This window comes from Lactuca serriola, chromosome 6 (genome assembly GCF_051521515.1).
Source record: "Lactuca serriola cultivar US96UC23 chromosome 6, Lser_US96UC23_V15, whole genome shotgun sequence".
NCBI lineage: Eukaryota > Viridiplantae > Streptophyta > Magnoliopsida > Asterales > Asteraceae > Lactuca > Lactuca serriola.
In genome coordinates, this window is record NC_136413.1 from 72,728,067 (window position 1) to 72,800,155 (window position 72,089).

The 72,089-nt window shown below is 39.4% G+C and overlaps 2 protein-coding genes and 1 pseudogene across 13 annotated transcripts; 2 read left to right on the plus strand and 1 right to left on the minus strand.

Annotated features, from left to right (window-relative positions):
* Positions 1-33,239: 33,239 nt before the first annotated feature.
* LOC145058188 (Major facilitator superfamily protein) lies at positions 33,240-36,461 on the plus strand. The gene is made up of 5 exons (XM_079006099.1): positions 33,240-33,401; positions 33,579-33,660; positions 33,952-34,169; positions 34,299-34,864; positions 35,485-36,461. Exons 1-5 carry the CDS (start codon positions 33,363-33,365, stop codon positions 36,317-36,319), a joined length of 1,740 nt encoding a protein of 579 aa, XP_078862225.1. The 5' UTR covers positions 33,240-33,362; the 3' UTR covers positions 36,320-36,461.
* A 3,055-nt stretch (positions 36,462-39,516) lies between these two features.
* On the plus strand, positions 39,517-43,538 carry LOC145058508 (putative pentatricopeptide repeat-containing protein At2g01510 pseudogene; annotated as a pseudogene).
* Positions 43,539-66,023: 22,485 nt separating this feature from the next.
* On the minus strand, positions 66,024-71,000 carry LOC145059055 (pentatricopeptide repeat-containing protein At4g14850-like). Of its 12 annotated transcripts, none has more exons than XR_013686608.1 (4): positions 68,287-70,999; positions 67,140-67,252; positions 66,359-66,404; positions 66,150-66,232 (listed from the first exon to the last, which is right to left on the minus strand). XR_013686608.1 is itself a non-coding variant. In XM_079006927.1 (3 exons), the coding sequence occupies exons 1-3, from the start codon at positions 70,353-70,355 to the stop codon at positions 66,125-66,127; spliced, it is 2,223 nt and encodes a 740-aa protein (XP_078863053.1). In that variant the 5' UTR covers positions 70,356-71,000; the 3' UTR covers positions 66,024-66,124. The 12 variants fall into 12 exon arrangements, 7 of the variants coding, with proteins under 7 accessions (XP_078863053.1, XP_078863050.1, XP_078863047.1 ...); XR_013686611.1 differs by having other exon boundaries at positions 67,140-67,258; XR_013686609.1 differs by lacking the exon at positions 66,359-66,404 and having other exon boundaries at positions 66,024-66,232.
* Between the last annotated feature and the right edge of the window lie 1,089 nt (positions 71,001-72,089).

Here is a 72,089-nt window from a genome sequence, read left to right on the forward strand (position 1 = left end):
GGCAGAAAACATACCGGCTGAGACCTCTGGCGCTAACCAGATCTCCTCGGTCATAAGCTGATAAGCACGCCCTGGAGCCTTCGGAGGCTCTACTCGACCCTGACCTCCATCAGTAACTCTCAAAGTGGCTGGCATTGGGGCCTGCACTAACCCGGTAGCCAGCAGAGGACATTGGGCCTTCATATGGCCCACCTGATCACAATGATAACAAAGTCGGACTCCTGCCGCTGGAGTCGACTGCCTGCAATCCCTGGCTATGTGGCCCTCCTTGCCACACTTGTGGCACCCCAAAGAAGAACGACAACTACCCTTGTGCACCTTGCCGCACTACCCGCAAGTGCGACTTATCGGACCTCCCTGCCTATAATCAGCGGCCCTCATCCGCTTTGGTGTAGGCTGCGACTGCACTAGGGCCTGCCTCTGCTCTCTCAACTGGAGCTCAATCTCTAACTCGCGCCGCCTAGCGGCCTCCTGTAACTCCAACAAGGTACTACACCTCTGCGTGGACACAAACTTCCTGATGTCCCTCTTGAGCATACTCAGATATCGAGACATATGAGCCTGCTCCGAAGCAAAATCCGGGCAAAACATCGCCCTCTTAGTGAACATCCTAGTGGTCTCCGTCACTGACTCTGAATCGTGCTTCAGTTCTAGGAACTCCTGAGCCAACCTATCTCTCTCAACCTGCGGAACATAACGAGTACTGAACATTTCTCGTAACTGATCCCACGAAACCGCAGGCCGCTGCGCATCAGAATAAGATCCCGTAGTCAACCTCCACCAATCCTTCGCCCCGAACCTCAAAAGGTTCAGTGCACACCTCACCCTCTGATCTGCAGGGCATGAACACGTAAAGAAGCAACCCTCCACGTCTGGCAACCATCTCATAGCAACGATCAGATCCTGAACTCCATCGAAAGTATGGGGCTTCGTATCGTCCAAATCCCGATACTGAAAGCCCCGACTGGCTGCTCCCCCTGCCGCTGCCATAACCGCTGTGGCTACCGCGGCCGCTGTCTCTGCAAGAGCTGCATAGCGCTCATCAATATCCTCAACTATGGCAGTCTTGATCGAACCAAACATCTCCGACAACTCAGCCTGGAATATAGCAGCAACCTCATCCTGTAGGATCTCACGAATCCTGGCATCCAACTCATCCGTACTCATCTGACCAATGACTTCGGGTGGTACTGATCCATCCTGACCACCCTCTCCTGATCCCGATCCCGAACCGGATCCTACCTCGAAACGTCTCGCATCCGCCATACTGATATGAACCATAAGAACCTCAGATACCTCGCATAACCGCCGGGAACTAACCTCTAACCAACAACCTAGGGGTTGTGACTTCCTTGAAACGCATATGGGTCCTGTGCTTTCAGTAGTACGCGCCCATACTCCCTTCCACACCTACTCATATTTGTCTCAAGTATCACCACAACGCCCTAAGCACAAACTTACATAACAAGCACTCCATCCTCACCCCTAGAGGAATACTGAATAACTAATATCAAGGAAACCCTAGGCTAGCAGACATCACAACTCAGGCAATTCTATCATGCAATTATTGAAGATCCCTAGCCTAGTACTAGCATGCTGTTCTAACATATCACATAAACTAATAATTTGTATGGTTTGGGGTAACTTACTGGTTCCGGCTGATCGTACCCTCTGCGTCCCCCTTTACTTATTTTGAAAACCGTTTGAAAACGTATTTTTAAAAATCTCTCCTTGATTTGAAACTGGATTCACACGAATGTTCCTCCAATTCACTCAAACCAAGGCCCTGATACCAACTTGTAACGACCAAAAATTTCAACCAATTTAAAACTTTTTACTTCATTCAAAAACCATTAAGTTCATACATCTTGTTTTCAAAATAGTTTAAACATCAGAGTATCCCCAGAACCATATCACATAAATCATAAAACATGAGGAGCAGTACGATCGCGCCTTCGCCTTGCCACGATCTCTTGAAGCACCTGAAACAATAAACCACAACTGTAAGCCCGAAAGCTTAGTGAGTTCCCCCAAAGTACCCATACACACATAAACATACACATACAGAAAAGAACAACATACTACGGGTCCAATCAACCTTCCGGTTGGAATACTCCTGGCCTTCAACCATCGGGTTGGAATACCTACGTACTACGAGCCCAATCATCCTACTAGGATGGAATACTCTCGGCCCACAACCATCGGGTTGGTATGCCCATACACCTATACGTACAACAATAACTATTATGGGTCCAATCATCCCTCAGGATGGAATACCCCAGGCCCCTCAACCATCGGGTTGGAATGCCAACATACTATGAGTCCAGTCATCCTACCAGGATGGAATACTCCTGGCCCACAACCATCGGGTTGGAATGCCCCGCCTCCTATACATACAGTAACTACTATTACTACTATGGGTCCTATCATCCCTCAGGATTGAATACCCTAGGCCCCTCAACCATCGGGTTGGAATGCCAAACTAATATGAGTTCAATGATCCTATCTGGATGGAATACTCCTGGCCCACAACCATCGGGTTGGAATGCCAAAGTACTATGAGTCCGATCATCCTATCTGGATGGAATACTCCTGGCCCACAACCATCGGGTTGGAATGCCCATCTACACTAGCAACATGTATACATAACAAGCAACCCCATAACACTCTACATAAATAAACATACTAGGGCCCTATCATCCTACCGGGATGGAATACCCTCTGCTACTGCTCAACATACATATTCCGCAGGTAACCTCCTACTAGCGTACATAAGGCAAGACCAACTATAGGTCTATACTCATAACCGCTACCCAACTACCAGGGTGCCGGTCCAACAGAACTAGCCATCACTTAACTACCCATTCCTCTAGGATACTAAGCTAACAAGGCATATCCTCATATCATTATCCTATCTACCAGGATACCAACAAGCATATCATGACATATCATAACAAGCTCTAAACAACAATTCAAAGGGCCAGCCTTGGTGCCTTAGACCCTTGAGTACAATGAGGATAACTCACCTTGCAACTGCTGAAATCCTGCAAATCTCTGACCGCCAACTCACCAGAAATCCCAACTATCACATAAAAATCATCACATTAGAATCTATCATGACTTTCTAGGCCAAGTGCCCACAACACTCATTTAATCCATATTCCTTGTACGGGTCCAAGTCCCAAAACCAAGTCCTTATGCAAAGCCCAATATTGGCCTAATCTACTAAATTGGACCCACCTTTCTAATCGGGCCCAGATCCAAGGTCCATAATAATTATTGGGCCCAAATTACTCCATCTATACTGTCCAGTCACGACCCAAGCCCAACTATCCCATAAACAACCCAATACTTCACGGCCCAAAATCGAAAACCCAACAGAGGGCGTACGCTGGGCGTACTCCTCTGGTACGCGGGGCATACGCACGTCTGTACCAAAAAACTTTCCATGTGCTTAATGGATTAAGCACTTAAGCCCATATGCCAGATCTAGTGACAAAAAGGGCCTAGGACTCATAAAGTCTCAATCTTTATCCTTTTGGATGTCCATAAAGCTCTTAACTCAATGTATTAACCCATTAAGACCTTCCTACTTCATACATGGGACAACCAAAGCCATTGGGACCTCATTTTTCTTACTCAAGACCTCTCCAATGGTCTGAAAGGACAGCTCATCTTAACCAAAACACATAATGCATCATAATGGGGGGTTTTTGGGACAAGAATGGTGTCAAAACTTCACCACACTTAGATCTACAAAAAATAGATGTCAAGCAAGAAGCTTTATACCTTTAGGAGCTCTTGAACCACCAGAAAACTTTAGATCTACATGCTGACCTTCTTCCTCTACTCACTAGATGCAACACCTTCTCAAAATACTCCAAATTCACGTTAAAAGCTCACATACTCAAGAAGTTGGCTAGGGTTTGGGGAAAACGGCTCTAAACAGTGGAGGCTAGGGTAAGGGAGGGTTATGAGCTCTTAAAGTTGTTTAAGTAGCCTCCACACCCGAAATATTAGGGTTTCTTGATGATAGACGTACGTTGGGCATACTACGAGGGACCTCCGCATTCATTTACTCCATTACGCTGGGCGTACCCAGCCAAACACGTGAATGCGTGCTTGGCATGCATGGGACCCCTTTGCCAAGCTTTCCCCCTTAGGGACCATTGATGCTAATATCTTCAATTTACAATATCTCCTCTATCCTAAGTCCGTTCCCGACGAACTTTATATCCACGCAAAGGTGGCAAGAAGTCCTACACTTCTAGCAACACTCCCCGGTCCGAAACCTTCTCGAATGAATCCCATTGCCCATAAAAGATCTAAACACCCTTCCTCTTGATCTTGAGAATCCATAAATAATTACTTTTAGAACGGGGCGTTACACATGTCGTGATCTGTCATCAGGGAGTGACTGAAGAACCAAGTCAACAGCCAACTACCTCGAGACTTCGACACCCGACTCTCCCGGCTTGTCAATATGTGTCTTAACCTCTAAGATGTAAACACATATAGAATTTTCTTGCCAATAGGGATTGAGTGACTTAGAACTTATCAAGTCTTGAAACTTGTGGGATAGGGAGATTTATTGGAGGAGGTGGAGGAAGTGAAGTATAATTTCCAGTCCCACTAATGCACAACAAAGGGATTGATCTTTCATCTTGGTTTCCATTTGTGATATCATCTCATTAGGAAGATTGTTCCTAAAGATTTAGGAAGACCATAGTTGTCTGAAGGAGACATCTATAAGGGAGAGATTCAAGTTAGTTGATTTAAAGTCCTTAATATAACACCTAATATGAAATATTAAGGCTAGGACCCAACAACCTACTTATAACTGGAAGAGCGATGCCGTAATCCAAGTTATAAAATAGTTTAAGGTAAGTAAATGACAATTTACCAATTTCCACCATGAGAAATGAAATATAATTAAGGTTTAATTGGATTTGAAACTCCTAGATCTTTTGAGATACATTGAACTTTCAATGGCATGTTTGAATCTCGATTGTGCCCTCTTAATTTTGTGACTGGGATGCCGAGGATCACATACAAGGTGTGAATAACCATACAAATATACTTGGTACCCTTAATATTTATCACCTAATCGATGTGCCGGTTAACCACACACGCTCCACCGATCTATGATAAATTTAAGTTACCCTTTGCCACACTTGGTCAGTTCCAGGTTAGTGTGCCGGTTAACCACATACGCTCCACTAACGACTTAGCAATGTGCAAAGTGCAATTTCATGGGTTAGCACCTTTTCATGTTTTCCTAAGTAACTAAGATTGGGAATTTATAAGTGTTTAGTTACTTAGTATTTATCATTATACTTTTAGTGAAGGGAGAATTATAGTCCTTTCCTACCTATTCGGCTAACGACCCTTCACCAGTCAAGGAAGCGGTGGGTGAGAGTGGACACCCATTAAACTGTCATTTTATAGGTAACAAACTTATACCCCCTTATAGACCGGCTTCGTGAATGAGGCCTACTAATGGTAAGATTGACTTTATCTTATACATATCTATATAATTAAAATTATAATAATAGTATAAGTGTTGAATTTTAAACTTGTAAAATTCTAGGGTTTGATTTGGAATTAAAGCATTCATTAGCAAAACTTTACAAATTCCAAAACTTGAGGGAAAGTATTGAAATTTTTCAAAACTCTTGGATTTTCATAACTTATGAGTTTAATTAATTTTTTAAAGACTTTAATGAAGAGACTCTTGAACATCCATAACTTGAGGACAAGTTATGAAATCCATAAAAACTATTTTATGAGAAAAAGACTCTTAATTTTTGTAACCTATGACTTTTACTGACACTTTAAAAGAAAAACTCTTCATTTTCCATAACTTGAGGGCAAGTTATGGAGTTCATAAAAATCATTAAGATCAAATTACCAATTAACACAATAATCAAGTAATTTTTCTATGAACAAGATCAAACTCATAAGTGAAGATAAATCATATCAACAATTTTCAAGAACTTAACTAATCACATAAACTAAAACAAGTCTTGAAACTTTTACAATTATCAATTATTTTGATGAGAATAAACATTACCATAACATCAAAATCAAATTTTATGAACAAAAACACTTTGTGGTAATGATTCTAATCCAGAATAGGCCAAAAAAACTAAATTTTTTTTCACTAAACAATCACCACCTTGTGGTAAATTTTACCACCTCGTGGTGAACTGGCAGATTAAAAAAATGATTTTTCTTGCAAATAGCATCAAGTATAATTGAAAACAAGCCTAGGCTCTGATACCAGTGTTGGGTTATGAGCATACTAACACTCCTATGGTGTACATGCAACCCTAAATCCATTGGATCTATGTTTTCTCTATTATACATGCAAAGATCAATTTCGAAGGTATTTATCCTAACTAGCATATTATGAAGTACAAGTAATATAACATCTAGTAGAATTACATACCTCTTTGTTGGTGCTTGATTCCTTGGAGCTCAAGAGCCTAGTGCCCCAAATGTGACACCTCAAATGGTTCACACAACACCATGAACATTTGGAATAACCATGAGAGAAGATATGAGTCTTATCACTCTATGAAATCGGCTTGCCCTCTATGTTGTACACTAGTGCCGATTTCACCAACAATGGGGTCTTTATATAGTGTGCACATTAGGGTTACACCATGTAATCCATGTCTTTACCCATTCCTTACGATCCATGGGTTTTAACCTCCATGGAGTATCCATGGGCCACCATATGGGTTAAACCCAACATAAGGAATCATGGATCACAAGCCCACATATATAAGAATCAATGATTTACACAATGAATCCCCATATATTCAATTAGTTTCTTTTGATCACTAAATTAATTCCAAATTAATTTTTGATCAATACTAATTAAATAATATGATTTCATATTAATATATTAGAACTTATAATATATTAATATGTCACAAATATCTTCTACTCATTAAAAGGTCTACCTAAATGTTCCGATGCCATGCAACCCAAATGGACCATGCCGGATCGAGTCAAGTATATACCAATTATAGTTATGGACTTAGACACTAATCCAACAGTATATGTGGGTATTCACGGTGGAAATAGGGTTGGTTCGGCTTACTTGTTTGATCAAGTCCAAGTTATAGTCTGCAAATTAGATCTAGAGTCCGACTATCATCCTATTCTAGGGTCATGTGCGACCATAGTGTTGTAAGATCTTGCTTGGGTAGCAACTTGTTCTATAGATGAATCGTGTATGGTGGGATTTCAACATAGTGGCGCTGGTTGGTGTTATGAAGGACGTTGGTTAGGTCTTTTGGACAATGTCGATAGTTTATCAGGAGCATTCTAGTCATGAGCTGAGGGCCGGGTAGGGCGTACCGGACTCAAGCTGTGGGCTCAGAGGCAATCCAGACCTATACTGAGGATCTTGTAGGGGTATTCCAGTCATAGGTTGTGGGCCTAGTGATCTTAGTAGTTCATTTCTTCTGTTGGAGTGCTTTCGGATTGGACACACTGTTGAGGTTCGGGTGAGCTGTAATTGGCTGCAAGGAATCAGAAGATTTTGTCCGAAATACAAGGGTAGGTCCTTGAACCTCAAGTTATGATTTTAGATCCGAGTTTCATATAGAGTGGTATTCTGAACTAGGGTATTCCATCCTGAGGATGACCGAACTGGACCGTATGATTGGTTGGACCTAGCGTGTTTGGTATTCCAACCCGAGGGTTGATTGGGCCAAACATGTACATGATACAAGGGTATTCCATCCCGTGGATGATTGGACCCGTCGTAGGCATGCCTGGTATTCCAGCCCGAGGCTGATTGGGCCAGGTATGAGTGTTCGGGCTTATGATTCGGTTATTATATGTATGTTGGTCCTGGGGATAAAGGAAGTATTATCTTGTCAATCCAAAAAGGGTTCATCTCCCAGTTTACATCTCGTTGTTCACTATATCCCTGGGAATTGGTTACCAAAACGGTTTTCTCTTGAAGGAGTACCTATTTTCAAGAAAAGAATTATAGGTAGCAGCGAGCGATTTGTGATTTTGTTCTCTGGTGGGAACCTCAGGTTATTAGAAGTTGAGAAGCCAGTTGGGAGTTAAGTGCAATGAATTGGGCAATGATCTAGTGTGGGAGGTCTGTCAAGGAGCCAGACCATCTCAAGACTTCAGATTTTCGGATTGAGTAAATGTGATCATATTGCAAGGAATTTGTTTATCTTCAAGTTTTAGAACCCTGCGAGGGTTGGTTACAGCTGCCTTGGAAAGGCTGGAGTTATGATTGTAGTTGTGGCCATGTTGCTCAAGTTTTCTGGCGTGTAAGGGATGATAAGAAACGATTTCGAGGACGAAATCAAATTTAAGTGGGGGAGAGTTGTAACATCCCGTTTAAAATAGAATAATCAAATAATAAACCCGGAACCTCGAGAAGTAATTGTTATTATTATTTTAGATTATTATAGCCCAAAATCGAATAATAATTATCGGGATGTTAGTTCGGGGGTTAAAGTGTAATTTCAAGATTTATTTTGAAAAGGATTTCAGAAGTTAGGTTGTGTTTGGTAAGTATAATACCTGACTTGTAATGAATTATAAAAGATGGGGGTTATTTGGTAAATTTTGGATCAAATTTGAAAGGATTTTATGGAGTCAGGGGCTAAATGGTAATTTTGGGACTTAATATGAAAGGAAAAGGACAAGGAGGGGCCGGTTTTGTCAATATGGATCATAGTTTGAATGGAGCCGGTATATAACTATTCCATTGCTTCTAAACCCTAACCCTAATGTAACTCTAGCCGTCACCTCCCTCTCTACCCTTGACCTCGAGCCGTTACCACTTTATGCTCCTGCTTCGATCTCCGGCGCCGTTACCACCACTCTCCGTTCGTTTTCTGATCAAACCAGGCCACTGAGCAGCTACTCCATAGAACAACCACTTCTACACTGTCCCCGTGAAGACTAAGTCGCCGTCGAACCAGTGGGTCCGTTCCTCTGCTGTTGTTCAAGGTAGCCATCGACGTGGGGGAGTTCTGCCGCCTTCAGCCACTACGGTTGCTGCTAGTGCTGTTGCCGCCATGCTATCCCTTTCTTGTCGCCACCAACCACTGTGGGAGGTAGCTATGTGCGTGTTGTGGTGTTTGTGCGTGTGTGTTGTGATGGTTTAGAGCTACAGGAGTTTTTCTTGGCCGGAGATCCGAAGATAGACCCCACCGCTACCACCATGAAGTGGTCGCTGCCACTCTCTACCACCGCCTTATGCCGCCAGGTGGGTGACTGGACTTCCTTTATGTGACATCCCCAATTTCACGGTCAGAAAAGGTCGATTTAATTTATGCTTTTAAAATAATTTCAGAGTAATCATTTGATTAAAAGTGTTGCGGAATTTGTTCCCAGATAAACATGATAACTATGTTATCAAATCATTTCTGAAGAAATGTATTTTATTCACTTAAACCATTGGGATGTCATTATCAATACAAAAACATAATCATAACGAAACTTACATTCATTTACACTAGTGATCTACTTCTCTTTTAATCTCTCAGTGTAAAGCAACTTTGTATCGATACTTGTGATACAATTAAACTGAGTGGGTCAGGCTTGGGAGCCGGGTGAGCATATAGGGTTTTCAACCCACAATAAATAATAAACTTATTAAGTTCTCAATCAACAATAGATTTATTAATTTCATCAACCAAAATAACCCTAATTACCCATTCCCATTATCCTTACTTTACGTCCCTAAAACAACTATCACAAGGGACCTAGCCTAACGATTTTTCACAAGGGATGACACCGTTGCTTTGGGGGTTCCTTAGCAAGTTATGTCAAATAAAACAAACACCGGGGTGACAACATTGCTTTCCCTCAGCAAGTTATGTCAAACAATACATCCTAACATAAAACAACCAACAAGGTAACAACATTGTTTTCCTTCAGCAATTTATGTCAAATAGGCAAAGTCACATCGTCACCATGTACTAGACCATAGCTCTTATTCATCGACGGTATTTCCCACGGGAGTTTTCCCTCGCAATACATGTCAATGGGTTTTCCATACAGTTGATGAACATAATTAAGGGGTTTTCCCTAGCCTTACTTGCCCTAAAGGCACTCATGAGGGGAATAGAGTAGATCGAATGAACATTTAAGTCCATTAACACCTACAGGTTACGAGCTTGTTAGTGTTCCACAGACCGTCAAAACAGTCCATGGTTGTCATCCATACTATGCTGAATGACGAGGGTTTTAGAGTACATCGAATGAACACTCAAGTCCATTAACACCTACAGGTTGCGAGCCTGCTAGTGTTCCGCATACCGTCTAGAACAGTCCATGGTTGTCATCCCTACTCTGCTGAATGACGGGGGTCAAAGTTGGGTAAGAGCTTTTCTCATATTGCACCACTCACGCCAACATCTGGGTAAAAGCTTTTCCCATATTTCACCACTCACTCTCAACTCATGATCTATATCACTGATCATATCATCTATCCAACTCACCTTTCATCACACACCCACTATTTAACTCATGATCTATATCACTAACTCATGAAGCTTGTCCAATCACTTCATAAAAGAACAAAGACTCCAAATTTCTTCCAAAAAAAGTGTAGGGATAATACTAATAAAGTACTCCCGTATTCTCCCGTACCCCGACACAATATAGTGTCAAAAGGAAGAACTAATGGATGAACACATAGTTCAAAAATACCTAATGAACATATAGTTCAAACATACGTACCAATTACAAGTCTACTAACGTTCCATTGGCCTATCTAAATTAGTTTGTGGTCGTTGTCTATACTCTGCTAGATGACTAGATCATCTTAAGATACCTCTCATCACTTTTATTTCATCACACATCATCTAATTCATCTACCCATGTTTTACCCAACATATTTGTAGATAATATATATATATATATATATATATATATATATATATATGTGTGTGTGTGTGTGTGTATATATATATATATGTGTGTGTGTGTGTGTGTATATATATATATATAGTTTAAAACTTGTATAAAACATCAATTCAACTGTCACCTCAAATAAACACTTAATATATTTACACATAGCACGTATTTTAAGGTAATTACTTCATATCTATGTGTAAGGTGAAAGTGACTATACACTCACCTGATTTAATGAAAATCGGGCAACAATTCGTTTCCTAAAACGATCGTTTCTAATAAACTGGGAGTTTTATTGAGAAACCGGGCTCTGCGAAAGGTCGGACTTCAAAACCGAAAAGATAAATTTTCCGGGCTACTGGGGCACTTCGTGGAGTATTCCGGGCTTTGGAATAAGTGTCGGGGCTTCTGGGGATGTTAAAATGAAGAAAATATGAAGAAAGGGGCTAAATATGGCAAAACTCCAAAAGTAACCGAGAAGGCTCGCATACCCCTTGTATTTATAGGGGTCCGCAGGTGGCTGCACGTGTAAAGGCCTTGGTGTCGGCCTCTGATTGGACCGCGGTCTACTGGTCCACATGCGTGGTTCGGATGCTAGGCGGTGTGAGGCTCAGTCCAGCTGCGAGCTTCGGATGGGGCTTCCCATCGGTCGAATCAGAATCTGCCACGCAGCTACTGTTTACGCGAGGGAAGTCAACACGGGTCGGATCCTTACTGGACCCCTTCGGATGACTCAGCAGCTCGGATGACTCATCCAAATTTCGGACACGTGGCACTTTTTCAGCGAGGGTGACGTGGCAACTCGTGACTATGCGAATTTTCTCAATTTTCGCGCTAAAACTTCTAAAATCCATAACTTTCACAAACGAGCTCCGTTTTTGACATTCTTTATATGCACGCGTAGCTAGAATTATGCTCTACAACTTCCATTTAGACTTCGTTGGCTAATTTTGAATTTAATTTTTTTTATTATTTTTAACAGACCGGGACAGAAAATCCGTTAAAAATTCATAACTTCTTCATCCGACGTCCGTTTTTGTCATACTTTTTACCGTTGTGCTAATAATGACGAGACCTTCGATTCTCGTTTAGGTTGTGTCGGCTAAAAATCGCCCGATCTAAAATTCGAGTTTTTAGCTGTCTACTGCTAAGCTGAAACTTCGAAAAATCATAACTTCCTCATACGAAGTCAGATTTGGGCGTTCTTTTTATCGAACTTCTCGGTTTAATGAATACTACGACTTTCGTTTAGATCACTAAGGCTAAAAAGTAGTTTATCAAAAACTCACTTTTTACGACATTCGGCATCGTGCCGGTTTATCGTGAAACTTCGACTGGTCATAACTTCTTCGTTGTAACTCGGATTTGGTATTCTTTATATCCCTGAAATCCTTGTTTCAACCACTACAACTTTATGTAAAGATATTGGCTTTATCTAATATTTATTTTTGATGCTCATTTTTATTTTTAATTAATTAAATCCTAATAATTAAGCATAAAACACATAATTCACATAAAATTCACATAATTCCTTTTCATTTCTTATAAATGGGTTACAAAGGTTAATGAAACATCCCAAAAACACAGTCTGAAAATTTCGTTTAATTTAATAATAAAAACCATAGTCGATAAACCTTATATAAAAATCATAAGCTATGTATCTCAAAATATCATAACAACTGTCAAGTATATCAGAGTATAAACATCCCAGGCTAAACAAATGGTGTGTGCACTGCAATCTTCCCGAGCTCCTCTTTTGAAAACTGAGTACCTGAAACCAAAACTGAAAACCGTAAGCACGAAGCTTAGTGAGCTCCCACAAACTACCACATACCATACAATAACATGTAAACACATACTGGGCCTTGCCCACTGCATCGGACCCATGTCCGGAAACTGCATTGGGCCGAAGCCCGGACTAACTGGGGCCTTTCCCCCTGCATCGGACCAAAGTCCGGAAACTGCATCGGGTCGAAGCCCGGACTAACTGGGGCCTTGCCCCCAACATCAGACCGAAGTCCGGAAACTGCATCGGGCTGAAGCTCGGACTAACTGGGACCTTGTCCCCTGCATCGGACCGAAGTCCGGAAACTGCATTGGGCCTAAGCCCGGACTAACTGGGGCCTTGCCCCCTGCATCAGACCGAAGTCCGGAAACTGCATCGGGCCGAAGCCTGGACTAACTGGGACCTTGTCCCCTGTATCGGACTGAAGTCCGGAAACTATATCGGGCTGAAGCCCGGACTAACTGGGACCTTGTCCCTTGCATCGGACCGAGGTCCGGAACTGACTGATCATAGCATAGCATAAACACATATACTGCATACTGCATCGGGCCATGACCCGGAACACATAACACAAAATCCTGTCTGAGCCACGAAGGCATCAAACATACTAACTACTGCATCGGACCGAAGTCCGGAAACTACTGCTAGCTAAACGGGCCGGCATTGTGGCCTTAGACCCGTTCCTACTGGAAGGAAACTCACCTCGTGAACTGGCTGCTGAGTGTATGGCTCTGGAAGCTATCTGCTGCTGCTCTGGTATCTCCCCGACTACAATTCCATAAACACACTCAATCAAATACTAATAACTGAATTGGGGTAAAATGACTCTTTTACCCCTGGTCAAAGTCAACCTACAGTTGACCTGACTCGCCGAGTTGGGCCGCCAACTCGTCGAGTCTCTATTCTCACTTCTCAACCCTACTCGCGGCTACTCGTCGAGTATGGCATCAACTCGACGAGTTTCCTTTCGATTCTAGAACTCAGGCTATCTGCATCCGACTCGCCGAGTCGTATGAACAACTCAACGAATTGTTCTTGAGCTAAGAAGATTGCCTTGGACTCGCCAAGTTGTATGAACAACTTGTCGAGTCCCTCCATTACTGAGTCTGACCTCCAGCTCACTGAGTCCACTCTACTACTCACTGGTCCCCACTCGGCATCACTCAAAAGGGGAAAAATCGGGGACTCGCGACTCGACTCGCCGAGTCGTTCTTCCGACTCGCCGAGTCGCATGCATGCAGCTACTCTAAACTCGATTCTACTTGAATCCATCGCATAAAACTTATAGATCTGGGCTCCCTAAGCTCGATTAAAGCATCTCAAAGGGAGGTCGATCAATGCTCGCATGATAACTGTTGTTATACGAAAATTCCACTAACGGAAGATACGTATCCCAACTGCCACCGAAGTCTAGGACACATGCCCGGAGCATGTCCTCGATAGTTTGAATCGTCCTCTCGCTCAGCCCATCCGTCTGAGGGTGGAAAGCGGTGATGAAATGGAGATGAGTACCCATCTCGTCGTGAAACCGATTCCAGAATCTGGATGTAAAACGGACGTCTCGGTCTGACACCACCGATACCGGCACTCCATGACGTGCCACTACCTACCGCACATAGATATCGACTAACTTTTCCGCCGATATGCTCTCCTGGATCGGTATGAAATGAGCACTCTTCGTCAACCGATCCACTATTACCCAAATCGAATCTACCCCACGTGCGGTCCTGGGAAGCTTGGTGATAAAATCCATGGTGATGTCCTCCCATTTCCACACGGGAATGTCTAACGGCCGCGTCTTGCCGTGAGGCCTCTGGTGTTCTTCCTTGACCTTCCTGCAGTTCAGGCACCTCTCTACATACCAGGCGACATCCCGCTTCATGCAGGGCCACCAGTAATCGGGTCGAAGATCTCTATACATCTTCGTCGCCCCTGGGTGGATAGAAAATCGAGACTTATGAGCCTCGTCCATCAACACCTGCCGTACTCCGCCCCAGTACGGTACCCACACTCTCCCATGAAGGGTCAACAACCCCCGACTATCATAATCAAACGAAGCTACTCGGCCCACTATCCTCTCACACTTCTGCCTCTCCTCCTTGAGGCCCTCAACCTGAGCCTCCCTGATCCATTCCAACAATGGAGTAATCACTGTCATCCTTAGACATAAGTCTCTGATAGGGGCTGCTGTCACCTTGCGGCTTAGGGCGTCGGCCACTACGTGGGCCTTCCCTGGATGGTAAATGATTTCACAATCATAATCCTTCAGCACATCCAACCACCTCAAATACCATAACTGACGGAGACCCAAAACTGTCTGAATCCTTGATCTACCTGAAAACACTAAACTGCCTGAAACACTGACTGTCTGAAACACTGAACTGCCTGAACACTGAACTGCCTGAATACTGAACTGCCTGAAACACTGAACTGTCTGAACTATATGCTGCCACATGGCTTCTTCCCATCATCTACCGAGACCTACCTGGTCTCAATTTTCCGCCAATCATCTGAAATATCGGGTTCCAGCCCAACTGCAGAGCCAAAGGACTCCCTACTTAGCCGCCTCGCACGACTTCTGGACGAAATCCTTCTATGGATCTAGCTGCTACTAGTTATCCTGACACTGTGGCCCTAATGGCCTTCTACTCTAACTGATTGGTTCCATGCGTCGAATCCTTCCGTCACCAAATCCCAAAGCTAAACGCGATTGCTACATCACCAATTGTAGCCTTATGTCATAAATGACCTTAAGCAGTCCGCTGCTTCCTTGCTCTCATCTCTATAGTGGTGCTTCTACAATCTTATCACTGGCTTAACCAGGTCTCATCCGTCTGGGAAATTCCGAAATCCAATCCGTGGATTTCCATTTCCTCACTACTACACCCGAACTGGTGGGTACTACTGTTCTTTCCGCGTCCTAACAACACACTCACGCTATCTACCAACCTAGTAAAGGCTGCGGCTACATCCACAGACTCACATCACTCTAGTACTATCTGCTAATCTTGTGAATGCTACGGCTACACCCGCAGACTTACAACATTCTAATACTATCTGGCTGCTAGTGAATGCTACGGCTACACCCGCAGACTTACAACACTCTGATACTATCTGACTGCTAGTGAATGCTACGGCCACACCCGCAGACTTACAACACTCTGATGCTATCTAACTACTAGTGAATGCCACGACTACACCCGTAGACTTACAACACTCTAATACTGGATCGAACACGCGCTTGCCCCGCAATCAACTGAACTCGTGTCCTAACTGGAATCCCAAACCTGATTCCCTAAGGCTTGCTAGTAACATCACGAGAACGCGATCTCCTTATTGGCAAGCTTTTCCGAGCTTCCATCTCACACTATCCTCAAACCATACAACTGCTTGGGCTATCTTCCTTCCCAATAAGGATGCGAAACTTATCCTAGTCTCAAAACTGCTCCTGCTTCTGAATCCTTGGGTGATTCTCCCCCACTTTGATTCAGCTAATACCCTACAGCACACAAAACTAGAAGAATTCCCAATCCTTCTTGCCACCCATGACCAATCTGCTAGAAACCACAATTACCATTGCTAGTGTTTCAACACTAGCTAATCCAAAAGATCACACAACTTCTAAAAATCCGAATAAATCTTCGGTAATAACCTGCTAGACCCAAGAAGTTCCGAATCTCAATTGGAGACCATCAGAATCTCCCACTGTATCGCGGCCTCTATCGTGGCCTAATCGACTAGAATATCCTTCCGACTGACGAGGTACCCAAAGAAATTGCACCCCGCGCAACCAGAACTCACGATTAAAGAACCTTGCGAAAATTCTCTTCCTCCTCAAAGTCTCTAGCACCTCCCTTAGGTGTTTCTCGTGCTACTCCTCAGTCTTGGATTAAACCAAGATGACGTTGAACTCTCCCAATCCCGCAATCTGGGGAATTGGTCTATCAGTATTTGCCAATGCTTCTCGGTATGCAATTGGCATATGACATCTCATAAAAATACAATTCAGACACAAACTGAGGATAACTCAGGGTTACACTTACTCAAACCTCTGGAATGAAAGGCTCCCGTGTGCAGTTTCCTGTAAGTGTTGCACCGAATCTGGTCCTGCTGGTCTCTCGAAAGCTAATCTGAAATCTATGGTCCCCTCCCGAGACCCCTCACTATAAGCAATTGATTTGGTTCCCTCTTACCAATCTGCTCCAAGTCCATATCCCGCTCTCGAGCTATGGAAGTCATATCATTCCGCGTCTTGCATCCCGAGATACTCACAATCTCCCTGCTATCATTCTACAGTATGTTCTGATAACTTACCTTCTTCATTTCCTCATCTGCTGCATACTGTGGTACCATATAAGCTCTTTCCCGAGACTTGGCAGTGATCTCTGCCACAGTCTCAGTCTTCTGGTGGAGATCTAACAACCATTGTGCCAACTACTGCGCCTCAATCTCCTGGGCACACTCTGCCCAAAATCTGGTCTAAAAGTCATCCCATGAACTAGCATTAACCGCATCACACAACTCACTACCGACCTCTTCCTATCAATCTCGTGCTCTATCCCTCAGGAGATAGGAAGTAAGTCAGATCTTGTCTCCTTTCGAGACAACGTCTGGTACGAAAAGTGTTGGCAACATCTGCCAACCATCTGCCACTAACAATGGGGTCCCTAACCCCCATGACAATCTGAAGCCTCAAAAACTCTGAATTCCCGAAACATCAACGTACGGGTCTCTATCATGACTGCTATCTCAGTGCAGAATGCACTCGACCTTTCATCACAAATCTCTATAATGCCCTCCTTGATCACACTGAGGATCACAGGAGTCTGGTCAGTGATACTGCGCAAAATTCTCAGATGAAATGAACTCTCTCATCTGATCATCAATCTGCCCGGCTCCAGAGTCTGAGTCTAATCCCCTGTCGACACCAGAACTACCATCTGGTCTACCATGTAGCGTCACTATACTCAGCAACATGCCATCACTAACATTACAATACTCATCCAATCTTGAGGGATCTCACACACTACAAGTTCCCTGGATTCATCTCAGCCTTCCTTGATTCGAGTACGGATCCTCTGCTTTCAGTAGTACGGGCCCATACTACCTTCCACATCTATCCGTACTTTTCTCAAGAACTGCCTTGACTCCACCAAGTCACTTCTACTACTACTGATCTCTGCTACTCTCATCCTAGGCTTGCCCTAGGGAAATCTCTGACTCTACCAACTCAAACTAGTCCTCAGCTGCCGAAGGCCTCCTTGTAATGCTAATTAGCCATCACCTGAATACCATCACATGTGATGAGGCTCAGATAATCCTTCGAGTAAAAGACTCGTCCCTACAACGGTTAGACTCAAACAAGAGCTGCGCAATAGGGCCAAATCCAACACTCTGAGATTATTCAACCCTGATCACATGTGATGTGACGTATTCACCTAACGGCTAACTCCCATCACCAAGAGTCCTACAAAGCACAAAGCAAGCAGCATTCGGACACAGGAAACTACTCAAGCAAATCTATTCTCATAACGAGAAACTGTACTAGCATACAATGCTAAGCTTATACTATCAGGCACATAAGGCATCCTCCTAGATTCTTGGTCCTATTCTAGCATGCTGTTCTACTGAAACTGAAAATCATAACATAACTTGTATGGGTAATTTGAGAGTACTTACTTGAGCTCGGCTGATCGCATGCACCACGCCCTTATCTTGTTTAAAAATTCCTTTCCTTCTAAGTGCTTTTCAAAATTTCTTTCGAAAACATTTTTCCTTTTGAAAATCTTTTTATCTTTTCCCTTAGTTTGAGTTTAGATACACCCGGAAGTGTATCTGAATCCCTCAAACCAAGGCTCTGATACCAACTTATAATGACCCAAAAATCACGACTAAAAATTTCTTTAAAAACATTACTAAAACCATATTTGTAAAAATCGTATCATAAGTCATAACATAATTTTTCGAGTATTAATTCAACACATAATCTCATTATCAGAGTATAAACATCCCAGGCTGAACAAATGGTGTGTGCACTGCAATCTTCCCGAGCTCCTCTTTTGAAAACCGAGTACCTAAAACCAAAACTGAAAACCGTAAGCACGAAGCTTAGTGAGCTCCCCCAAACTACCACATACCATACAATAACATGTAAACACATACTGGGCCTTGCCCGCTGCATCGGACCCAAGTCCGAAAACTGCATTGGGCCGAAGCCCGGACTAACTGGGGCCTTGCCCCCTGCATCGGACCGAAGTCCGGAAACTGCATCGGGCCGAAGCCCGGACTAACTGGGGCCTTGCCCCCAGCATCAGACCGAAGTCCGGAAACTGCATCGGGCCGAAGCACAGACTAACTGGGACCTTGTCCCCTGCATTGGACCGAAGTCCGGAAACTGCATTGGGCCGAAGCCCGGACTAACTGGGGCCTTGCCCCCTGCATCGGACCGAAGTCCGGAAACTGCATTGGGCCGAAGCCCGGACTAACTGGGACCTTGTCCCCTGTATCGGACCGAAGTCCGGAAACTGTATCGGGCCGAAGCCCGGACTAACTGGGACCTTGTCCCCTACATCGGACCGAGGTCCGGAACTTACTGATCATAGCATAGCATAAACACATATCAATAAGTATAAACACATATACTGCATACTGCATCGGGCCATGACCCGAAACACATAACACAAAATCCTGTCTGAGCCACGAAGGCATCAAACATACTAACTACTGCATCGGACCGAAGTCCGGAAACTACTGCTAGCTAAACGGGCCGGCATTGTGGCCTTAGACCCGTTCCTACTGGAAGGAAACTCACCTCGTGAACTGGCTGCTGAGTGTATGGCTCTGGAAGCTATTTGCTGCTGCTCCGGTATCTCCACGGCTACAATTCCATAAACACACTCAATCAAATACTAATAACTGAATTGGGGTAAAATGACTCTTTTACCCCTGGTCAAAGTCAACTCTCCCGGTCAAAGTCAACCTACAGTTGATCTGACTCGCCGAGTTGGGCCGCCAACTCGCCGAGTCTCTATTCTCACTTCTCAACTCTACTCGCGGCTACTCTTCGAGTATGGCATCAACTCGACGAGTTTCCTTTCGATTCTAGAACTCAGGCTATCTGCATCCGACTCGCCGAGTCGTATGAACAACTCGACGAGTTGTTCTTGAGCTAAGAACATTGCCTTGGACTCGCCGAGTTGTATGAACAACTCGTCGAGTCCTTCCATTACTGAGTCTGACCTCCAGCTCACTGAGTCCACTCTACTACTCACTGGTCCCCACTAGGCATCACTCAAAAGGGGAAAAATCGGGGACTCGCGACTCGACTCGCCGAGTCGTTCTTCCTAAAACTTATAGATCTGGGCTCCCTAAGCTCGATTAACACGTAAAGGTTCTATCTTTACGTGCCCATATGCACCAATGAAGATTAAGAGGCTCAAAAAGCATAATAAAGGCTAGATCTAGGGTTCTCAAGCAAAGAAACTTCGAAAAGGCACTAGATCAGGGCTCTAAAACTCCTAAATGAACAGATCTAGGGATATCTCGACCCAACAAGGCATCCATACAACTATAAAGCTTGGAAAATACATTAAACTATCCTTAGAGGTGTTCTAATGGAGGTTTTAAGCACAAAACATAATAATTTCGAGACATACCTCAATGAACTCTGACTTTGGCCTTGGATCTTTGCTCTACACTTCCTCTTTTTGGTCCTTTCTTCTTTTTCTTCTTCAATCCTTCAAGAATCCACACATAAACACTTTAATCATACAAGGAATGGTTTAGGGTTTCTCACAAGCTCTATGAGGGTGAAGGAGGCGAGTTTGGGGCACATAACATTGCTTAAATAGTGAGCAAACCCGGGGATTTAGGGTTTCTTCCTGGCAGGCGGACTCGCCGAGTCCCGAATATGGACTCGTCGAGTCGCCGACTTACACGTGCTCGAAATCCCGTCTCTACTCGACGAGTCGGGCTATAGACTCGCCGAGTCCCTCTTGAAAACTTTTAAATAAATAACATGGAAACAACATACCAGAGACGGGTCGTTACAGTTAACCTAGACCATTATGTCAATATTAATGCCTAGCCTAGAAACACGGGCGTTACACTTTATGAATAGAATACGTGTGTTGTCTGTGATTCATTTAGTCGGAAAACAAGAACAGCCACCACCACCACCCTGAGGTGGTGGCTGTCGCCATATACCACAACCGGTCACCACTAGGGTGGCTTTGTGTGTGAGTGTGTGTTATTTTATGTGTGTTTGTTATTTGGTCATTGTTGTTAATTGTATGGTAATCAGTCGGAATAATAATAGAAAACCTATAACCACCACCGTGAGGTGGTGGCTGCCGCCTCCTGCGGCCACCAACCATCGTGTTAGGTGGCGGTGTGCCTCGTTTACGTTTTGACTCGTTTGGGATGCTTGGACAAAATGGGCCAATGAAACCCTAATGGGCCCAATGAAGCCCTAATTAACCTAAAAGCCCAACCATGTGACTAATGGGCTAGTATTGGGTTGGAAACCCTAATTAGGGTTTGGAAAACCCTAATGGCATAAAACCCTAATTTTGGGGATTGATCGGGACACATAGGAATTATTTAGTATACTTCAAATATTAATTAATAATCATTGGCAAATTAACCTAAGGCAATATTGGACTTAATGGATTAAGTCCCTAATGGGTTAAGTAAGAAACACTTAACCCTAATCGTCATATCATGTGGAAACCCTAATTTCACTTAGGCCTTGAGTTGGGCCTTCCTATTGGGCCTTTGGTGGTTAGACTATTGATGGGTTATCCAAGAACAAGTAAATGGACCAAAGTAATTGGATGAGTTTTTGGGTAAGGCCCATGTGAAGGACTTGGGCCCAATTTGGAAAATTGGGCCATAGGTGGGCCACAATTGGGACTTGATGATTGTGTGATATTGGGCAATGGGAATACCAAGAGTTTGGACTAGATAATTGGATGGGCCTTAAGGAAAGACCATGTAGAGGTCTGGGTCCAATTTGTAAAATTGGGCCATATGTTGGGCCTTGGCCCATTACTTGACTATTGGGCCTTTGGAGTGTGAGTGGACCTTGGGCTTGGAACCCAATTATTAATTGGGTATTGTTTGATGTTGGCAGTTTGGGAATCTGTCAACCAGCAGTTGGAGTTTCATTCGCGGGTGTGTTACCTAATTATACTAAGGGGTCTAAGGCACCAAGGCTGACCCATTGGATATGATATCATAGCAGTGGGTAGTATGTTGAGTATGAGTTAGTGTTGCATGCTAGTTGCTATGCCAGTTAGGTAGATCTGTAGGACTACCTGTAATATTATGTGATTATCTGTATGCGCCTTAGTTTTGTTATATGTCAACATATTATGTGGGATGGGTTGAGGTGATACTACTCCGTGTGGTAACCAGCAAACCTGGGAGCATTCCAGATACGAGCTAAGGGAGACTCGTATTGTGGGCTCGGGAGCGTTCCAGATATGAGTTGAGGGAGACTTGTACTGTGGGCTCGATGGCAATCCAGATGTGAGCTGTGGGACTGGAAGGCAATCCAGACTCATACTGTGGGCCCAGGGGTAATCCAGTCTGTAAAGTTGTGGATCTAGTACATGTTGTTATTTGTATATGTGTTGGTTGCAGTGTATCAGTATTTTGGGGGAACTCACTAAGCTTTGGGCTTACAGTTTCAGTTTTGGTTTCAGGTACCTCAGATGATCGCGGGAAGGCAAAGGCGTATCGTAAAACTCCTCACATTCTATGACTATGTTTATGGGATACTCTGATATAGAACTGTTTTGAAAACAAATTGGTAATAACTATTGGTTTCTAAATGTTTTATAAAGTTTAAATTTGGCATAATTTTTATGGGTGTTACAAGATACATACCCGTAACCACACCAGGAGCTGCTCGTGCCTCCTCTTCTGTCAACTGGAAGGCTCTGCTCTTCGCCACCGGTGCCTCAGCCCGACCCTAACGACCACCTGTAATCCTCAAAGTGGTAGGAGCAGGTGCCACCACCTGTCATGCTGCTGCTAAACTTAGACACTGGGACCACTTGTGTCCCCTCTGATTGCACTGAAAGCAAATCAGATCTGATGATGTCGTGGTGGTTGTAGTAGCTGTACAATCCTTGCTCATATGCCCAATCCGGCCGCACTTGATGCAGTCAGAACTCCCTGCCTTGCACACCCCATTATGCAACTTGCCACATTTGCCACAACGGCTGCGGCTCTGTTGGCTCCTAGACCTGTGATCAGACACCTTGCGCTTTTTACCCGAATTCGCCATCCCAGATGCCACCTCTGGTTTCCTCTTCCTCTCCATCTCTAGATCAATCTCTCTCTCACGAGCCCGCAATTATGTCCTCCGGCGTCTTACAGCTGGAGCGGCTCACAAACTATCTAATATCACTCCTCAACATCTCATGGTACCGAGCCTTCTTCATCTCCTCGTCCGCCACATACTACGGAACAAGAAGGGCTCTCTCCCTGAACTTGGCGGTGATCTCCACCACTGTCTTTGTAGTCTAATGGAGGTCCTGAAACTCTCTAGCAAGCTGCTGCACCTCAATAATAGGTGCGAAATCGACCCTGAACTTCGTCGTGAAATCACTCTAGGTCATCTCATCCAACACTGTATCGTCACCAATGGATCGTCCGACCTCCTCCCACCAATCACGTGCCCTAGCCCCATGATAGTCTGACCTCCTCAAGAAGACAGTACGCTAGTCTGACCTTGTCCCCCTCGGGACATCTATTGGTGCGGAAAGCATTGGCGACATCAGCCAACCACCTAGTACTCGTAATGGGGTCCCGAGCCCCATGATAGTCGGGAGCTCCACATGTCATGAACTCCTGGAAATCAAGTGTGCACGAACCCATCATGGCCGCCATCTCAGTACGAAAAGCACTAAACCTCTTTTCCATAAGCTCCAGGATACCCTCCTTGATCAAACCAAAGATCACAGGAGTCTGCTCAAGAATACTGCACATGATCTTTGAGGAGATGAACTACCTAGTCTGATCGTCTAGCTGGTTAGCTCCAGAGCCTGAGCCTGATCCCTCACCGACACCTAAACTGCCGAATGCTGGTCTAGGACGTAAAACCACCATTCTGAAAGAAAACATATCATAATGATCATCATAATACTAAACATAACTCGAGGGATCTCATATACTACAAGTTTCATGGATTCTTCTCAGGCTTCCTTGATTCGAGTACGGATCCTCTGCTTTCAGTAGTATGGGCCCATACTACCTTCTACATCTATCCATACTTTCCTCAAGAAATGCCTCAAATCCACCAAGTCCCTTCTACTACTACTGCTGATCTCATGATAATCTCATCCTAGGCCTGCCCTAGGGTAAAGCCCAACCCACTATCCACTATCAGCCGCATAAGAAGTCCCTGCTACCCCCCTAACTAGCTCATAAATACTATTACATATCACTAAGACTAGATAATTCTTCAAATGAGAGATCCTACCCTACAACGGTTGGACTCAAACAAGAGCTGAGCAATAGAGCTAGACCTAACTTTCTGAAATTGTTTAATCATCGCAATATGTAACTTAACATATCCATTAATAGTTAGTAAGAGATAACTAGAACTCCTAAAAGCACAAAGGAAAAAACATTTGAGCATCGAGTACACATAACCAAGCATATACTTCTCAGACTATCATACTGACTAATCTGTACTAGTATGCAATTCTCATAAAGCTGATACACATATAACAGACACATAAGGCATCCTTCCTAGGTCCTTAGTCCTAATCTAGCACGCAGTTCTCATAAAGCTGAAAATCATATCATAACATAAACTTGTATGGGTAATTTGGGAGTACTTACTTGAGCTCAGCTGATTGCATGCACCACACCCTTTTCTCTTTTCAAAGTTCTTTTTTTTTTTAAATTATTTTTGTAAAAATGATTTTCTTTTGAAAATTTTCATACCCGGTCCTTAGTTTGAGTTCAGACTTACCCAACAGTGTACCTAAATCCTTCAAACCGGGGCTCTAATACCAGCTTGAAACATCCCAAAAATACGGTCCAAAATTTTTGTTATGAAACTTATTATAAAACCATAAATCATCCATAATCATACAGAAAACCATGTATCATGTATTTCAAGACATCATATCAAATACTGTGACAAAACCATATAATAAAAATATAAGAGTCTCAAACAATCCTAGGCTGAAGCTGTGGTGTGTGCTATGCGATCAACCCGAGCCCTTCCCTTTGCTAGTGGAAATACCTGAAACCAAAACTGAAAACTGTAAGCAAAAAGCTTAGTGAGTCTCCACAAGCTACTACATACTATACACGTAATCACATACTGGGCCTAGCCCACTGCATCGGGCCCCGCCCGACATCGGACCGAGGTCCGGCATAACTTGGGCCTAGCCCCTACATTCGGCCCCGCCCGACATCAGACCGAAGTCCAGTGTACATATCATGAGCGTAACATACTCATAAATATAAACATAAGCATAACAAGAAAACTAACATTCCTCGGGCTTGCCCGACATCGGACCTAAGTCCGGAACACATGATCATACACATGCAAGAATCACGAAGACATCAAGTATACTAACTGCATCGGACCCCACCCGACATTAGACTGAAGCCCAGAACATAAAACCTACATCGGGCTAATCCCGAAACATATAATCACACATAAACGGGCCGACCTTGGTGCCTTAGACCAGTTCCTATAGGAGAAGACTCGCCTCTCAAACTGAATGCTGAACTCGAGTGAGGAATCCTTGTCTGCTGCTCTGGCGACTCTCCGACTATAAATTCCATAATAACACTTCATCAAAAACTGATAACTCTCCATAGGGTAAAATGCCCATTTTACCCCTGGTCAAAGTCAACGCTCTGGTCAAAGTCAACATTCTGGGTTGACCAGCTCGCCGAGTCAACCTTTCAACTCGCCGAGTTCTATAACTCAGAAATCTTGAAAATGCGATTCAACTCGTCGAGTCATTCCACTGACTCGTCGGGTTCAGTCGTGTTGCTTAGTCGCGACTTGGCTCATCCACTCGTTGAGTCCTTCTATAGGCTCACCGAGTTTTACTAACTGAAATCGGGACAACACGATATGACTTGTTAAGTTCCATTATGGACTTGATGAGTCGTTCTATCTGATTGGCCATCTTAATAGATTAAGCCCATATCTTCTAGATCCATGGTCCTTAGCTCGTTTGCCCACTGGAAAGGCCCTTCTAAGGGTAAAGTTTCTAACTTTACCCGTCCATCAGTCTTTTAAAAGGGTTTAGAAAAAACACTAATTCTTATAAGACATGAATCTTGTCCAAAAGGCCATAAAATCTCAAATCCACGCATATAAACCTAGATCTATGGGGTTTGGCATCTGTTGGACACATAAAGCTCTGAACTTTACTTCCATGCATGGTCTTTTAGGGCTAAAAAGACCATAAACTTGTTCATATGCTTGCATGGGGTTTCAATGGTCATAAAGTTTGCACCTTTATGCCATGGAACCCTTTGTAGATCCTAGATCTGAGATATGAGTCACTTGGGACGTCCAAACCCCAAGGACCAAGGTTCTTGACCCAAAACTTTCACAAAATGGACATAAATAGATCTAAGAGAAGAATGATCAAGTTGGAGACTTGATTACCAGAAAATGTAGCAAAAGGAGTGTAGTTTTTGGATCTACTCCTTCCCTCTTGAGTCTTCTATATTCTACTTCTTCCACAAGCTTCACAAGGCACAAATAACACTCAAAATGACAAGAAATAGCACAATCTCACTTATGGGGGATTAGGGTTTCGATAATAGGGTTTGGAGGTGATGGAGGATGGAATGGAGGCCATATATGATGCTTAAATAGGGTGCGAACCCTAAAGATCAGGGTTTCATCCAGCATGTCCTACTCGTCGAGTAGCTCACTAAAACCCCACGCACAATCTGTCCTCTACTCAACGATTCGGGGCTACCAACTCGTCGAGTCCCTCTTTCAAAATATACAAATACTTAATTAAATGCATACCAGGGAACCGGGCGTTACAGATTCTTAAACTTGGCTCTATGTTCTTTGATTTTCATAGCATAATAGGCCCCATCCTTGACCTTCTCTTAATTCTCCTCCTCCTTCTTGAGTATGCAATCTCTTTCCAGATGGTTCTTTCCATTACAATAGTTGCAATTATAGTCTGAATAAGTGAATCACCAATAAGCTTCTTCTCAACCTTCTTCTCTTCTTTCTTCTCATCAACCTTTACATCAACCTTGTGGTGGACACTAGAACTGGAACTGGAAATCGAAGATGATTTCTTGAATGAACTATTTTGTTTCATAGTCTTATTGTAAAGCTTCTTGACACTGCTGTTTGAAGAATATGCAACTGCTTCATCATCATAATTCATTATCAAACCTTCTTCTCCAACACCTTCTTCACTATCAGAATAAACTTCCTTAGCACTTGTTTTTGAGACTAATGCCAAAGGACCTCCAAAATTCATTTTTTCCTTCTCATCAGCAATTTCTTTAACCTCGGACTCATGAGCTTTAAGTATATTGTAGAGATTCGACAAGGAGTAAGTGTCGAATTTGTCTTGCATTTTGATTATCAAGCAAATATTCTTCCATTCCTTCCTTAAACCAAGAATGAAGGTAATGTTGAACTCTAGACCAGTTCGAACCATATTATATCTTGAACACTTATAGATCAATTCATTGAAGCGGTCGCAGTAAGCTTTAATTGACTCTATTTCTTTCTGTTTGAAATTAGCCAACTTAGATAAGCACTGAGTCACATAACTCTTCTTTGTATGCTCATTTCCTTGAAAATTTTCTTTAAGTGTATTCCAAATCTCCTGTGCTGTCTTGCATCCGTAGATGTAATTGTAAACAACCGGTGGTAAGGCTCAACACAATTCACAAATACACCTTTTATCGCTAGCTTCTTTCTTTAAACGAGTTGTTGTCATATCTTTACTTTGCGCTGCTATTCCCATTGCTTGAACACGATCAACTTGATATGGACCTTTATCAATCGAACGCCATAGATCTTCGTCGATACCGTTTAGATAATCCTCCATTCGATCCGACCACTAGTCATAATACTCAAGAAGTAACATTGGGATTTTTGTAGATGAACCTAGAAGGTTTGTGTAGTCCATCATCGTATTCACATTCAAATTTTCCAATGAATTGATTGGAAAAGAAGAAAAGCTTGAAAAAGAATGAAATCATATTCAAATGATCGATTCTCGATTGTAGAATATACAAGTCTCAAAGATCGCTCGAAGAACTATGTTTTCAAATGCGGAAAAAGTTGAATAGAAAAGAATGAATCAATAGTTGAAAACGAGAAAAAAGTTCCTCAAACAATTTGACGATTCTTGCTCTGATACCAATTGAAGAGTTGAGAAATCAATCATGTAATCTGAATGGAAATGAACAAGATCAAGTAAATAAGATTTGGTTTCAACTCTGATTATCTGGATATCAAGGTTACAATGAGAGAGAGAGAGAGAGAGAGAGAGAAAGTTACAATGGAGTTCGTCAAAAAGTATCTCTCACAACCTAGACTCAGTACTATTTATAGTACTCACAAATACAAAAAGTATATTAGGACTTCGACAATAAAAGAGTTACAAACATACGTGCCTGATAAATACATACAATATCTAAGTTGTGAAATCTTCGATATGGACAACTAAATAATACTTCGACTACTACCTAAGACTTCGATATATCACAATATCTTCGACCCTAGAAAATGCCCCTTAATCTTGTCAAAGACAATACGTAGTTGTTTGTATGTGAAATCCCATATCACTCTGCCCCATAGGTACATGCGTCAACAATTACACTTAATAAATATATGTATCATTTGATATAATATATGTAACTAACTATATACCTATTGAACTTTTCTAATATATAGACGATTGCAAGAAGTTCATTAGTAACTGGCTGTCGAGGGTATTCCCCTAAAATTCCAGGCTCTAGCATATACATCAGGGAGACTTTCACCATGTCTGCTTCACCTAACTGATGAAGTATGTCATTGAACACGTGCATAAGGTCAAGAACTCTCACCGAACATGAAAGCGGAAAAAATGGAAATACACATTGTCTGAACTGTGCACAATCAGAACCGAGGGGGGGGGGGAATACTCCCTGAACTACAAGCTGGTAATCAAACAGAATGCTTTATTGTCGAAGAAAACCCGATAATTATGTACCCGAAATAGAAGCTCTTGTAGGTCAACCGGAGGCAAAGTAGTATACTCCTTGCACATAAGATAGTGACTAGGGATGAGCATCAAAACCGGGTACCCGCTTTCAGAACCGAAACCGCTTCGGAACTGCCGGTTCTTGTTCCGGAACAAGAACCGCCTTAAGCGGTTTCGGTTCTCATTTTTTTTGGAACCGCTATATATATATATATATATATATATATATATATATATATATATATATATATATATATATATATTAGTATTTAGTATGAATATGTGTATGTTACTTAGACTGATTTAGAATATATTTGTCTAATTTTGTCCGTCTTTGGTCCGAATTGATTCGATTTCGACGAACTAAATTGCGGTTTTATTGAAAAAAATAATAAAGTTGATGTAACCGGGTTAACCGCTCTTGGAATCGGAACCGCCTGTTCCGGGATTGGTTCCAAAAATTTAAAAATTGCCTAGACCGGTTTCGGTTCTGGTTCTAATATTTTAGGAACAGCCGGTTCCGGTTCTCGCCAAATGAGGCGGGCACCCACTATACTCATCCCTAATAGTGACAGAGTAAAGGGTGACATTCCACACCCATCGACATGTTCACATAATCACCAAAACATGATTTCCTAAACATGGTCGCACAAATTGCTCACTTTTGTAAACGAGCCATGATTTCACGCCCAAGTTCAGGCCTGCAGGTTGTAGTCACAGCCGCTTCGTATGTTCCGTCATGCTACACAATTCAAAAGAATCATTAATTAGACATTTTTGTATGTATGTTTTGGAGGACATTCCAGAATACACAATTCCAGATCAAAATTCCGAATCCCATTTCCGGATAAGGATTCCGGATGAAAACATTATGGATCAGGATTCCGAATAAAAACATTTCGGATCCATATTACGGAACTGTTCCTCGTATTCCAGACGAGTTCTTAGTATTCCGGACGTGTTACATGGATTCTGGATTCGTTCCGGAGTAGTTAAAATGAGGATATTTGTAAGATTTTTTTGATGTAGCATACATATATAACTAAATGTAATTCTATAATTGCCTTTAAACCACTAAAAGTCATAGAAAAACAAATAAAACCTATATAATTACATAAATTATGTAGGTTTTAACATACAATCTAAAGTAAAAACATATAATTATATACTTACATATAAAAATGATACTCTTCACTGCTAGAAGATGACATTTGCAGTTGGATTGGTAGTCTGAAATTACTGAGTTCGAAACGGTCTCCGAAATATAGGTTCGAGCACAAGTGACGCTGAAATGAACTTTGAAACGGTATTTATAAGGGGACCACAAAACCGGATCGGATCCTATAACCGTTACAATTTACTAAATACGAGTCCGGAATGACCCGTTCCGGATCTTGCGTTCATTTTTCAAAAGAAAAACTGGTTATTATTTTTAAAATATCATTATAAAATGGTTAGATTACTCCAATATTTACTTAATATTTTGCTCTTATATTTTTGTAATACTTTTTAGTGTTTGATGATTATCTCCCAAAAAAAAAATCTTACATTTGGCACATTGAACAGAAACCTAATTTTCCATTTACCATTTTTTTGGGACAAAACATATATCCGTGTGACTTTTAATTAAACGATATCTATCAATAAATTTTCACACTCAGACCTAACCCAAGCATGACAAGATTTTCAACCAGTTTTGGTTGCTCAACAACTTTAACAATATTTATATAGAAAAGAAGCCTATTCATGACTCTTAGCTTGACCAAACACACGTGCACGTCAAATTCATTCAACTTATATCAGGAACTATGTGTGTCAACATCCGACAAAAAGATGTTGTAATGAAAGTTCTTGTTTGGCTTCTTTTTTGGAGGTGAGTTCTTTTTTTACTGATTCACTTAACTTTTCCTTGAAAAGAAGCTCTCCAATTCAATCAACTACACGTTTGGCAATGGAAGTGATCTCGTTGGAAGTTATGATACCAATTTGGCAAATCTTATGGATCTATAGGGAACGATATCCTTGAGTTTGTCACTGGTTATAATCAAATGAATCAAAATGGCAAAACAACTAGAGTTTGCAATGACTTACACATGTTATGTTTTAATCGAGTAACAATAACGTATCAAATAAAATAACGAAGCCAAAAAAAATTACATAGTTTTAACTAAAAAGGAAGGTTATAGGCCAATCAAATAAATAATTGATTGGAAGTAATAATGATCATCATATATATTGAATAAATATGTCTTTATTAACAAATTTTATGCCAGATATGTAGCTTGTTGTCACATTAGGCCCAAAGGAGTTGAATGGAAAGGGTGAAGAGAAATGGAAACCGCACCCATGAACACCACTCTTGAGGTGCGAGTGATTTAGGCAGGAGAAATGGTGAAGGGAGAGTACCCCACCCTCTCTCTCTCTTTGTGTGATTGAGGAACTCTATTTTTTGTATTTTCTTTATTGTTTTTAGCTTTATATATATATATATATATATATATATATATATATATATATATATATATATATATATATATATATATATATATATATATATATATAAAATATTAACAAAATAAAAAATGAGGGGAAGTGAAAGATACAATTTCTTAGATTTTGTTGAGTTTGTAAGTAAATAAAAAAGACATGTCATAGAAAAAACAAGTGGTGAGGTGTGAATACACCCTCCGGTTTAAGTGGTTGTCAAATGAAATGGATCGAACATATATTGGAAATATAAAATGTGATATGATGGGAATTAGTTGAAAATTTTCTATGATTATTGTTTAGTTTAAGTAGGATTTTAATGGTATTAATCAACAATCTTTTTAATATATTAGCAATAAAAAAAACAAAAATGTTCAAACATATGTTGAAATTATTTTTCCAAAATTTTGTTATTCTAATTAATAAAAAAAACATGAGTAACTTATTGATAAATTAATAACCTAACAAATAATTTTTCATATCTAAGTAGCTAGACAAAGCCTTAATTATATATATCAATAAAAAAAATGTGACAATTGGAAAAGAAAACCTTATTTATTTCAAAATAAAATAAAATAAAATAATTGGAGATGAAATTTGAATTCGTATGTAAATCCAGCTGGGTCATAACAGAGTTCAAAAAGTAATAATTAATAAGTTGTAAATATTTTAGTAAAAGAACACGCACAAAAAAGATTAGTTGAAGTTTGAGATGTTTTTGGAGTTCTATCAGCAGTTTGTTACGCATTCTCTAATCTTGTTTAAGACTTCTAATCCCCTTGCTTATAGCCTTATATTCATACAATACATCACACTCCCCATCTACCTCTCGATCTCCATATCCCCAATTAGGGTATCTACATTCATAACTAATCTTTTTGGCAAAAAGAAGCTTGGAGTACCATCTTTCTTGTTTCCAGATTACTCGGTTTTTGTTTGTTTCTCATATTAGGGTTCTTGGATTTTGTCTTTTGAAGGAAAAAAGATTGTGCTCGTCTAGTACGATCTACATCACTAATTGTTCTTTTAACGTAAATGACAACAAGTTTTTATAGATTTCCTGCAAGTCGAGGTCAAGTCGTAATCTTGCCGGCAGTACTACTGGTGGCTCCACCGGTTTTTACCGACACAACCTCCTCACCCTCGCCGGAATATACAACCCGTGAACCTGTCATCCTCTCCATCTCAAAGCTATACAAGAGGTTTGATTTTTGTATTTATAAATTATTGTTTTTACTTTTTAGAATATAATGTAATAAACAATAATGTACATTCATTGCTTTGTATATTATGGCCTTCTCTTATTTCTTTTTGTTTTACTACAAAATATTTTTGGCTTAATTAGTTACCATATACAAAACAGTTTTGCTACATATTACCAAACAGCATTATTTGATGTTGACATGCTACCATTCAGTCTGGGATAGTCGTGTAAACTGAAATTACAATACCATAATTATATTGGTAGAGATTTAGATAGATTTTCCACAAGTGCAAAGAATTAAAATTAATTACATTACAATGTTGTAATATGGAAGATGAAATAATGATACTATTTGTGCATCTAGCCTTTGTTTTCCTAATTATATTTAAATTTTATGATGCATCTTTAATTTATTGGAACAAAGTTCAATTAATTACTTGAACCAAAAGCATGTGGGTATAGCTAAAAATATATTCTTACGTGATGGTCTCTTCTTATTGTAATTGAAAGCAACAATGATGTTAAATGGTAACATACCGTATGCTTTTTACCCAACTAAACCACATTATTTAAACAAACCTTAAACATCCCGACAAATGACATTAACTCTTAAAATACTTGATAAAAATTATTCATGATACTTACTATTCTAATTGTGACACAAAAGGCTTCTTCAGTTATGATTTTTTATGCCTAAAGATGCTAACAAGTTTCGTGCAACTAAATTTTTTAGAGGAATCTTTGAGAAGTTGCAATGGCTTCAAACAATGTCCCCTTGGAGATCTCCATAATTGTAAGAATTTTATTTTATTTCAGTTTCACTTTAACAGGTTTCAGTTTTTATAATTAATAAAGGTGTTCAAGTTATGCTCAATTAGATTTTGCGTGTTTTCATATATTTTCTGAATTTATTGCTGTCTATATATACACTATACTAATAACTTTTGTTTTCTTGTACTTATGACAATAGCATGATGAACGAGCACCGATTCATCAACAACCCAAACCAAAACGAAAAACAGGAGGTTGGGCTCCAGCGTTTCTCCTTCTTGGTAAATATTCTCTCATGCATCCAAAAGGAACAATTTTTATTACCTATTAAATGCCAAAAAATGTACAATAGATAAATAAAACAATATAATAAATAAGGTTATAAACATTTGAGTACACTTTCTATGACTCTCTACCTATTTGACTATACAATTTTAATTAAGTTTTTTAAATTGCATATTTGATCCATTGCTTACAAAATATAACCATTATTTAACCATATGAGTAAACTGATTCAATATTTTCATCTCTAATCAATTCAAAAATTTTCCAATCTTTTGCTTCTTTTTCAGCAAATCAAGCCCTTGCAACATTTGCATTCTTCGGAGTTGGAGTCAACATGGTGTTGTTCTTGACCAGAGTCATCGGTCAAGGCAATGCAGATGCAGCAAATAGCGTTAGCAAATGGACAGGCACTGTTTATCTGTGCTCCCTTCTCGGAGCTTTCCTAAGTGACTCTTACTGGGGTCGATATCTCACTTGTGCAATCTTTCAACTCATCTTAGTCATGGTAATTATATAATCACATAATAAAAGATCATACAAAATACTCTAAAACGTCTTGTTGATTATGGTAAAGTAATTATACAATAACAGTTTCTAACATGATATTATTAACGAATCATATCGTGTTGTGTAGGGATTGGTGCTATTATCGTTAACATCATGGCTATTTCTAGTGATACCTTCGGGATGTGGAGATGGAGTGAACCATTGTTTTCCAACTTCAACTAAAGGAACAATGATGTTTTACTTATCGATTTACATGGTTGCATTAGGATATGGTGGGCACCAGCCAACATTAGCCACCCTTGGTTCGGACCAGTTCGATGAATCAGACCCAAAACATAAAGAAAAAGGCACGAAAGGTGCTTTCTTTGCTTACTTCTATGCTGCACTCAACATCGGATCATTGTTTTCGAACTCTATTCTGGTGTACTATGAAGATATTGGTCATTGGACAACTGGTTTTTGGGTGTCTATGGCAGCTTCGGTGGTGGCGCTGTTATTGTTTTTGTGTGGTTCGTTTCATTATCGGTATGTTAAGGCGTCTGGAAATCCCTTGCCACGTGTTGGACAAGTATTCGTTGCAGCTTGTAGGAAATGGAAGGTTCGTGTTGATGATGAGAAGCAATTGTATGAAGTTGAAGGTTTGGAATCGGCTATCAAAGGGAGTCGAAAGATTCTCCATAGCGAGGAGTTCAAGTAAGTCAAGATTGACACCATAATATAATAGTAGTCCAATTTTTATTATTCTTAAAAAGCTCTCAATCCCATTTCGATTGTCTCCCAAAAGTGTAGTGTTCCTAGTAATTTAAAGCAATTTTTTTAGGACATGCCACAACACTAGTTGTCGTGATATACATTTTCCTTTAGGGAAAATGACTTACGAGTCCATGAAGTTTCTTAATCGTTCATAAAACCTCAATTATGTTTTGTCTAAAAAAGCTCAACTAAGTTACAATTTTGTTCAATTCTATGGAAGTCAAAAAAGAGAATCAGATGATATGGTTTATTAGCATATCGGGAAAATGACTTGTCAAACAATCAAAGTTTCCAAAACGTTCAAAAAACCTCAAAACCCAACGAACTTAACATTTTGAACAGATAAAACATAATTATGGTTTTTTGAACGGTTTAAAAACTTCATTAAACTTTTTAGGCAAAATGTTTTGTTTTTTGTATTTTCTTAAATATATAAAACATGATTGAGGTTTTTTGAACGGTTTGAAAACTTCGTTGGGCTTGTAAGTCATTTTCCCTTCCCATTATGCTTCTATGATTTTATATATTTTTAGCATGACTTTTCGATGTTAATGTTTTAGATGTCTAGATAAGGCAGCGGTGATAACAGAGTACGATTTAATGGGGGCACAAAATGATTGGAGATTATGTACGGTGACACAAGTCGAAGAAGCAAAATGTGTTATAAGAATGTTACCAATTTGGCTATGTACGATTATATACTCAGTCATTTTCACTCAAATGGCGTCTCTATTTGTGGAGCAAGGTGCCGCCATGAACTCTTACATTGGAAAGTTCCATTTTCCAGCTGCGAGCATGTCGATATTCGACATTGTCAGTGTGCTCGTATGCACACTGATCTATCGTACAGTATTAGTCCCCCTAGTCGGGAGACTAAGTGGAAACCCTAAAGGTCTAACTGAGCTACAACGAATGGGAATAGGGTTAATCATTGGTCTTTTAGCAATGATTGCAGCCGGAGTCACAGAGGTGGAAAGGCTAAAACAGTCAATTCCCGAGAAACATACGAGCTCGATGAGCATATTTTGGCAAGTGCCACAATATGTGCTTGTTGGTGCTTCTGAGGTTTTTATGTATGTTGGACAATTGGAGTTTTTTAACAGCCAAGCTCCTGATGGGATCAAAAGTTTTGGAAGTTCACTTTGTATGGCTTCGATTTCGCTTGGAAATTACGTTAGTAGCCTTTTGGTGCATATGGTGATGAGTATTACTGCGAGGGGTGATAAAGTTGGGTGGATTCCGGAGGATTTAAATGATGGTCATATGGATCGGTTTTATTTCCTTATTGCGATCTTGACTGTATTTGATTTGGTGCTCTATGTTTATTGTGCTAGGAAGTACAAGTGCATTAGTGTCGAGGAAAATGGTAATCAGCCCAAGAAGGAAGAAGCGTAAATCGTTTAGTATTTTGAAATTGTTAGCAGTTGGTTTATGTTAAAAAGTAAGATAGTTTGGTACGTTGATTATGGTTTGTTAAAGTTTTATAGTGAAGTTGAGATTAATAAAACGTTGTTTCTTCTTTTTCCTAAAAATAAAACGTTGCATCTTTGAATAAGATTAATTCTTTTATTCAATGTTTTAAAAACCGTTTTTTTAATTGAACCGGTCGAGTGACGTTTTCCGGTTCAACCGGATGGTCAAACCGGTTCTATATTTTTATATGTTTTTAATTATCCTGCATACATTGATTACAAAACTTGTCATCTTTTTAGTATTACAAATGTAAATAGAATGTAACATATAAAAACAATCATTATAGAAGTCAAAATCAAACAAAGAAGCCCAAAACAAACACAAAAATCCAAGAATGTCCGGTTCAACCACTACAAGAATAATGAGCATTAGCGGCAACAGCCACCTTTAGCGGCGACACATAACGCGAAAGTTATGTGTCGCCGCTAAAAGGTGGCTGTCGCCGCTAATGCCTATCGACCCCGATCCGCGTCGAAATATAAGGTGAAACCCTAGCCGTTGATTTTTTCTCTAATCCAAGGACTAAAAATCGATATCGTACATACCAATACCGGCGACACCAATAGCGGCGACGGTGTCGCCGCGAATACTCGAAAATTTTTACCACCAAAGTTTCCCCCCAAAGTTGTCGTCGGTAGTACTCAAAAATTTTGACCATCAAAATTCTCCCCAAAGGTGTCGCCGCTAATACTCTTCGCAGATATAACCCCCTTCAACTCCTTCTTCCCTCTTCTTCTGTGAACTCCTTTCTCTTTATCACCACCATGTTTCTCTGCCGGATTACACACTACCACATGCTTTCTATATGTTTATTTTAAATTTTGTATGTATGTGTCTTTATATGTGTATTTTGTATGTATTTGTGTATTAGTATGCATATATATACATATATATATGTGTATATATACATATATGTGTGTTTTCTTATGTGTATTATGTATGTATTTAAGTATTAGTATGTGTATCATGTATGTATATGTGTTTTTGTATATGTATGTATATGTTTTTGTATGTGTATTATGTATGTATTTGTGTATGTATGGATGTGATTTTGGTTATATGTTTTTATAACGATTTTATATTTTTATAACAGTTTTTATAATTTTATATTGTTTGTTTTGTATATGGAAAGAGTGTTCTAAAAAAAATATTTAAAAAAGAGAAAACTACAATTAGCGGCGACACTTTTAGTGGCGACGACAAGTATTAGTGGCGATATGGTATTAGCGGCGACTATAAGCATTAGCAGCGACAAATGTGGTATTAGCGACGAACCAACAGCGGCGACCCTTTCGCAGCGACACGTCGCCGCTAAAGGTATTAGCGGCGACAATCGGGACCTTTAGCGGCGACGCCCGTCGCCACTAATGGTCATTATTCTTGTAGTGAACCCGGTCTATTCCGGTTCAATTCAGCCGGTTGAACTGGTTTTTTACCAAAACTGGCCGGTTCAATCCGGTCAGGAAATCATTATAAAACCGGTCCAAATCGAACCACCCTCACCTCCAGTTTCCGGTTCGACTCGGTTTTTAAAACACTGCTTTTATTATAAAAAATAGCTTGATTAATTTTGGATTCTTCAAAAATATATTTGCGGTTTTTATAGTATATCAAATTTTATCTTTCCACCAACAATTTATAACTAAATTTATGATGAAAATAAAAGTTTTAATAGTTTGACAAAGATATTCGAACAAACTGATCTTAAACTAAACGTTAGTGAATGGCTTTGGTTTTTTTTAACTAGTTAACCACACCATTTTGCTATTGAGGGAAAAAGACAACTACACCATAATTATCAGGTAGTGGAATTTGGATTCAAAAAACCTATGGCAATTTTACTATTCCTACACAAATAATAAGAAAAATCAACTATTGTCTCTTAGATTGTCTCCTGTTGCTTGTTGGCTCCAAAATTATAAAATTTTGGAATCACCATAACACCCATAACATAGTGCTCACAATAGCATGCATCATTGTGGCAATCCCCTAATTTATAAAATGAAAATCATACGCTACATGTTAAGAAATAAATACATGAACTAATCTTGAACCAAATATCATGTGTTCCTTTATGGTCAATTCACTATCGGAGTTGTGATCTACGACATCTTGTCACAAAAAAGGATAAGCGTAGAAGGAGATTAAACATGTTAATTGATATTTAGTCAATGAATCTCGTAAAATTATAAAAAATTCATTGAGTCAAAATTGGTAAAATGGTTACCTACCAAAATTACGTCCACAACATCCCTCTTCGTAATAGGCAAAATGAAATATGAATCCTAGTCTTGTTAAAAACAAATTGTGGGTAATTATTTTTTAAGTACTATAATTGAATCACTAAAGTTTAACCTATTTTATAGATGTAATCAAACGATAGTTCGTCATTACAAACTTTGCACTACAAGGTTTCATCGGTCATGATAAGCTCAACGATATTAGCTATACTCGTTGGTTGAGAGTAGTGCTTACTTCTACGAAAAATCTTTATACCATCGAGGAGCATATTCCTAAGGATTCTCCATCTAGATCTACTAGAGTTGTCACAGACAATTATGAGAGACGACCAAATGATTCAAATTAAGTGGTGCGTCTTATATTAGTTACTAATGGTATTGACTTATTAAAAATGGTTTTAGTTATGGTGTATTTAGGGGGTGTTTAGATAGGAAAAAAGATGGTGTTTATTGCTTATTTGTTTATTCCCACCACAATAATCTAAGTTTAAGTGTTTTGATAAAATCCTTAAAAATCAACTTATTGTGTTAAGAATAAGCTAAATAAGGTGATTTTAATAAGCATCTTCTTCCTTGCTTATTGTTTATTCCCACCCAAATAAACTAATAAGCAATAAGCTTCCAAACACCCCTTGGGGGTGTTTGGCATATCTTTTTGGGAGACAAAAGTTACAAAAAGTCAAGTTTTCCTGACTTTTCCGAAAAACAAAAAGTCAGTTTTCCTTCTATCCAAAATCCAAAAGTAGTTTTTAAAATGCTTTTACCAAACATTTTTTGCATTTTATTTTTTCCAAAAAGAACTTTTGACCTCTCAAAAGATAAGTCAAACACCCCCTTAGAATCCCTTGTTTCAATTACTGTGTTGCATATGAGAGATAAAGATGAGTGTGTCATTCTTTTGACTGATAGCTTATGGAGACGGCGACGAGAAGGATAAGCGGGCGACGGCGGAGCGATCTGGAGAGAGGCGAGAGGCGAAATTTGTTATGACATTTCGAATGTTAACCAAACACTAGCAAAAACACTTGAATACCTTGGCGCACATTATTCAAACCTACGTGCAATCCAAACAGCTATCTAATGGAAAGCTACTTCATGCGCAGCTCATCACCTCTGGTTACCCATCATCCACATATCTTACCAATCATCTCTTGTCCATGTATGCAAGATGCAGTCAACTCGGGTATGCCCACAGGTTGTTCGATGAAATGCCTAAAAGAAACTTGGTTTCTTGGACTGCTATGATCTCTGCGTTTTCTCAGAATTTTGAGTTCGCAAAAGCAATTACCACATTTTGTGGAATGTGCGTCTTCGATGAAAGCCCAAACCAGTTTGCATTTTCTAGTGTGATTCAAGCTTGCTCGTCTCTCAAATCTGTCCAAATTGGTAAGCAAATCCATTGTCTTGCTCTTAAGGTTGGGTTTAGTTAAGAAATGTTTGTGGGTAGTAATTTAGCAGACATGTACTCAAAATGTGGGTCTATCATTGAGGCTTGTATGGTTTTTAAGGAGATGCCTTCTAAAGATGAAGTTTCATGGAACTCAATGATTAATGGGTATGCAAAAAATGGGTATAACGAAGAAGCACTGGTTTCTTTTAAGAAGATGCTGACTGAAGATGTTACAATCGATCAACATCTTCTATGTAGTATACTTTGTGCTTGTGGACCTTTAAAAACATATAACATTGGAAGATCTCTTCATTCCTTTGTTACAAATTCAGTCACATTTATAAATCTTTTAAACGCATGTAGCCATTCGGGGTTATTAATATAAGGATTAAGCTACTTTAACTCCATGGAAACAATCTATGGTGTAAAACCTAAATCAAAACATTACTCTTGTGTTATTGATTTATTGGGAAGATCAGGGAAGCTTAAAGAAGCTGAAAATTTTATAAAAAAGTATGCCATTTGAGGCAAACGCATACGCTTGGTGTTCCTTTTTAGCTTCTTGTAGAAAATATGGCGATAAAGAAAGGGGAGAGCTTGCATCCAAAAGTTTAAAGATTATTGACCCTTTAAACAGTGGGGCCCATGTTTTACTTTCGAATATATGCGCAAAAGAACAACAATGGGAGGATGTGAAAAGTGTTAGAAAGATGATGAAAGATGAAAATGTGAAAAAACTTAAGGGATGTAGTTGGGTTGATGTTGATAAGAGAGTTCATGTTTTTGGTGTTGAAGATTTGTGTCATGGGGATAAAAAGGAGATTGATTTGAAACTTGATGAGCTTTTGAGGAAGATAATTAAAGTTGGATATGTTCCTGATGTTGATTCTGTTCCATTTGATTTGGATTATTATATTGTAGCACTTGGTTCCTAGTATGTATTTTATTTAAGAATTTTGCATTTTTGGCCTGGGACTCGGCGAGTTGAAGGCCCAACTCGTCGATTAGAAGAGAATTTGATACGGGATTTAAATGACGGATTGGTCGAGTCGGCTTCCAGACTCGACGAGTAGACTCTGACTGGACAAAACCCTAATCTAAGGGTTTGCACCCTATTTAAGCATCTCATCCAGCCACCCTTTGTCCCTATTGCTTCCAGAAACCCCCCCATAGCAAACCCTAACTTTTGTGTAAAGAGCTAAGGCATTTGTGGTGCTTTTTGGTGATTTTGATCACAAGGAAGAAGGAAGGTCCTAGAGGGATCAAGAGAAGACCAAGGGAGTTCAAGTTTGTGCATCATTTGCAGTTCCCAGAAGGTATAAAGTCGATACCTTGCTTGTTCATTTGCTAGATCCCTTTTTGGGGAGATTTAGGGCTTTTATAAGCCATTCTTGGTAACCAACCATGATTGCAAGCATGGTTGGGGGTTGAGGCTTCGGATCTAGGTCCACGAAGGAGTTACAAGGCAGAAAAGGGCTGCCTTTGCACCCATGGAAGCCCCCATGCAACTTGAGAGTCTCTTTTAGAGCCTTTAAGGCTCAAAGTCCCATGCATGCACGTAAAGTTCGTAACTTTATGTGCTAGATCGAGTTTAGGGACCTAGATCTATCATTTGGACAAGAGTTGTACACCATAAATCGAAGAAATGGACTTAGACAATATCGACTCGGCGAGTAGTTTTAGAGACCAGTTGAGTGTTAGAAAGGTTTTAGAGGGTCCAGGGGAGTAACCCAAACATATTGGGATAAGCCATAGTCCTGGAGTTCATAGGACTCGGCGAGTGCATGAGCCGACTCGGCGAGTCCAAGGGAATCTCCCAACTCTTGAAGATGAACTCAACAAGTTGTTCATACAACACGGCGAGTCGAGGACATGACTTGTTCATAGGATGGAGATGAACTCGACGAGTTGTTCATACAACTCGGCGAGTCGGATGAAGGTTCATTCGGGGTTGTTTTAGAAGGAGAACTCTTCGAGTCGTTCCCAAACTCGACGAGTAGAGGCTTGAAGAAGCACAGATGAAAGGATAGGGACTCGACGAGTTGGCGGCCCAACTCGGCGAGTCGGGTCAATTGGAAGTTGACTTTGGCTTGGACTTGGACTTGGTTAGGGGTAAAATAGTCATTTTACCCTAAGAGAAGATATCAGATTCGGACTGGGTGTTTTGTGGGGATTATAGCCGGAGGATTTCCGGAGCAGCAGCGGACAGAGATTTCCCGCACAGATTATCAGCAGTTACTCGTACGAGGTGAGTTACATTCCAGTAGCGGTGGGTCTATGGCCACAATGCCAGCCCACCAGTAGGATTTGTATGTTAGATGATTGTCTTTGTGATATCATCTAGGTTTGCTACTACCTGATATGTTATATGCTGGCATGATATGTTATATGTGATAGTAATAGAGTTCGGTTGTTAGGACCGAAGGGTACGTCAGACACCCCAGATATGTCTGACAGTATGTGATGATATGTTTATATGTCAACATGATATGTTATATGTGATAATGGTAGTAGGAGGGGAATACTTCCCAAGTTCGGTTGTTAGGACCGAAGGGTAATTCGGACACCCCATATATGTCTGATAGTGTGTTTATGTTATGATATATATGATAGTAGCAGTATGGGGTGTAATAGTCCCCGAGGGTCGGTTGTTAGGACCGACGAGTAGGTCAGCACCCCAGAATGGCTTGACATAAGTAGGTCAGCACCCCAGAATGGCTTGACACGGGTAGGTCAGCACCCCAGAATGGCCATACCGGGTAGGACGGCACCCTAGAATGGCTATACCAATAGGTCGGGCACCCTAGAATTGCCCGACAGTAAGTATGCTATATGATTGTATGGTATGCGGTACGATGGGGGAACTCACTAAGCTTTGTGCTTACAATTTACAGTTTTGGTTTCAGGTAGCTCTTCAACGAAGGGGAAGGAGCCGGCGCGGTAGCAGCACATCATACACACACGCATTGATTTTCCACACTTGAGATATTCCGGGATTGTGCTCTGACATGTTGCTATTTTATGATTTGGGTTTTCAGACACAATATATTGATTTACGAAATGATATAGTCTTACGTAGTTTTCTTATGAATGTTTTTATAATCAGTTAATTAAAATGAAATTTTTGGATTCGAAATTTGGGATGTTACATATATGAAGGTGAAGATTTTGAATCATCGTAGTGAGAGGATTGCAATAGCATATGCACTTATAAGGATGCCAATTGGGAAACCGATTATTGTGAAGAAGAATTTAAGATTTTGTGTTGTTTGTCATTCTACAATTAAATTGATGTCTAAAGTTGAAGGGAGAGAGATTATACTTAGAGATAATAGTCGGTTTCATCACTTTGTAGATGGATCTTGTTCTTGCGAGGATTTTTGGTAAGTTTTAAGATGATTTTGTTTGTTTGGAGCTAAACTTTTGAGTAGCTAAAGAACTTTGTATGTCATAGACTCATAGTCAATAGTTAATAGTTGTTGAAAATCATGCTTGAAATGGTTGTATCATATGAGGAAAAAAAACATATTTTGTAACTTGTCACTGAGGAATAAAAAAACATTGCATTCCATCTTCTAGCTGTCATCTCAAACCTCAAAAACAAATGGTTTAGCCTCTCAAAGTTGCCATGCTTTAAAGTTGGAAGAACTTGTAATAGTCTTAAAAATAACATATTCTAATAAAAAACAAATGCATGGGTGATAATATTTTGTTATAAATATATTAAAAATAATCCATTGTACTTTCCAGAAACTTTTACATGTTAGTAAATTACTTATCATGGTCAAAATAGTATTACTAATTTATATTTATAAGGATATTTTTATTTTTTATTTTTGAAAAGATTTCAAAATTGATGTATATGTTTTTCCAAAAACAGCATGTTAATAACTTATCTCTCATAAGATTTATGGTAGGTGAGAATATTTCGAAAGTACATTACTATTTTATAAATAAGATTTGAAGTTTTCATTTGACATTATATCATGTAATTTGTTGGAAGATTTAATGTCTTTTGAAAATTAATAAAATTTAGTTCTTATATACAAGTTGTTATACATTAGATAAAAGAACGTGTTGGTAATTTCATAATTTAGCATGAGAGGAAAAGATTTCAATCTTAGGATTTAATGATATTTGGCAAATCAATGCGTGAAAAAGGTTTTAGTGTAATCATATAGTTTTCTTCTTTTGGATGGACTAAAGTGCCAAAATCAATACAAGGTATTTATCATAATCCATAATAATGATAATAATAATAATAATAAGGATGTTCGTTTCTACATATCATCCTAATCTTATTGCACAGACCAATCTAATCTTATACAAAGTTTTCTAAAATCTAGAACTTTGACAACTCTGCCGTTTTTATCTCAATTTTTTGTGTTTTTTTACTATTTACCCCCTTTTTGTTTACTTTTTACCACTTTTTTTAATAGCATAACTTTCCCACTACTTTTATTTGTTTTCTCTTGTGTTGCCGCTATCTTTATTTGTAACGTCCTTTTATAACTATTTTTTACATAAATATATGACAAAACTATAAAAATGGTCTATGTTGCTTACCAAAAGTCACAAACTCAGTCTTTGCCAATTTTTTTTAATGCAAATGGTCCATATGGTTTGCAAAAATTGCAGAGATGACCCTTTTTACTAACTCCATTATATTCATGTGTTAGGCTATATCACGTGCTTCCCACGTGGGGGTATTTTGGGTTTTTTACTTTTGGGACCTCCACTTCTCTTTAAAAAATCCCTAGAATGTAACGCTCAAATAAATCCTATGTCCCTCTCTTTCTCTTTATCTCTGTTACGCGAAAGCTGGCGAATTGGAAGAAGAAAAAATGGTGATTTGTATGTATGGAAGCATAGCTGTGAGAGTGACATCTTGGACGGACCTCAATCCAAATAGGAGGTTTTGGTCTTGTTCTCGAAACAGTCCAAGTTGTCCATGTCTTGGGTGAGTGGACGATCCGATATGCCCTAGGTTTGCGGAGATCATTCCTGGTTTGCTAAGGTCAAAGAACAAAGTTGAAATGATGCTAAATGAAGTTCGTGCAGATGTTGTGAAGATGGAGTGGTTGCTTGTTTTGTCTTGGTCTTTTTTTCGTTTATATAAGTAAGCATTAAGTAGTAGTGACATTTGGGTAGTGGAAGGGTATGGTATTTGGGTAGTGTTAGGGTATGGTATTTTGGGATTTTTTTTGTGAAGTATTTTGGGATGGGGACTATATAGTGGAATGGGAATTAGCAGTTCATTTTGGGATTGAGATTATGTATTGGAATGTAGACTTATGTATTAGAATGGTGTAATGTATGCTTTTGGTTATCAATGTTAATGGTATTGCATATTAAGTTACTTGAAATGTTGATTACATATAATGAATTTTGGTCATATATATACATATATATATATATATATATATATATATATATATATATCAACTTTTGGTCAATCATAAACAACCAATATCAATGTTGATTACATGTAATGAATTGTGGTCATATATATTTGCTTTAATTATTCATAAACAACCAACATCAAAACACTAGAATGGTAGCATGACATACAAACTTTTATAAGCATTGAACATCATCACAACCACTTAATTAACCTACTATGCTACTACCAAAAGATCTAATTATCCAGTTAGCAAGACAAGTTTTAGAGACTAACATCTCAAAAGACATTTACCATTACATAATCTAAACCAAAAGATATTCAAAATACTCAATCATGATCCACTAATCAACTTCACTTAGCTCCTTGTTTTTGAACTTCTGGCCCTTTTTCATTATCTTTCTTCTTTGCCCTGGAGCCACTCATTGCACCATGACTTGATCCATCCACTGTTGTTTAACTTGGTCCACCCACTGCACTTGAACCACCCATTATACTTTGACTTGCCTTACCTTGACCCTTACAAGTTCTAGAGTTATGTCCTTTGTTATGACATTTAGAATAAGTGGCAGTTAAAAATTTCCTTGAATGATTCCTTGTTTGGCTAGTAGACTCATCTATAGCCCTCGTCCTTTTTTTCTTAGGCCTTCCAACCTACAAGAAGATCAATGAAATCAAATAATTGCATGGATAACAAAATATTTTAACCAACCAATAATGTAATTAACTTACTTGTATGCAAGGTTGCAAAACTCGTTACTCGGTACTTGTTCGGCCAACTACCAAGTAGCGAGTACTCGGGAGTACTCAGGAGTACTCGGATTCGGTAATTCACGTGGAAATACTTTTAGGGAAATTATATATGTCAAAATCATAATTTAAAATCATAAGTTGATTGAAATATATAACAAAACTAGATACATGTGAATACACAAAAACTGAAAAACACATAATGGTCTCACTTCGTGAATAATTGTTAAAAATTTAAGATATATATATATATATATATAGTAATAATCAATTGTCTGTGTATTAAATAATAAGTCATTAAGTATATTATACATATTAATCACCGAGTTGACCGGGTTTTACAACATTGCTCAATTCAGTAAGGGGTCGATCGGGGAGTACTCGGGATTCTATAACTTGCCTCGTTAAAGGACCGAGTAGCGAGTACTCGGATGAGTAATCGGTCAACTCGGCGAGTTTTACAACACTGCTTGTATGTGATGTTTAGGGGCTAAGATAGTAGTTGGACATCTAGATCATGGCCACATGTTCCTACCATTGATTGGGTCTATCTTGTTAAACTACATTGCCCTAGATGTCTTTAGATTATAACAAGGATGCACCAGTGTTAAGGTTCTTGTGCTTTTTCAACATTTTGAATATGTTCCCAAATTACAGCAACTGCATGCTTCCAGACTATCCCTATTATCTCCCAATACCTACAACTGCATGTCCTCTCATTCAAGTTCACCACATATTTATCAAACATCATACTAATCATCTGATACTTTCCAAAACCACAAAATAGTGCCCTATATTTGTTGAATTTTTAATTTTTTTTATCAAGGATAGTTGTTGCAGTAGGGATCAATGTACTTCTGCATTTATCAATTTCTTTTTGGACAATGCGATTTCTCTTCATCAAATACACCCTAATGTACTCTAAATATGTAATGATAGGTTTACCCATACCATGCTCTAGCTTAGAGATGAATACTTCACACATGTTATTTAGCAAACAATATGAATGTGCTCTACTTGTGACATATAAATAAGAATTAAAAAATGACAAACAATATTGGCTAGCTATGAAAAAATGTTTAAAACAACTTACCAGAGAAATGGGACCTAGCCTAATGAACCGCATGAATTTTTCTTAGCCATTCATACACAACCAAATTAAAATCCTACAATTCTTTCATTGCCCTTTCAAAGTGGCTAAGGTTTGTTCTGGTAGCACAAGTCCACAAATGATCTTTAACCTCTTCACCCCTCCATTGCAGTTTCATGTTTTCATGTATGTATCTCAAACACCATCTATGTTCTTCATTTGGATACACTTTTTCTATGGAAGGTATTAGTCCCTGCACATTTAACTATATTCAGGTTAGTATAAACCAAGCAATCACAACCAACAAAAAAAATTATTTCATACCTTTTGTCTGTCAGATACAAAAGTGAAGTTACATGACGCATCCAAATCCAAATCATCACCAAGGTACTCCAAGAACCAGGTCTATGAATCTTTTAACTCAACTTCTACAACAACATAAGCTATTAGGTAGATTCCATTATTGGAATCAATACCCACAACTATTAGTATTTTCCCTAGCAATGATCCTTTCAAAAAACACCCGTACAGTCCTAGTAATTACCTTTGTCGAGCTTTGAACCCCACCTTAAGTGCTCAAAGGCAGATATATATCCTATTGAATATTCGAGTTTGAACTTGAGGAGATTTGATTCACTGCACACTTCTTACTTCACTGTTATACTTGGGTTGTTGGTTTGTAACTCCAAACATGTTGGATTAGGTTTTTAAGCCCATAACTATTATTGGTATGTACTTGAACCGATTATAAGCATGGTCCTTTTGGGTTGCATTCATTCATGCAACTTGATAGGATGACGAGAGGGGAGAGAGTAGAATTTATTATATGAATAATAAATTGGTACTCAAAATGGTTTAATTAATATATTATAAGATTAATATATTATTTGGAAATCAATTAGTATTGATTAGAAATTAATTTGGAATTAATTTTTGATCAAAAGAGACTGATTAAATAAAGGGGGCTAATAATGCAATTATCTGATAGTTGCTAGTTGAGCTATGGATTCCTAATAGAAGGGATTGGACAAAATCTATGGAATCCCATAAAGATTTCATCCAAGGGGGCCTTCTTGTCACACCCCAAAACCGGAACGGCGGAAACGTTCTGGGGTGGATGACGTCATGTCAAGTATCACAACATATGCAGTATAGTAATCAAAGTACAACAACCATTGCATTAATAGTAATAGTTTTACATAGTTTACAATGCATAGAAACATCAAAGTAATACAAAAACTAATATAGTTACAGCTCGGTACTAAACTGTCTTCAACAAAAGCTTCTGAGATGTACCTGTCTATCGCTGACCTGAGAATACAAGTTATTTTGAAAGCGAGTATCAACATTTTTATAAATGCTGGTGAGTTCATAAGTATTTAGTGTCATTTGTGTAAGTGAGCATTTTGTCCAAATAACTTTATAAAAGTAGTAGTTTAGAATCAACGGTGTATTAGAGTCCTTTCCAGAAAATCTTATATTTTCTAAATAAAAGCAGTCTTCTACCAAGAATCGACAGAGTTATGTTTTAAAGAGTAATTTTCCTTGAAATACTATCATTACCAAAATACGGTATTTGATTTTAAAGTAAGTATGAGAATAAACAATAGGAAAAATAACATATGTCTCAGCAGAAAAATACTGCTGACTAAGGCAAAAGAAATCATAGACTCCAGGAGATTATTGAATGAACGACACTCCTGGCTCAGTCTAACAAAAGGAGACACAGACCCCAGACGGTATCAAATGTACGAGACGGCTAGCAAGGTCTAAAACAAAGAAACACAGACCTCAGACAGTATCAAATGAAAGATACAGCTAGCAAGGTCTAAAACCAAGAGTAATTCTAAGAGTGTGTTTCCAGCATACAGTGTTAATCATCGTTACCTTAAGGCCATGAATTATAAGGTAAACATGGAGATACTCGTAACCATACTGATCGACACTAGAGTACTTGACGCCCTGCAAGCATCGGTGTAAATATGACATTTTTCACCCCTTGGCTTGGTAGGCCATGGACTATAGCTAGCAGTCAGGGTGTGGGGGTGTTAGTCCCGTATAGATCTATACACACTATGCCCGCTCTCCCTACAGGAGACTCTGGTTACCAACTCGACAACGGGGAGATCCGTGTCTTGAAGATGCATCTCGTAATCTGTATTCTATTAGAGGCGTTGGAGAGATGATATAGACTCGTGTGTGAACTGAACCTTGTAAACCTTTATGTCTATACATGTACACATGATATATAATTAATGATTAAACGACCTTCGGACGGATATCCGATCCCACCAGACCACATCCAAACGAGGAAAAGGAAATAGGGCGAACTAGCCTTCCTAAGTCCTTTAAACATTATTTATATAACTATACAAATACAGGCATACATTTAACGATGTAGAAGCATTTAACGAAGTAGTAGCATTAACGAAGTAGAAGCATTTAACTAAGTAAAAGCGTTTAACGAAGTAGAAGCGTTTCACGAAGTAGAAGCGTTAACAAAGTAGAAGCGTTTCACGAAGTAGAAGCGTTATCGAAGTAGAAGCGTGTCACGAAGTAGAAGCGTTTAACGAAGTAGTAGCATTTAACTAAGTAGGAGCATTTAACGAAGTAGAGGCATAACTAAGTAGTAGTATCTAACGAAGTAGAAGTATAAAAACATGGAAGAAAACTTTGATGAAAACTTTGGAAAACCTTTACACTTAAGAAAATCATGACTTGGTATTCTTTTGTAAAATAAGTTTGAAAACCTTTAGAAACCCTTGAAAATCTTTCATAAACAAGTCTTGATTATAACTTTGATAAAACAATATAAGTAAAGAAAACCTTTGTTTAAAATACTGTTGTAACTGAATTTGAAGTAAAACATACAGCGCGAGAGACGTTTTGGAAAACTATTTACAGTATCATACTTGGTAAAACAGTTGACAGTGTAATAAATCCTTGTGCATGTGGGTTATCAATCACATGTGATTGATATGATAACTGACATGTTTTAACTTGTATTCCCCCCCCCCCATAAAGGCATGTAAAAACATTTAAAAGGTTAATTCAGGGGTATGAACTCACCTGTTGTAAGTGGATCGGGTGGAGGTGCCGGTTGGGTGCTCGGTGTCAAGTGAAGACTTGAACACACTTAGTGACCTATTAACATATGATGACATATTTTTACATACAATTAGCAATTATAATACTAATTAAACATGTATACGCATCCTAATGAGCGGAAAACACTTTGGTCAAGTGCTAGGCGTGTCCCGGGTAACATCTAAGGGAGTGTATGGCCTAGTTAAGAGTAAACTCTTTATAGATTTTACGGCCCTAAGACCTTATCCCCATGAGTTTATGGCCGTAAACTCATGGGTGGGGTGTTCTTTGATGCATTAAGGTCTTATAACACTTGTGGAATTAGGCTAGGTTCAATTCTAGGGCATAGGAAGTGGTTTAGGCTCCAAATGGACCATTTTAGGGAGTTTACGGTCCATGGCCACTCCTTGAGGAGTTTATGGCTTTAAACACATGATTTTACGGTCGTAAACTCATCTTTGCCCATTTCTTTTGTTGTTTGGTGGTTGTAACTCGTGCATGCAAGTTTTTAGTCACTTATATGAGCATAGGAAGGTGTTAAAGGCACTTAAACACCTTGGAAATGTGTTTACGGTCTAAGAAGATGTTCTTGGGGAGTTTACTACCTTAAACACATGATTTTACGGTAGTAAACTCATGTTTTCCATGAATCCTATGTTTTGGTGCATCAAATGAAGGTTTACAAGGCTCTAGGCACTCATGGAAGCTTTTGGGGGTGTTTGAGGGGTAGTTTAACACCTTAAAGGTTTTTATGGTCCTTGAAGATGGGTTTACGGTCTAAGAATGTTCTTAGACCATAAACTCATGTTTACTCCCCATTTGCTACAATTTTGGTGCTCTAAGTCCTTTCATGCAAGCCACTAAGTCATTGCTAAGCATTAGAAGTGGTTTGGAAGGGTTTTGGGCATCAAAACCCTCTTCCAAGGGGTTTACGGTTTTGGGATGCTCCCAAGACCGTAAACTCTTGTTCTTGGGGTTTTTGGATGTTTAAGCCTCGGATTTGCAAGCTAAAAGAGTTAAACAACAAGCTAGGAAGGTTAACTTATCGATTTGAAGCTTGAAGGGGCGATTTTTGACCAAAACTTGTTTTGTAGAGAGAGAAAGTAGAGAGAGTGTATAAGGTGGGAAAAAGGTGGGAATGAAATCCACTCAACCCTTATATAGGGTGGAGTTTATGGCCTGGTTGGGGTTCACCTGACACCAACCGCAAACGGTGTTTTTCACGACTACCGTTAAACACGACAATATTTTAAAATTATACCACCTTAGTTTTGGTTCGCTTAACTTAACGTATATTATTTACAATATTCCAACGGGTTTAATTCCGGTCAAAAATATTTTCGGGATAAATTTGGCTAATTTTTTTTTGACGTAATTAATTTCGACGTTAAAACTAACGGAAATTTTTGGGTTGTCACACTTCTAAAAGGGATCCATGGATTGCTTAAGGTTTAAGAAAGGAAATTAGGGTTTCCACTCAAAAACCCTAATAGCCTCAACCGTCTTCTTTGAGTTGCCCTAGCCGATTTTACCTCTCTCCTAAGTCATCTTCTTGCATTGAGTGTTTATGACTCCATTAGAGGTGCAACACTTGGGGCACTAGGCTTTCAGAAGTCAATATCAAGAAGGATTGTTCTTGTTATTGCTACATAACAAGTGAGGTAAGGTTTCTAACCCTAATTATATGTCAATTTCAAAATTGGTATGCTAGGTATTAGGGTTTATGCTTTGGATGATTATTTGCATGTATAACTTGAGAAAATCCTAGATCCAAAGCAATTAGGGTTGCATGTATACCATAGGAATGATGTTATGCTCAAAACCCATCAAAACAATAATCTCTCAAAAAACTGTATTGCTTTTTAAAGTCACCCTACAACTAATCCTTTACAATAGATTTAGCTCTGAACACCTTCATTTTAGACAAGCTTAATTCCAAATCCATCTGAAGTTACTCATGTAGGTTTGGAACTGGGGTTCTAGGGTTTGAATCCACCTTTTGGAGAATAGTGGTTGCCAAGAATCTAGACGTACACGACTTCAGTTTTCTTGTTTGTAAGCATTAATGCTCATCAATGATTGTTTTCACCAACTAAGGCTCCTCTTTGGTAGACCTAGAAATATGAATTGCAAAAGGACAAGAATCCTTTTTGGTAATTACTATTTTGCCCGTGGATGTGACTTTACTAACTATAGAGGGCCCACCACTCGAATCTGTAACCACTCCATTACACTTTACTCTTACTTTCAGTTTCTCATTTTTTGTCATGTGTAGGGCCCTCCTACTATGGATTGATAGCAACTTTATCTAACCTTGCACATCTTTCTTTGTTTTAAAAGATTGACCCACATAAAATGTTCTATCATGAACTACTCCATATGAACAAGGCACTTTCTTTTTCAAATTTCTCAACATCTTCTTCCTAGAGTCCTCTTTAAAACCTACACTTTCAAACTCATTATTATTAATAAGCTCTAATTCATGCCCATCTTGGTTTAAATCTACTTTTGTTTCTGGTGCTTGTCCAAACCATTCAACCTCATCCACAACACTATTAACTTCCCTCATATCTACATCCCAATCATCTACAAGTGCTTCTGAGTCTACAATATAGTCACCATCATCCTCATATGTTTCCTCCTCTTGTTTCTTATCTTCTTCCTCTTCTTGTTGACCATCTTCTTTATCTTCTACAACCTCTTCTTCATACTCGCCCATATTTTTATATCCACTATCACTGAAAGGATCAAAATCATATATATTCTCTCTTTGATTAAGGCAACTAAAATAAACCCCAACATCTTCCATAGTATCAAATTCTTTTGTTACAGGGACATACAAATCATTAACCTCATGTTCTTTGTGTGCCATATTGCATGCAGTTACTTGATATGGATTAAAAGTAACTAGGGACATGGAATAATCATACAACTTATCTTTTACCTGATTCTAAACATACGACTGTTTAGGTAGGACATTCATGTCCAATTTCTTGCTACAAGAATCAACTTCCTTTTTCTTAGGCCTAATCCTAATGAGTTCAGGAGAAGGATCATCTGATCAAGTTGTTGAATAACAACTTTGGTTGGGGACATGAAGTATGTGTGTACTCTAGTTTGACCATGTTCAACATACACACTAAGATCTCTGTAATTAGGGACATATTGAGTCATATAAATAACGTCTTGATCATTTCTTAGATCCTTCAATCCGAAATTTAAGCCTAGATTAGGAATTCTAAAATGGTAGTACATTGTGACATCCTCAGCATACCCTAACTCACGAATCATGTCGTTTAGATCTTGAACACTAAAAAGATCAGTGTCAACAAAGTCGTAGAAAGCCAACCTTCCTTTAATGTACTTTCTACCTGGATACTTGGTAAAAAAACCCACCATGATGTATATTTAAAGTAAAGAAAGACGTAAAACCATCTGAAAAAGAAAACATCAACAATGTTCATTATACAAACCAAAGAAACTTTACAAACACAAAATGCAAAAACTTACTGTAATCTTGTTCAATTTTCGGTTCAACCGAGTGAGGACCATATAAATTCCACATACTGATTACCATTTTTTGCTTGTACACCCAAATTTTGGAATCGAAATGGCAAGAATTGGGGATTTGATCCTCTACGTAGAGGGTGATCGGGGAAGAGTGCAACCGAAGGGGTTTCTTGGAGGATGTTTGATTTAGACAGGTTAGGGATGCTTAATTACGTAGATTATGATAAGTGTACAACTAAATGAACGACAAAACTAAAAAGACCAAAATACCTCCACGTGGGACGCACATGATATAGCCTAACGGCTAAATATGGACGGAGTTAGTAAAAAGGGTCATCTCTGCAACTTTTGCAAACCACAAGCAGCGCCGGTCCATAGGTATTTTGTGCCTCGGGCAAAGACACTTGATGATGCCCCTATATTTATACCGAAGCCATATATACCATAGATTTATTGAACGAAGATGCAACAAATTTTTCATTTGAAAAAAATAGCTACGCAAATTAAAACTTGCAAACATCTTCTAAAACGATGTTTTTATAAGGCTTTTTGAAGCAAAAACATCAATTATCCTATTGTAGTTAATGTTTGCTAAAATTTGACTTTTAATACTTAAAATTGCAAAGCATTTTAATAGCAAATATCAACAAAAAAATATGCACTTGGATTATTTCGTACACCAATTTTGCAATTCATAACTAACCCATTGCAAATTTTTTGTTCTTTTCTTACTACATATCACTCATAAAATTAAATAGGGAAAAACAAAAGGTCGGTCTATCAGACTCAACCTATTATGTAGATTTGACAATTTTCCCTTTCGATAATACCCTCTGATCAAACAAATAAAACATATATCTTCTTATTTAATAAACCATTTAGAGTATATATTAATATTTCAAACAAAGTTAACACAGGTCCTTAAATTGAGAAGCATATGCAAACATAATTAGCTTGTATTATAAGTTTTCAAGAGAGAAATTAGTGTCATGGGATACCTTTATCCTTTAATTATTAGCAATTAGGAAAAATAAAAACTCAACATACCTTTTCAAAGACTTCAACAATGATTTAATTCACAAGGAGCATTGAATGTTGTAATGTTGAACATTACTAAGAAATATATCACAAATAAGAAATATATCAAAAACACAAACAGGACATGAAATCTTGAAAACACAAAGATTAATTAAGGAAAAAGTAAAGATAAACAATCTGAAATCAAGAAAACATATCTAAGTCAGAAGCATATATTTTGATTTATACTTACAAGTCTTGAACCCATTAAATCATATTCATAGCAGAGAATAAAGAATTACAATTTTGATTTATGAGAAACTTCACTCAAAAAGTTTGGAGAATCAGTGAATCGATTACAATCAAAAAGTCTGGAGAGTGAATCGATTTTTCACTCACAATGTAACATCCAAAATTTCAAAACAATTAAAACTTTTCAAAAACCACTCATTTTAATAACGTTGTTACAAAAAGGTTTTCAATACATTACTTAACAAAGTATTATCCCAGGTTCATATCATAAAACACCAACGCGAGGAACGGTACGATCACGCCTTTGCCTTGCCACAGACTCTTGAGAACCTGAAACATAAAACCACAACTGTAAGCCCGAAAGCTTAGTGAGATACCCCCAGAATACCAACCACATATACGCCTTTCTAGGCCCTGACCTTCCGGTCCATGTGTCTCAGGGGACTTCCGTCCCTGCTGGGTAAACCTTCCGGTCCTACCCACGCCGACCTTCCGGTCCATCACACAACATAATCGCCTTCCAGCCCATAACATATTGCCTTCCGGCCCATAACATATCGCCTTCCGGCCCATAACATATTGCCTTCCGGCCCATAAGCATAAAATGCATATATAAAATAACAACAATCATATAGCAGTTCATAGACAACAATCGATCAACAGATCACATATCATAGCATTACTCTAACAAGATACCGGTCTAGCCGGCCACTATCATAACATTACCCTATGAATCAGTCAACATACTAAATGCATACATACGCCTTTCCAGGCCATGACCTTCCGGTCCACATAGTAATGCCTTCCGACCTGTAACATATAATGACAACTACCCGGATTTCCATCCGGTAAAAAGGGTCGGCCTTGGTGCCATAAACCCTAGCGATATAGTGAGGATAACTCACCTCGAAACTGCCAACTGAACAGATAGCTCAAGCTGCTCCGATCACTGATACGATCTCCACCTCTGGACAGACACCAATGCACTGAACTCAAACAATAAACAACAATTACCAAAATACCCCTGGGACCACTGGTCAATCCTTGGTCAAAGACAAGGTCAAAGTCAACCCTTGACTGACCCTACTCGCCGAGTCAACCCTATGACTCGCCGAGTCCCCATACTCAGAACTTCACTTAACCCGCGACCTAACTCGCCGAGTCACCCCAAGACTCGCCGAGTTCAACGACTCTGAGTCCACTCGCCCTTGACTCACCGATTCCTTAAGATTCCCTTTCTACACGTCGAGTATCCCCTTTTTACTCGACGAGTTCCTCCTGGAAGAATCGCGGGGCCACCCCGACTCAACTCGCCGAGTCTGAAGAACAACTCGACGAGTCCCAGTAAATCTTCAAGCTACTCGCCGAGTCTGTTCATCGAACTCGGCGAGTCCATGCCATGCAACTGCTCAAACTGCTTTCTAATGGCAGAACTGCTCCGACCATTCATAGGCCTGGCCTTCCTAGACTGGTCCATCACGTAAGGTCCTCATTTCAGTGCTCATGATACGCCCCATGATTCATAATTCACATTTTGACCTAAGGCATAAGGATTCCAATCCAAAGCCTTCATCAATTCCCGAAATGCACAGGCATGGGACATTCTGGACCTACAAAGGTCCCAATACAGGGTTGCAATCGTTTGGGGGACTAGGGTGGCACTCAATCTAATCACAAAGGGGTTCCATAAACCCTAACTCCATGACACATCAACATAGCAGAGCATAACTCGAATTCTTACCTGAACAATGTGCCCTCTGTGTCCCCAAATCCTCAGAACGTGACTCCCTTGTTGTTCCTTTAGCCAAGCCCTTCTCTTCCTTGCACAACAACTCTTCCAAGATCAACAATGGCTCTTAAACTTTGCTCCAGATGCACCCAATCGATTTAGGGTTCTTCTCAGAAAGCTAAAATGAACAATGACGGCCAATGAGTGCCTCTTATACGTCCCAAACCTGAACGGTTAGGGTTTTCGCTAAACAGCGCAGACTCGCCGAGTCCATATCTGGACTCGTCGAGTCCAGTCGCGAACCCGCGACCCGGTCTGCGATCCTACTCGGCGAGTCTAGGCTCCAACTCGCCGAGTCCCCTCTTAAAACACCCCCAAAATCATAATTATATCGATATTTGGAATTCCGGGCTGTTACAACTCTCCCCCACTAGAACTAGACTTCGCCCTCGAAGTCTCACTCTGAAAATAGCCCCGGATGCTGCTCCCACATATCACGTTCCAGATCACGGTTCATTTCCGATCCCCTCCGGTGCTGCCACTGAACTAACACCCGAGGTATCTCCTTATTCCTCAGAACCTCGATCTTCCGTTCTCTGATGACCACTGGCTTCTCGGCATAATTCAGGCTTGCATCCACCTGAATGTCTTCTAATGGAACCACTGCCGACTCATCGGCTATATACTTCCTCAATTGCGACGCATGAAAATATCGTGGATTTGTCTCAAATCCGTGGGCAACTCCAACCGGTAGACCCTCAGGCCTACCCCCGCAATCACATGAAAAGGCCCAATATACCGGGGCCCCAACTTGCCCCTCTTCTTGAATCGAATCACTCCTCTCCAAGGAGAGGCCTTCAGGAGCACGAAGTCACCGACCTGAAACTCAAGCTCGGACCGGCGTCTGTCTGCATAACTTTCCTGTCGGCTTTGGGCGGTCAATAACCTCTGTCTCATCTGCTGGATCTGCTCTGTCGACTGAAGCCCGATCTCTATACTGTCCATCGCTCTCTGTAACCGAAAATTACCCAAGATGCAACTCTGCTCTAAATCTCAACAATCACTTGACCCATAAGGGTTAGGAACCATGAACCACCGGATCCCCGATCCAAAGCCCACTTTGTCCAATCCGGACCGACTGAGAGATCCATTCTCACTCTCAGAGCAACTCTCACAAGTTCTCCTCTTGCCATCACATACACATGCTGAACTAGCCCCAACACCCGCAGGTTGGAAGACCTGATACACTGATGATATCCTCGAACATCTCCCAAGATGAACCACTACATCCACCCTACACTCTGATCAGAATCACACTGAGAATTTAAGATTCTCTCTCCCCCTGCATCCCTTCTGAGCCTCAACAGACATCCCCAAACCGGATGGGTTCCTACTTCGCTGCCGCGAACACGATTCTCGAAGCCATACTCGAAATACTCTAACCATAACTCTGCTCTGCAGCTTTCATTCTCGTGAACTTGCACTCCCCTTCGGAGTTACACACCTTTCTCTTTTCCTTCCAAGGGACCCTCTTGGCCATAATGCCACTCCAATTGGTGCCACGGTGCTTGCCCCAAGCGTCACCACCCTTTTTGTGTAACCGCTATTCACATACTCTGGTTCTCATTGCAGGGGACCTCAATCCCATGCACTCTCTCCACTCATCAAAATCACTGCCTCAGCTAAACAAGATCACTAACCCGGGGCCAGACCTTCCAATGCAATCACACTGCAACATACACGATCCGCAATCTCAAACTGATCCAGCAATACCAACAGAGTCTCCAGCATGGCTGGACCGACTCTCATAACACATACTAGCCACTCGAGGCTATATCTCTGTGGGTCCGTACACCCAAACTCTACGAACCCTCAGGTTCTAACTCTGGGAACCTTCCGGTTCCAGCTCTAGAAACATGCACAACATAATCCTGTGGGATTAATGCAGTACAACCCATCACGTACCTCAAACATACCAATACTCTGATCGCATAACCCCGGTTACTCACTCAAGCTTGATCCCGACCTTCTCTCAGGCCTCCACAATCAAATGCCCTAGGTCTGTATCCCGCCCCGCATACCCGACACTCGCTCTCGTCGGCCTATACTCTGAGCTGACAACACTGCTGAATCCCAACAGCTAAGCACCCTCACATACTCATCGATCTCCCGGAGAATTCTCCAATTCTCCCCCACTAAAGCACTGACTAACTGCCACCGATCGTCATTAATGACCTTCAGAACAATCCTGCACAAAGAGGACATTTACACACTGACTGCTTCCCACCAGCATAAGCAACCCTCAGCAAAACACATCTCCTCCCTGATCAATCCACTCAAAAGAATCCGGTCTTTCAATTGTCCACTCTACGACTGCAGATGCTACCCGACATTCAACCCAGTGCCGCATCTCCACTAACAACCCTCACGAACGATAACCAACGGAATTCCCAACAATAACCCGTAACCAAACCCACAACCTGCCAAAGGATGAATACCACATCAAAAACCGCACAAGGCTACCGGCACCAAAACACCAACTATAACCATACCAAACCATCAGGGAACAACGAATGTCAAAGCGAAACCTGAAGCACCAATCCATAACCATGCCAAACCCGCGAAACAACGAATACCGCATCGAAATCCACACAAGATACCAGCACAAACAACACGCCACAATCAATGCAAGACAATCAAGACATCAAGAAAGCATCATACTCGCAGCTGCCTCCGGCACTGCTCCGTCTCCCTCTGCCGCAAGCCGATAAGCACAACCTTGAGCCCTTGGGGCTCCGCTCCCTCCTGTCCTCCTCCTGAACTCCTCAAGGTGGCCGGTGCTAGAGCCTGTACCGGTCCTGCAGAAAGCTGTGGACAGTTGACCCTCAAATGTCCAACCTGCCGACACTGATAACAAATCCTCAAATCCCGGATTGGCACTGACTGCCGACAATCCCGTGCACCGTGCCCCTCCTTTCCGCACTTGCGGCATGCACCACCAGACCAGCAAGCTCCGGTGTAACCCCTTCCACACTTCCCACAAGTGTGGCCGTTCCGATCCCCCATTCTAACATTTACGGTCCTGGATCGTTTCGGCGCCGACTGCGACTGCATCGGGGCCTGCCTCAGCTCACGCAACTGCAACTCAACCTCTAACTCACACCACATGGCGGCCTCCTGCAACTCCAACAAGGTCTCACACCTCTGCGCAGACACGAACTGTCTGATATCCCTCTTGAGCATACTCAGATATCAGGACATCTAAGCCTGCTCTGAAGCGAACTCAGGGCAAAACATCGCCCTCTCAATAAACATCCTGGTGCTCTCAGTCACCGACTCCAAATCCTGCTTCAGCTCAAGGAACTTCCGAGCCAATCTCTCCTTTTCATCCCGCGGAACATAGCGAGTACTGAACATCTCTCTGAATTGATCCCATGAAACCGCAGCCCTCTGCGCATCGGAAAATGACCTCGTAGTCAATCTCCATCAATCCTTCGCTCCTAGCCTCAACAGGTTCAGAGCACACCTCACCCTCTGATCAGCAGGGCATAAACTCGTGGAGAAATACCCCTCCATGTCTGATAACCATCTCATAGAAACAATCGGGTCCTGAACCCTATCGAATGTGGGAGGCTTCGTATAATAGAAGTCCCGATACTGAAAACCCCGACTAGCTCCTCCCCTTGCCGCTGCTACAGCCCTTGTAGCCGCCGCGGCAACCGTCTCTGCGAGAGCCGCATATCGTTCATCGAAATACTCAATCATGGCGGTCTTGATCGACCCAAACAACTCCGGCAACTCAGCCCGGAACAATGCAGCAACCCCATCACGCAGGATCTCACGAATCCTCGCATCCCGCTCGCTCGTGCTCGTCCGATCGATAACCTTCGACGGCACTGATCCACCCGGAACTCGCTCTCCAGCTCCCGATCCTGATCCAGATCCACTATCATCATGCCTCGAGATCTCCGTAATGAAGGCACCCTACCAATCTCAGACACTTCCCAAAATCCTGGGATCCAACTCTCGCAACCCTACCCTAGAGACCATGGTTTCCCTGATACGCGTATGGGTCATGTGCGTTCAGTAGTACGGGCCCATACTACCTTCCACACCTACCCATATTTGTATGAAGTACTACCACAATACCCTAGGGAACATGCATAACAACTATCAACCCTCACCACTAGAGGAACACTGAGAACATCCCATAAGGGACCCTAGGCTACAGGCATCACATATCAGGCAACATTATCATGAATTCCTGAAGATCCCTAGCCTAACTCTAGCATGCTGTTCTATCAAGCTCAAATAAACAAATATCATGTATGGTATCTTGGGGTTACTTACTGGCTCCGGCTGATCGTACCTCCGCGTCCTCCTTTTACCAAATTTGAAAACCATTTTAATTTCTCATTTTAAAATCCTCCTCGATTTGAGACTGGAGTCACACGAATGTTTCCCCAATTCACTCAAACCAAGGCTCTGATACCAACTTGTAACATCCAAAATTTCAAAACAATTAAAACTTTTCAAAAACCACTCATTTTAATAACGTTGTTACAAAAAGGTTTTCAATACATTACTTAACAAAGTATTATCCCAGGTTCATATCATAAAACACCAACGCGAGGAACGGTACGATCACGCCTTTGCCTTGCCACAGACTCTTGAGAAGCTGAAACATAAAACCACAACTGTAAGCCCGAAAGCTTAGTGAGATACCCCCAGAATACCAACCACATATACGCCTTTCCAGGCCCTGACCTTCCGGTCCATGTGTCTCAGGGGACTTCCGTCCCTGCTGGGTAAACCTTCCGGTCCTACCCACGCCGACCTTCCGGTCCATCACACAACATAATCGCCTTCCGGCCCATAACATATTGCCTTCCGGCCCATAACATATCGCCTTCCGGCCCATAACATATTGCCTTCCGGCCCATAAGCATAAAATGCATATATAAAATAACAACAATCATATAGCAGTTCATAGACAACAATCGATCAACAGATCACATATCATAGCATTACTCTAACAAGATACCGGTCTAGCCGGCCACTATCATAACATTACCCTATGAATCAGTCAACATACTAAATGCATACATACGCCTTTCCACGCCATGACCTTCCGGTCCACATAGTAATGCCTTCCGGCCTGTAACATATAATGACAACTACCCGGATTTCCATCCGGTAAAAAGGGTCGGCCTTGGTGCCATAAACCCTAGCGATATAGTGAGGATAACTCACCTCGAAACTGCCGACTGAACAGATAGCTCAAGCTGCTCCGATCACTGATACGATCTCCACCTCTGGACAGACACCAATGCATTGAACTCAAACAATAAACAACAATTACCAAAATACCCCTGGGACCACTGGTCAATCCTTGGTCAAAGACAAGGTCAAAGTCAACCCTTGACTGACCCTACTCGCCGAGTCAACCCTATGACTCGCCGAGTCCCCATACTCAGAACTTCACTTAACCCGCGACCTAACTCGCCGAGTCACCCCAAGACTCGCCGAGTTCAACGACTCTGAGTCCACTCGCCCTTGACTCACCGATTCCTTAAGATTCCCTTTCTACACGTCGAGTATCCCCTTTTTACTCGACGAGTTCCTCCTGAAAGAATCGCGGGGCCACCCCGACTCAACTCGCCGAGTCTGAAGAACAACTCGACGAGTCCCAGTAAATCTTCAAGCTACTCGCCAAGTCTGTTCATCGGACTCGGCGAGTCCATGCCATGCAACCGCTCAAACTGCTTTCTAATGGCAGAACTGCTCCGACCATTCATAGGCCTGGCCTTCCTAGACTGGTCCATCACGTAAGGTCCTCATTTCAGTGCTCATGATACACCCCATGATTCATAATTCACATTTTGACCTAAGGCATAAGGATTCCAATCCAAAGCCTTCATCAATTCCCGAAATGCACAGGCATGGGACATTCTGGACCTACAAAGGTCCCAATACAGGGTTGCAATCGTTTGGGGGACTAGGGTGGCACTCAATCTAATCAAAAAGGGGTTCCATAAACCCTAATTCCATGACACATCAACATAGCAGAGCATAACTCGAATTCTTACCTGAACAATGTGCCCTCTGTGTCCCCAAATCCTCAGAACGTGACTCCCTTGTTGTTCCTTTAGCCAAGCCCTTCTCTTCCTTGCACAACAACTCTTCCAAGATCAACAATGGCTCTTAAACTTTGCTCCAGATGCACCCAATCGATTTAGGGTTCTTCTCAGAAAGCTAAAATGAACAATGACGGCCAATGAGTGCCTCTTATACGTCCCAAACCTGAACGGTTAGGGTTTTCGCTAAACAGCGCAGACTCGCCGAGTCCATATCTGGACTCGTCGAGTCCAGTCGCGAACCCGCGACCCGGTCTGCGATCCTACTCGGCGAGTCTAGGCTCCAACTCGCCGAGTCCCCTCTTAAAACACCCCCAAAATCATAATTATATCGATATTTGGAATTCCGGGCTGTTACACACAATACCGAGAATAAGAATTACAATCAAAGAAATAGGCCATGGTATAAACCCTACTCGATTAAATTTTATGATTTGGGAGAATTAGAGAAAGCAAAGGAGAATTAAAAAATCAATGAAAAAGTAAATCGATAATGGTGATTAATCCCTTATTTATCCCGAGCGACTCCTCGATTTAGGTGTGTGATTGTGTGAATTGTAATGTGACTTGTGGTGTTACCAAACAATTTTCTGCCGATTACTTCAATTTATGCGTGAGACGTTCTCTTGATTATGCACTTATTTCTCCCATCGTTCATTCTTTCAATTGTCGCCTTGAAGTATACATACCCATAAGACCGATTGTAAATTTGATGCCCCCTAACCCAATGATGCCTTGGGCGATGGCCCAACTCGCCCTCCCCTTGGGTCGGCCCTGACCACAAGGACCATTTGCATAAAAAAATTAGCAGGGGTTGAATTTGTGACATTTGGTAAATCACAAGACCATTTTTGTAGTTTTGTCTAAATATATCAATTATACTATACTTTATAATATATTTTAACCATATATAATTTATAATATTTATTAATATATATATATATATATATATATATATATATATATACACACACACACACACACATATGGGAGGGTTCATACGAAAATGCAAATAATTTGCGAAAACACGAAAACAATAAAAATTATGAAATTGTGTCACCTCAACTTTATATTTTGGACAATAATTCATCCAAACTTTGAACTACACGATGATAATCGATGATACATGAGAAATTGTTTCGTATTATCAAAGCATGATTTTTGATATTTTTATTATTAAAACATGAATTTAAAAGTGTTTAAGGACATGAAACAAAAAAATTTGTTGTTAACTTATTATCTTTAATTTATTGCTAATAAATTTAATTTTTATAGTCAATGTGTTTGATTTTATAAGATAAAATCTGTTTTCGCGTTTTCGCGAAATATTTATGTTTTTGTGTGTGTGTATATATATATATATACACACACACACATATGGGAGGGTTCATACGAAAATGCAAATAATTTGCGAAAACACGAAAACAATAAAAAACTATGAAATTGTGCCACCTCAACTTTATATTTTGGACAATAATTCATCTAAACTTTGAACTACATGATGATAATCGATGATATATAAGAAATTGTTTCATATTATCAAAGCATGATTTTTGACATTTTTATTATGAAAACATGAATTTAAAAGTGTTTAAGGACGTGAAACAAAAAGATTTGTTGTTAACTTATTATCTTTAATTTATTGCTAATAAATTTAATTTTTATAGTCAATGTGTTTGATTTTATAAGATAAAATCTGTTTTCACGTTTTCGCGAAATATTTATGTTTTCGCATGAACCTACTTGTGTGTGTGTGTGTGTGTGTATATATATATATATATACACACACACACACACACACATGGGAGGGTTCATACGAAAATGCAAATAATTTGTGAAAAACACGAAAACAATAAAAAAAACTATGAAATTGTGTCACCTCAACTTTATATTTTGGACAATAATTCATCCAAACTTTAAACTACATGATGATAATCGATGATACATGAGAAATTGTTTCATATTATCAAAGCATGATTTTTGACATTTTTATTATGAAAACATGAATTTAAAAGTGTTTAAGGACGTGAAACAAAAAGATTTGTTGTTAACTTATTATCTTTAATTTATTGCTAATAAATTTAATTTTTATAGTCAATGTTTTTGATTTTATAAGATAAAATCTGTTTTCGCGTATTCACGAAATATTTATGTTTTCGCATGAACCTACTTGTGTGTGTGTGTGTGTATATATATATATATATATATATATATATATATATATATATATATTGTAAATTGCACGTATGGTCCATATTATTTGGAATAATTTGCATGTTTGGTCTCTAACTTATGATTTTTTTTTAACTCGGAAGGTCCCTACAATTTGCTTTTGTTGCGCTCTTGGCCCCTGTCTTACCTAAAAAGACTATTTTGACCTTGATTTTTTAATTTATTTAAATAAAGTGGGATATATATATATATATATATATATATATATATATATATATATATATATATATATATATAAGATAAGGTAAGGTGAGGTGGAAATGAGGTTGGGGTGTGTTTATTTAAGTAAATTAAAAAATCAATACAAAATAGTCTTTTTAGGTAAGACGAAGATCAAACGTGCAACAAAAACAAACAATAGGAATCATCTGAGTTAAAAAAATAAGTTATGGACCAAACGTGCAAATTACCCAAACCATAAGGATCATTCGTGTAATTTACTCTATCATTTAATTATTAAAATAAATAAATAGGTATTAATTTTTTTTAAAAGAAAGGAGATATATTTTTTTCAGATACAAAAATGGTCCCTAAAAGGTGGAAAGACAAATTTACCCTCATGAGGGACGCACATGAGGTGGCTAACAACTAGGGATGCAAACGGGGGCGGATGTTGGCGGGGACTGCAATCCCCGTCCCCGACTTTCGATTTTCACATCCGTCCCTGCCCCCACCCCGCTAAATCCCCAACGGATTCGAGTAAAAAAATCCCCGTCGGGTTTGGGGAACCCGATGGACATCCGTTTATTAAATAAAATCCATTTTTTTATAAATATGAAAACTCAAAAATATAATCACAATAACTACAAAGTTTAATGATTCATATTTCATTCTTAAAGCCGGACAAAATACAAAAAAGATATCACGAAATTCTTAAGTTTGTTAAAAAAAACTAAAATAAAAACAACTTCAGTCTAATCTTATTCAAAAAATAGTCTTTCACCTTCATTCGCCAACAAATCTTCAAAAACTTAGTGTCAAAATCCACATGGCTTGGACCCTAAACCATCAATTAAAATTTAAAGTCAAATAGTAGATTACAATGCAACATTATTTGTTCCATACAGATGCAAAAGAAGAAATTAAAATATACAAATGCAACATTATTTGTTCCAGCAACCTCAACCTCAGAATTTGGTTGCTCGGGTTGTTGAACTTGATCTTGAGTCTCACTACAATAGCATATCAAACAGATTACACTAACACAAAACAAGAAATTATATCACATGTAATGAAAAACTCATATCAGGTAACTAAAAAAACTCATATCAAGCAACTAAAAACTCATATGAAACAGATACTTAGCAAACTCCTAAATTTCTGAAAAATTCATATAAGGTAACTAAAAACACATATGCAAATTAAATAATTACCAATCTCTTGTTTTTTTTTGAGAAACTTCATAGCAGGTGAATAAAAACATATATGCAATACATATGAAACAAAATGCAGGTATTTTCTTATTTTATATTGCAACAATCAGGCATGATAAAAAATAGATTGCATATGAGTAATTGTGTTGAATTGTTGGTTTAAACAGAAAGCAACCATGCATAAAATATCAAAACATATGAATTTAAACAATTAAGGTATTACATAGCAAGAAGGAAGTACTTAGTAATTGTCTTGACTCTTGATTATAGTAAACCAAAACAGATTAATTTAAACAGTTAAGGAGTTACATAAAATCGATTACAACAAATACCATGGATAGATTACAGAGAAAACCAATAACAGTAGATAGATTGTATGAAATCAATTAAGAAAATCGATTACAACAAATAGATAACATTAAATCGATAACAACAAATAGCCTGGATAAATCACGTGACTTCCATTAAGAGAAACGATTATATGAAATCGATTAAGAAAAAAAAATATGAGACCAGTTAGAAAAAGATACTTACTGGTCGATTGGGGGATAAACTGGATAATTATTCATGGTAAATTGGTAATGGCCAAATTTTGCCCTCTTGCTCTTGGTGATCAACTAGAGAAGGAGCAGTAGAGAAGTGTAGCCCTGATTCTTGAATCAAAGAATTTTGTTAATTAATTTCAGAAAAAGAAATGGAGAACAGAAGAAGGGATTGGAGTTGAAAACGAATAGCATTATGTGCTTTCTACCTGTCTCTCGCAGATCACATATGCAGACATGCTCACAAATTACTAAGAGTCACACGGTGGTTCAATACTCTATGTGCTTTGAATTAAAGGCTATTAATTGCAATTAATGTAATTTGAAATGACAAGTTGAGGTACGAACATCATACCTTCATTACTAGATAAATTATTTCTACTTAGAATATCATTTCAACATCATCCTTTCATTTCTGATTATAACAACAAACTTTCAAAACAGATAACATTCCTTTAAATCCTCACTTCCCTGTAAGAACTAAATTTTATTAATTTTCAAAAGACATTAAATCTTCCAACAAATTACATGATATTATGTCAAATAAAAACTTCAAATCTTATTTATAAAATAGTAATGTACTTTCGAAATATTCTTGCCTACCATAAATCTTATGAGAGATAAGTTATTAACATGTTGTTTTTGGAAAAACACATACACCAATTTTGAAATCTTTTCAAAAATATAAAATAAAAATATCCTTATAAATATAAATTAGTAATACTGTTTTGACCATGATAAGTAATTTACTAACATGTATAAGTTTCTGGAAAGTACAATGGATTATTTTTAATATATTTATAACAAAATATTATCACCCATGCATTTGTTTTTTATTAGAATATGTTATTTTTAAGACTATTACAAGTTCTTCCAACTTTAAAGCATGGCAGCTTTGAGAAGCTAAACCATTTGTTTTTGAGGTTTGAGATGACATCTAGAAGATGGAATGCAATGTTTTTTATTCCTCAGTTACAAGTTACAAAATATGTTTTTTTTCCTCATATGATACAACTATTTCATGCATGATTTTGAACAACTATTAACTATTAACTATTGACTATGAGTCTATGACATACAAAGTTCTTTAGCTACTCAAAAGTTTAGCTCCAAACAAACAAAATCATCTTAAAACTTACCAAAAATCCTTGCAAGAACAAGATCCATCCACAAAGTGATGAAACCGACTATTATCTCTAAGTATAATCTCTCTCCCTTCAACTTTAGACATCAATTTAATTGCAGAATGACAATCAACACAAACTCTTAAATTCTTCTTCACAATAATCGGTCTCCCAATTGGCATCCTTATAAGTGCATATGCTATTGCAATCCTCTCACTGTGATGATTCAAAATCTTCACCTTCATATCATAATCCAAATCAAATGGAACAGAATCAACAGCAGGAACATATCCAATTTTAATTATCTTCCTCAAAAGCTCATCAAGTTTCAAATCAATCTCCTTTTTATCCCCATGACACAAATCTTCAACTCCAAAAACATGAACTCTCTTATCAACATCAACCCAACTACATCCCTTAAGTTTTTTCACATTTTCATCTTTCATCATCTTTCTAACACTTTTCACATCCTCCCATTGTTGTTCTTTTGCGTATATATTCGAAAGTAAAACATGGGCCCCACTGTTTAAAGGGTCAATAATCTTTAAACTTTTGGATGCAAGCTCTCCCCTTTCTTTATCGCCATATTTTCTACAAGAAGCTAAAAAGGAACACCAAGCGTATGCGTTTGCCTCAAATGGCATACTTTTTATAAAACTTTCAGCTTCTTTAAGCTTCCCTGATCTTCCCAATAAGTCAATAACACAAGAGTAATGTTCTGATTTAGGTTTTACACCATATATTGTTTCCATGGAGTTGAAGTAGCTTAATCCTTCTGTTAATAACCCCGAATGGCTACATGCGTTTAAAAGATTTATAAATGTGACTGAATTTGGTTTAATGTCATGCAATAACATCTTTTCAAATACATCTATAGCTTTGTGCCCTAATCCATGGTGAGCAAACACACCAATCAATGAATTCCATGTGTACTCATTTGGTTTAGAGATTTTCTCAAATGCTTGAAGTGAATGATCAAGCAAACCACATTTCCCATACATGTCAACAATGATGGAAGAAACAAAAGGGTCTTGACCAAGATTGTATTTTAACACTAGGGCATGAAGTTGAACCCCTTGTTCAAGAGTGGCATGATTAGCACAAGATTTGATTAAGCTAGAAAAGGTGAACTCATTAGGTTCAATTCTTTGTCTTTTTAGCTCAATGAAAATAGTGAATGCCTTCTCGATTTGATCAGATTCAACATATCCATCAATCAAAGAAGTATAGGAAATGATATTTGTACCTTTAGAGTTGATGTTGAGCAACTGTGAGGCACTATCCATGTCTCCTAGTTTACAATACATGTCCATAAGTGCATTTCCAACAGAAATATGTTGTTCAAATCCCAATTTTGTAGCAAAGGAATGAAGAGATCTTCCAATGTTATATGTTTTTAAAGGTCCACAAGCACAAAGTATACTGCAAAGAAGATGTTGATCGATTGTAACATCTTCAGTCAGCATCTTCTTAAAAGAAACTAGTGCTTCTTCGTTATACCCATTTTTTGCATACCCATTAATCATTGAGTTCCATGAAACTTCATCTTTAGAAGGCATCTCCTCAAAAACCATACAAGCCTCAATGATAGACCCACATTTTGAGTACATGTCTGCTAAATTACTACCCACAAACAGCTCATAACTAAACCCAACCTTAAGAGCAAGACAATGGATTTGCTTACCAATTTGGACAGATTTGAGAGACGAGCAAGCTTGAATCACACTGGAAAATGCAAACTGGTTTGGGCTTTCACCGAAGACGCACATTCCACAAAATGTGGTAATTGCTTTTGCGAACTCAGAATTCTGAGAAAATGCAGAGATCATAGCAGTCCAAGAAACCAAGTTTCTTTGAGGCATTTCATCGAACAGCCTGTGGGCGTACCCGAGTTGACCGCATCTTGCATACATGGACAGGAGATGATTGGTAAGATACGTGGATGATGGGTAACCAGAGGTGATGAGCTGCGCATGAAGTAGCTTTCCATTAGATAGTTGTTTGGATTGGGCGTAGGTTTGAATAATGTGCGCCAAGGTATTCGAGTGTTTTTGCAAGTGTTTGGTTAACATTCGAAATGTCATAACAAATTTCGCCTCTCGCCTCTCTCCAGATCGCTCCGCCGTCGCCCGCTTATCCTTCTCGACGCCGTCTCCATAAGCTATGAGTCAAAAGAATGACACACTCATCTCTATCTCTCATATGAATGGAATTTGGATTTCCTTTGTGACTGATGAAAGAGAAGCATGGAGACAACCTCAGAGCATGGTCAAATTCAACAGTTTGGTAGAATGGCAGAATAAACAAAAATGCAGCTGATTGTAAACTATGTGCTAATTTAATGATAGGAAATCAAGCTTTTCTGGTTGTTTTAGCTACTATCTGGTAGAATGGAATCAAGGAGCCAAAATTAATTAGCAGGAAAGTGATGTATGCCACATGAGAGCAATAGATGTAGCTACATCGATGGTCGGATCTGAGAAAAGAGTACCTGTTTGACTTCGAGTGGAGAACAGAGGTGCGTCGATGGGAGGGTGTAAACCGGCGACGATTGACCGGAGAAGATGGACCGGCGGTGATGGACAGGCGACGCTAGTGCCGAACTGCCGATGGTTGGTTTGTCGACTGTCGATTTAGGGCAAAGAGGAGAGAAGTGTTTGACGAGAGGCTGGGTGACTTCACTCTAGAGTTTGAACATATTACGATGAAAATAGAAAAAGGACATCCTCAGAAAGATTAATAATTTCTTTATTTATGAAACACCACAAATGTAAAAGGCAAAAGGGCTCAGAATAATTTTAGGTCGCCGATACCTGAAAAGGGTAAGGGTAATATAGTAAATATGTTAGACTAAAAGGTTGGTAATATAGTAAATATAATAGACTAAAGGTTTGATGAAATGTGAATGAGTCTTTGGAAAAAAGGGTAATTTTAGTGCAGGTAGACTTAGAAAAAGACCAAAATAAAATAAGTCTTTGGAATATTATGTCCTAAAGAAAACAAAGCTCTGTCATTTTAAAAATAAAAAATATTACTTCTTCCGTCTCATTTTAGTTGTCCACAAACAAAAAAACACATAGTTTAAGAAAAATATATTTAATGCAACTTTTCTAAAGCAAAATGACCTATCTACCCTTATATAAACAATTAAAACACTTAATCGAACATTAATACAAATAAGACCGTCCATCCATTTCTTTCAAATAGAATAAAGAGAAAAGCTTAAACAATTTAAAGAACCATTAAATGTTTCATTCACTTAAACAAAAAGGGTATGTATTGGAGGCAAAGTCTTCCCACCAATTTTTTTTACTGTAAATTGGCTTACTTCCAAATTGAAAAAATTTAATCATAAGATAAAAAACCTTGGCTCCAGTTCTCCCTCCATAATCAATTCAATGAATCTTTATAACTATTCGCATTCACCTTTTTTTCCCCTAAGTACAATGGTAGATTATAGAGGACGCTTTAACTTTAACGACTAAAAAACACACAAGTCATGTTCAACGTCAAGATATATATATATATATATATATATATATATATATATATATATATATATATCAAGCCTTACTGCAACAAAGTTCCAATGGAGAGTTGAGAAGAGGTTCCATAAGTGGTGTAGCTGCACTTTTCGGTGTTTCTAAGTGGACCGTAAGTTGGATTTGGAAGCGGGTTAAACTCCAAGCTGAAAATGGGTCAACAATTGATTTATCTTCAAAGAAGTTACATGTTGTTGAGCGAAAAAAGGTTTAACTCGATTTGAATAAAGTTTCACAAATTCCGTTGCGTCGTCGACCAACCATTCGGTCTATTGC

Excerpts from the sequence above, each read along its gene's own strand:
- LOC145059055 (XM_079006921.1), bottom strand. The coding sequence starts at position 70,355 with ATGACATTTCGAATGTTAACCAAACACTTGCAAAAACACTCGAATACC. Across the intron at positions 66,432-68,286 it reads TGTTCTTGCAAGGATTTTTG|TGTAATCTGTTTGATATGCT; the intron begins GTAAGTTTTAAG and ends GTTTTGTGTTAG. Across the intron at positions 66,233-66,352 it reads AACCAAATTCTGAGGTTGAG|GGTCCAAGCCATGTGGATTT; the intron begins GTTGCTGGAACA and ends TTGATGGTTTAG.
- LOC145058188 (XM_079006099.1), top strand. The coding sequence starts at position 33,363 with ATGGCTTCAAACAATGTCCCCTTGGAGATCTCCATAATT. Across the intron at positions 33,661-33,951 it reads TCCAGCGTTTCTCCTTCTTG|CAAATCAAGCCCTTGCAACA; the intron begins GTAAATATTCTC and ends CTTCTTTTTCAG. Across the intron at positions 34,170-34,298 it reads TTCAACTCATCTTAGTCATG|GGATTGGTGCTATTATCGTT; the intron begins GTAATTATATAA and ends CGTGTTGTGTAG.